Source organism: Zingiber officinale, chromosome 3B (assembly GCF_018446385.1).
Source record: "Zingiber officinale cultivar Zhangliang chromosome 3B, Zo_v1.1, whole genome shotgun sequence".
In the NCBI taxonomy this organism is placed as follows: Eukaryota; Viridiplantae; Streptophyta; class Magnoliopsida; order Zingiberales; family Zingiberaceae; genus Zingiber; species Zingiber officinale.
In genome coordinates, this window is record NC_055991.1 from 14067855 (window position 1) to 14139943 (window position 72089).

The 72089-nt window shown below is 38.8% G+C and overlaps 4 protein-coding genes across 6 annotated transcripts; 1 reads left to right on the forward strand and 3 right to left on the reverse strand.

Moving 5' to 3' along the window:
* Nucleotides 1-6784: 6784 nt before the first annotated feature.
* Nucleotides 6785-8697, reverse strand: LOC122055951 (fructose-bisphosphate aldolase 1, chloroplastic). Its single transcript, XM_042617654.1, has 6 exons — nt 8459-8697; nt 8123-8392; nt 7925-8034; nt 7736-7826; nt 7375-7644; nt 6785-7292 (listed from the first exon to the last, which is right to left on the reverse strand). Exons 1-6 carry the CDS (start codon nt 8609-8611, stop codon nt 7014-7016), a joined length of 1173 nt encoding a protein of 390 aa, XP_042473588.1. The 5' UTR covers nt 8612-8697; the 3' UTR covers nt 6785-7013.
* Nucleotides 8698-12810: 4113 nt separating this feature from the next.
* Nucleotides 12811-17774, reverse strand: LOC122055952 (zinc finger protein VAR3, chloroplastic-like). Of its 2 annotated transcripts, none has more exons than XM_042617656.1 (6): nt 17251-17774; nt 14501-14618; nt 14049-14395; nt 13832-13963; nt 13671-13769; nt 12811-13437 (listed from the first exon to the last, which is right to left on the reverse strand). In XM_042617656.1, the coding sequence occupies exons 1-6, from the start codon at nt 17646-17648 to the stop codon at nt 13020-13022; spliced, it is 1512 nt and encodes a 503-aa protein (XP_042473590.1). In that variant the 5' UTR covers nt 17649-17774; the 3' UTR covers nt 12811-13019. The 2 variants fall into 2 exon arrangements, with proteins under 2 accessions (XP_042473590.1, XP_042473591.1); XM_042617657.1 differs by having other exon boundaries at nt 13259-13437; nt 13671-13744.
* Nucleotides 17775-32753: 14979 nt separating this feature from the next.
* On the forward strand, nt 32754-36185 carry LOC122055953 (pentatricopeptide repeat-containing protein At3g46790, chloroplastic-like). Of its 2 annotated transcripts, none has more exons than XM_042617658.1 (2): nt 32754-34870; nt 35665-36185. In XM_042617658.1, the coding sequence occupies exon 1, from the start codon at nt 32798-32800 to the stop codon at nt 34682-34684; it is 1887 nt and encodes a 628-aa protein (XP_042473592.1). In that variant the 5' UTR covers nt 32754-32797; the 3' UTR covers nt 34685-34870; nt 35665-36185. The 2 variants fall into 2 exon arrangements, with proteins under 2 accessions (XP_042473592.1, XP_042473593.1); XM_042617659.1 differs by having other exon boundaries at nt 35855-36185.
* Nucleotides 36186-45505: 9320 nt separating this feature from the next.
* On the reverse strand, nt 45506-47764 carry LOC122055954 (protein SHORT-ROOT 1-like). The gene has a single exon (XM_042617660.1). It carries the CDS (start codon nt 47307-47309, stop codon nt 45744-45746), a length of 1566 nt encoding a protein of 521 aa, XP_042473594.1. The 5' UTR covers nt 47310-47764; the 3' UTR covers nt 45506-45743.
* Nucleotides 47765-72089: the final 24325 nt, after the last annotated feature.

Consider the following 72089-nt stretch of genomic DNA (forward strand, 5'->3'; position numbering starts at 1 on the left):
CGGATCGATTGACCGACCACCGGTTCGGTCGACCGATCAGATGACCTCCACCTCATCTGATCCACTCGCTCCGCCTCGATCCAGTCAACTTTTATCTGAGGTTCGGTCGACCGATAAATAGGTTCAGTCGACCAATCAGCTGCTCTGACTCAGTCCAGCCGACCTGATCCAGTTGACGCCCAACCTTGGTTTCGTCAACCGATCCCCAGGTTCGGTCGATCGATCCCTTGGTCGAGCCCGATCCAACCTCCGAAAATCTGATCTGCTAGCTTGGGGGTTTGGTCGACCGATCCCGGTCAGTCCTAATCCTGCATAAAAATATTAGTTTCCTGCAAAATAGAGTTAGAACACAAACGATAATATATAGAAATAAGTTTGACAATCTCCAGACTGTCCGGGTCTAACTTCGGATTTCCAACCGGAAACCCTAGGTCGACCCGACACCTACTATTTCCTTTGCGGGGAACGCGTCCTCACCTACTCCACTCAGGAAATTTACCTGTTGCCAGTGCGATCCTCCAGATCGACTAGACTTTTGCTCAGCGTTCGAAGCTTCTGGACTTTCTGCTGGACTCTCGCTTCCCGGCTCGTCCAGTCTTCCACCTGGGTCGCGACACCAGGACTTTCCACCTAGGGTTACCACCTCCTAGGACTTTTTCCTAAAGCTCTTGACCCGCCAAGACTTTCCGCATAGGGTTACCACCCCCTATGACCTAGGTTTACCACCCCCTAGGGTTTTCCACTTGCCTAACCGCAGCTAGGACTTTCCTGAAACACTTAATTAAGTATGTTAGATCACAAAATGACTTAACTTTGAATTCTTTTGCCATTATCAAAATAGCGGTCGATCGTCGGATGCTTCCCGCACCAACACATAGGTCATAGATTCTGGAAGTAGTTCTCATATTTGTATGAACATGCAAGGTCTAAGTGACTGCAAACGGTTGTCCAAGGGCGAAATGGCCCTACGAGTAGCTAATGGAGCGAGAGTTGCTACATTAGCTGTAGAAACCTATTCAATAAATTTACCTAGTGGACTTGTTTTAAATTTAGAAAACTGTTATTTGTTCCTAGTTTCTCAAAGAATATCATTTCAGTGTCAAGTTTAGACACCAAGGGATTTGTATTTCAATTCAAGGACAAGTTATGTTCCTTTTATTTAATAATATATTCTATGGGAATGGTTCACTGAATAATGGTCTTTATGTTCTTAACTTAGATGAACCAATCTATTGTATTGAAAGTAAGAAACAAAAATTACATAACTCAAACTTAACATATCTCTGGCACTATAGACTTGGTCATATAACCCAGAAACGCATCGCTAGGTTACTCAATAATGGGTATTTGGACTCTTTTGAATTAGATCCCATAGATACATGTGAAGCATGTTTACAAGGCAAAATGACCAAGAAGTCATTCGCCAAGATAGGTGAACGGGCAAAGGAACCACTAGAACTCATATATAGTGATGTTTGTGGGTCATTGCAAGTTCAAGCTAGAGGAGAGTATACTGTTGGATCGAAAAGAATTTAGATATCTCCACAATGGTATGATATTGTCCACTTTGGGCTTAGACCCTCATGGTTTTGCTCTTGGGCTCTCCCTAAAAGGTCTCATGCTAATTGAGATATCTTTCTCTTTATAAACTCATGATCTTTCCCATGTGTTTTTAATGTGGGACTATGTTTGCAACCTTGCAACACCAACAATCCCCCCTTAAACAAAGGACCACATGCTTCCCATGTCTGATCTCGACCCACCAGGTCTTTTTGCCCCTCGGTCCACCGGACCTACTAAGACTTCCTTGCCTAGTCGCAACTAGGACTTCTTGCCTGGTGTCTGGTTCTCTTGATCCGAACATAGGAGCCCCCACTTTCTTTGTTCGAGGTCAAACAGATATGGTTGGTTGGTAACCCAAGATAGGGAAGTGTTACTCATCGAAGATGATGAACCGTCGACTTACAAGGAAGCAGTTGCTTCAAATGATTCTGAGAAATGGTTGGAAGTTATGAAATCTGAAATGGACTCCATGTACATCAACTAAGTTTGGGAGTTGGCCGATGTGCTAGTTGGGGTAAAATCCATAGGGTGCAAATGGATCTTCAAGAAAAAGATTGACATGGATGGGAACATAAGTACCTATAAAGCTAGGTTTGTGGCAAAGGGTTTCAATCAACGTCAAGGAATTGACTATGATGAAACATTTTCGCTCATTGCAATGCTTAAGTCCATTAGAATTTTACTAGCTATAGCAGCTTACAAGGACTACGAGATTTGGCAAATGGATGTTAAAACTGCTTTCCTAAATGGAAGGTTACAGGAGGAAGTATATATGGTACAACCTCCCGATTTTATAAAATTTGAGAATGCCAATAAGTTATGTAGGCTCAAGAAGTCCATTTATAGACTAAAGCAAGCATCTCGAAGTTGGAATCTATGATTTGACGAAGCCATTAAAAAATTTTATTTTTTCAAAAATCCAGAAGAGCCTTGAGTTTACAAGAAGGTTAGTGAGAGCAAGATTACGTTCCTAGTGTTATATGTTGATGATATACTTCTTATAGGCAATGACATCCCTAGCCTAGAATCTACCAAGACTTGGTTGGGAGAGTATTTCTCAATGAAAGATCTTAGGGATGCAACCTATATCTTAAGTATTAGAATATACCGATATAGACAAAGTAGGTTACTAGGGTTGAGTCAAGGTGTATACATTGATAAAATGCTGAATAGATTCGGTATGCAGGACTCCAAGAGAGGATATTTACCAGTGTCACATGGTGTGCATCTTTCCAAGGCTATGTGTCCAGGAACACAAGAGGAAAGAAGTAGAATGGATAAGATATCTTATGCTTCGGCTATAGGGTCCATAATGTATGTTATAATCTGTACTCGACCAGATGTTTCGTATGCATTTAGCATGACGAGTAGATATCAGTCAGATCCAGGAGAGGGTCATTGGACTGCGATAAAGACTATCCTCAAGTATCTTAGAAGAACAAAGAACATGTTCTTAGTTTTTGGAGGAGACAAGGAATTAGTCGTCAGAGGATATACTGATGCAAGTTTTCAGATGGATCAGGATGATCTGAAATCGCAGCAAGGATATGTGTTTTGTCTGAATGATGCAGTTGTTTGTTGGAGGAGTTCCAAGCAGGAGACAGTTGCATATTCAACAACTGAGTCCGAATACATAGCAGTTTCAGAGGCAGTAAAGGAAGCTGTGTGGATCAAGAACTTCATAGCAGAGCTTGAAGTTGTTCCTAGCATTGTTGATCCGATTATACTATATTGTGACAATAATGAGGCCATAGCACGGGCAAAGGAGCCAAGGTCTCGCCAACGATCCAAGCATGTACTAACGAAGTATCACCTCCTTAGAGAGATTGTTTAGAGGGGTGATGTGTTGCTTAGTAGAGTAGATACCAACGAGAATATCACAGACCCACTCACAAAGGCCTTACTTCTATAGAAACATGAAACACATGTGAGGAGCCTAGGACTGAGAGTCCGTAGTGTTTGGCAATAGTGCAAGTGGGAGATTGTTAGTGTGTGCACTTATGTGCCAAGACACACCTTATGTATTTTGTGGATAATTATTTAATAAAGGTAAGAATTTATCATTAATTATTTACTTTCTGTACGTATATGATTAATGATAAAGTCCCACATATTAATGGATATATTAATCTGAAAATAATCCTTGATCGGATAGATATCTAGAGGGGACATGGATATCTAGATCAACGCTGAGTATGACTAGGTCGAGATAGACCGAGGGATGGATATGTAAGTTGTACTTAGGGGTGCCTTGAATTTAGAGGTATACTGGACATGACCCGCTCAAGAGGAGACCACATATTAAGCATCATTGGTTATTCCTCTTATGAACGAGTGTAACTGATCTTTTGACTTGAGACCTTCATTTATTCTATGCATGGAGTTATGTGTTTTGACACCGTTAAAAGCAGTCTTTAATCGGATTGTGATTAATACAGTAGTTGGGTGTATGACAAAGCGTAGAGAGAATAGTGTTGAGTCAATAGAGGATTCATCGCTCTCTTGGATTAGGAGTTAACATCCTGGCCATTTGATAAAGATATTAGTGACTCGAAATCCATGGCCATGGGAGGAATGATTTATCATTCAAGAGGAGTCTATTATATCTTAAAAATTAAGTAAAATAATTAATTTGGTAATGATGCATAATGTATCAAATTAATTGGGATGTAGGCTTAGATGAAAAGATTGAATTACACAGTAATCAATTCATAATGATTTACAGTTTATGACTAATATTAATTTTATCACGTTGGGTGGCTAAAAATTGTTGCTAGACGGTTACCTTAGTCTGTGTATGGATTTACACTGCCTTCGTGTATAAAACCTAGAGCGTCGTATGCATAGCACGTAGACATGAACAATGGTATCGAAAGCTAATCGAGATCAAGATTAAATATGAATTTATTTGATACAAAGAAGAGAGAATTCGAATAGTCATAATCATGATGATTAATGGAGAATTCGAAGAGTCATCATAATGATAATTAATGGAAAAGTTGAAGAGTCATCATAATGAAGCTCATAAATAAAGAATTTATAGAGGCTATAACTCTTCATCTTCCTAATTAATGAAAATCAAAAATGATGAATTTATTGATAACTTAACTCTTTGTATTTCTTGGAAGCTATAAGTAGCCATCCTCGGAAAGATTCAAGAGTAGATTTTGTTCTCTCCATCTCTCCTTCGTCAACTTCTTCTTCGTTTTCTTCCACAGGAAGAGATCGGTAGTGCTTCGAAGGCTTTGTCGATCCAAGAGGCTAGCACCTAACGGGTCATCTCAAATTTGTGATCTAGTGCATGTGGATACCGCTAGAGGAGTCACACGTGGGGCTCTTATCTGTCGAGTGATATCATTCAAGCCTATCAAGGACTTGAGGTATGTTTTATGTTACTTTTGTGTAATACTATATGTACCACGAAAAGATCCATGATTCAATATATGTCTTCCGCTGCGCTCTAAACCCAACAGATGCTAGTACGTAATAAAACGTATTAAAGAGTAATGTTGCATACCTCTCCAACAGAGAGAACTCCCCTTTTTATATCGTCTCTCATAACCTCCGCAATAATGAGGTGACAAAGAATATTCGATGCCAGAAGATGTCGGGTAATGGAAGGCATACAGTCTTCCTCTAAGGAATCTTCCATTACATGTCTATGGACAGTCTTTTGTAACCTCCTTAATAATAATAGAAGCTGAGTAGCCACTCTCATAAGAAGGTTTTATTGCATGTATGTGTCAGATATTAGAATATTCATTTGTGAATAGCTACTATTCTCTAACGGGTTGTTATGATTCTCTGACAATATTGTTCCTAGAGGTAATTCGACCGGACCCATATTTGACTGGCTATATGTAATAGGAGACTAATAAAAATGGGAACTAAGTCCCTCCAGCACGATCGACTATTAGGTCGACCGGGCTAATGCTGAGATGTATTGTAGTAGTGAGAAATGAGTTGTCCTCTAAGTTCGAATGGCACTGAGTTTGATCGGCTTCATATTGAGAGTGCTTTTGCTGTGAAGTGGGGAGCTCAACCCTAGATCCGTCTGGCACTTTAGACCAAGTAGTCATATGTAACAAGACTTGCCCCTGAACTGTTATGCTGGGATTTGGAAGTCCGACCAGATCTCATCTTGGCCGACTATATGTTGGGAGATATTACCTTTGCCGTATGTTGAAAGAATACTTCTGGAAGATGGGGAGATAACACTCGTTTGCTAGGCCGACATTAGGGTCATTTGGGTTTATTTTGTATATCTTAGCATCAAGTGGAGTGATAAGTCCTCCCAATCCAGTCGGTTCTTAAAGTCGACTAACCGTATACAGAGAGACTTGTACCCAAATTAAGAATAGGGAACTAAGTCCCTTAAGTCTAACCGGCTATTGGGACAGTCAGCCTTATTCTGAGAGCTATAATGTTGAGTGAGGAGTTAAATCTCGGTGAGAATAATCCGTTCAGATGCATCTATTCTGACTCTGACTGTCATCTCACCTGACTTTAACCACCACCTCACCTTGACTTTGACTGACACATCATCTCTGGGTCCAATTATAATACAATATATTATATGGATTCAGCACTGTTGTAGACGCTAACCAATAATTTCTATACGCTCGATCATATTTAGATTGTGTTCATTTGAAATGTAATGAGTGTCATGAAGTCCTCATCGTTTGGTTTGCTCGTTGAAATATTATTTTATCAAGTTATCATTCAAAAAATTAAAATCAAAATGATAAAAAAATCACTGTTATAGAAGTTATATACTAGCTTTTACAATTGTAGAAGTTAGAAACCTCATTTCTACATCGTCGAATGATCATATAATATATTATAGAAACTAGTTGCTAGCTTCTATACGTTCTAGAAGATAGATGTTAGCTTTTACAATTGTTAAAATTAATTACTAGCTTTTACACGGTCGAAAAGGAGCACATAAGGTCACTCATTTGATTTTAATATAAAATGAGCCACTCAACTGACAAAAAGCAAATGATGAGCACCCATTTGATTTTTGCCCTTTATTTTATACTGATTCTATTAAATCAAACTAATGAATATTTATTCTTTGTCTCTTCATGTGTATTTTGTTCATAGGAACAGCTATTGTTTTACTCGTCTAATTAATTTACTCCATTATAACCAAAGGCATTTTACATTTTAAAAGTAATGAGATATCTAGAGGTGAAGCTCTCTGCAAAGGATTGGAACATGATAATCAAGCAACTTGGTTCCAATCATATTATATTTAATCAACATACAAGTGCCGTCAGTTCAATGCCAAACTTTATCAATTCAAAACATGGCTTCCATTTTCATCTGCTAGTGTTATGATCAAGTAGACAAGTACATTCAGCTAGTAGAGAACGATGCAGCTAGCAACCCAAATCCAGAGAAGATAAGATATGAAAACTATGTATTCAGTGAAGAAGACTGGAGGACTAGTAGCGGTAGTCCTTGACATACATGCCTTCTTTGGCCTCTGCAGACTCACCTTCTCCTGTGTACTTGCCGAGCTGCGCCAAGGAATTGGCCTTGGCCCTGATCAGAAGTGTCTCTTGAGCTGCCTTCACATTCTCTGCCCTTCCTCCCCATGTCTTGAGGCAAGTGTTCTGCAGTGCCCTGGCATAAGAGAACGAGACATGCCAAGGGTTGGACCCTTGGTTCATTGCATTCAAGTTCAAGGTCGCCTCGACTTCAGACTGCCCGCCCGAGAGGAACTGCATCCCCCAATATCACTTCATATGTCAGTTAACTCCCATGGTTAAAATGTATATGGAAGAGTGAGTTTTAGATAGTTACCATGATACCGGGGACAGCAGGAGGGATTCTCCTGTGCAGAAGACTCAGGGTGTATTCAGCAACCTGTTGCGGTGTGGCTTTTTCTTTGCACTCTGCGCCAGGAGTAACCATGCTCGGCTTGAGCAGGATGCCTTCGAACAACACATTGTTCTCGGCTAGGTAGAAGAACACCTCAGCCCACACCTTTTGTGCCACTTCGAAGGTTCTGTCGATTCCATGTTCTCCATCAAGCAGTATCTCTGGCTCAACAATCGGAACCAACCCATTGTCCTGCAATCAACTTTAACTAATGAGCTCCTACGTGATCATACTAGCAACTATTTTAGTTAGTTATTATACAGTGAAGGAGCAAGTGTACTACTTGAGCAATGGCAGCATATCGAGCCAAGCCCCATGCAGCTTCCTTCACTGCAAGAGCAGACGGGCCATTTGGAATGCTAACCACTGTGCGCCTAGAAACATGAAGCAATATCCATATATACGTGATCAACTCTTGTGAGCATAAATAATGGCTTTAAAGTATTAATTAATTGTCTCGAAAATCTTCTACCATTTGGCAAACCGCGCGCCTTGTTGATAGTACGAAGCAGATCGAGAGGCAAGGCCATCCAACCCTTGGCACCATGACTCATCGTTTGAACCGACCAGTGGAACAAGACCCTGATCAAACAGCAAAATGAAGTGAAACAAGGTGGAAGAAGCTAAGCGAGAATTCCAGTTTGTGGCTCGATTATTAATGATTGATTACCTTGTCAACCTTGATACCGGGCACTATGTTTTGTCCGATGAGGACGTCGACTATCTTCTTGCCGTCTACGGTGGACTGGTAAAGGGTTTCCTCGAACAGGATAGCCCCGGAGATGTACTGGCCCAAACCAGGAGCTGACACAAGAAGGGTTCTGTAAGCTTGACGGTTCGCCTCGGTGTTCTCCAGCCCAATGGATGCGAGTCTCTTTCCGCAGGTGGCGTTCGACTCATCCATGGCTAATATCCCTCTTCCCGGTGAGGCGATGGTTTTCTAATCGCAAATTAAGCTCAACGTTAAAATTCAAATCAGTTCAAGCTTATATATAATTATACATACTGCAGTCTTGACGAGCTCGTCGGCGTAGGCACTGGCACGAACGGCGAGGCAGACGGCGGTGGGCGGCTGCTGCAGGGTTGAGGATTTCCGAGCAGTGAGCCATTCAGAAGTCTTGGGGAGGAAAGAAGACTTGAGAAGAGTAGCCGAGGCCATCGCCGCTAGTCCTGGCTCAAACGTCTGCGCTCTCCGTGGCCTCTGCCTTAGCTCTAGCTGCGTAGTTTGAGTTAAAGGTGGAGAGGAAGCCGGAAGGATAGCAGTTGTGAGGCGGAGGTTGGTCTGGGGATTTGGATGGTGAATTTTGTGTGGTACATGCTCGCACTGTTTCACATACAGATTGGCATTTTCTGCTACCCATTTTCTGCATCTTATCGTCCGCGTGTACTTCGTGTTTCGTCCGGCATCGATTTCTTTCTTCTTCCTCTTCTTCCTTTGCCAGAGATGGATGCTGTTTTCTTCTCCACATAAATTTTATGGTCAATTAGTTTCCTCGTTTTTTGAAAACTAGTGATGGTTCAGGGCGCCGTGCGAGTCCCCTGCGGAAGGACGATCGTCCAAAATTTACGACTTGATGTGGTTGATGGAGAAGTGAGTGTGCGAGGGAATCGGTATCAAATTTGTGGTAATAACATAGCAAGCAACCCCGTTTGGGTGCCTCTGATTAATTGCAACTCAACAGTTGCCCCGTTCGTTTCTTCTGCTGAAATCTAAACCGAACAGAACTGAAGCAAGAATGTAAGCAGTTCATATATAAACGTCCAACTTTAGACTACAATCTACATTCTTAGCTGACTAAGGATAGTTCATCGCGACCAAATAATTCTGAGTTCATCTTCGCGCCATCCATTAGTTGTACAAGTTATTCCGTTTCTCCATTAGCTTATGAATGTGAAAATTAAAATCCAAAAAATGACTAAAAATTGTCTAAGAATCCTTCAAATTACTATCAGTTTATTCAATACAATGAAACCAATTGGGTAATCTGTCTCTGGAAGTTGTCGCAGGGTCATGTAAGTGCCACAAATTGAAAGAGGAATCATTGACCACATGAAAAGTAATTCCAAGTTCGAAAAAAGAAATACAGACTTTGGCTTATCATTCCAAAGATAAGCTATGGCTGGAGGTCGGGCGGGCACCTGACTCCAACTTGATGGCAGGTCGACTTCCCTCCTTGGTAGGAGCAACTTGAACAATTCAAACGGCATCAATTTCTCCAGGACAACCTCTGTTGTCTCCTCGTTCACATATCCATTTAATGGTTCATTTGAAACTGCAATGTCAAGAACACTTCTTCGTCATTGTGTGCTCCTTATGTCACTTGAATCACAGACAGTCGATGGTTGCAGTCATTCACTCTCCGAGAAGGCACTATGCAACTACAGATGGCCAGAGTGAACAATGTCCATTTTTCGCACCGTATGTGTCAGTTCAGCCCCTTTCACAATGGTACGTAGGAGCACAAGTTTGCCTTGTGGTTATTCTTTGGGTCCCCAAGCTTTGTACTCTGACGTAGAATTGAGATGCAATTCCTTCGTGAACTCTCAGCCCGTGGGTGATGGGTTATCTGTTAATGGTTGTGGGATTATGCCACTAAGATACATGGACATAGCCTTCACATGCATAAAATCTTGCACATCCATTAGACAAAAATAATTATCAAGTGACCCTGGCCAATTGTTGATTTCCTTGGCTGCTCGTGAGCCTTTATACACCTTAGATTTTGTCACATCCATTCTTATTGCACATGGTGCCTCATGAGTACTCTTCAAAAAATGAGTATTCGACGTGGCCTCTATGTCATCAAGTCACCCCCTCGACTCTCCGATGACTATCGAAAATTCTACTAAGTCAAATTGCCGTGTGGCGAGGAAAAATGTTCTTTATAGCCTACTTTCCCCTCGCACAGGCAGATGACTAAATACCAAGGTTGTTGAATACCCATGTCATCCTATCCGAGAATGTCAATGATCAAATTGTCGGTGATTACATACTTAGGTTGACTATCATGTTGATCACCTGACCATGTGGTCCTAGGAAGGAAACAAGCCAGGAAGATGACATTAGAATGACGATCTGAAATTCCCTAGCATAATCACTCCGATACTCAAGTAAGTCTTCAGAGGAAAAATGGAAGATGTATAAAGGAATTAGGGTTTGATGTGTTATATATGTATATCTTTTCTCATGAGGACCAACGGTCTTTTATAAGATTATGAATATCCACCACGTTCTCCTCGTGTCCCTTGTTTCTTGTGATCATTATCGTATTTCTAGAAATAAATGATTATTACTGTCCATTTATTTGAGAGTAATGATCATTTATTTGAGAGTGAATAGCTACATTTTCCACCTTCCTTGCAATAACGGTTGTGTTATCCACGTCTTCAATAAATAACAATCTATCGCTTTAATTTTTGATAGGACCATTTCAATTTAGCTGGGAGTGTTCAAAACCCAAGTCAGGAGGAGTACTCTTGTTGTTAACTTTTGACTATCATCTTAGCAAGATTATTGACTTCTTCAATCATGTGGCCTCCCCTGATTACCCCTATATCACTAAGGTTGTTGTAGTGAAAGGAAAGTTTTATCGGCAAAATCAAAAGAGCATCCTAAATTTTATAAATTATCAAAGGGCGTCTCTTCGACGATTTTATTTTGAAAATACCCCTTGAACCAGCATTGTTGTAGCAGTTATCAGTAGCTCCTACGATGTGTAGAAAATACCGAATAGCTACTACGTGTTTAGGATGAGTTTAGAGTTTAGAACAAATAAAGCTGCACAGTAACAACTATAATATATTTAGAGTTAATTTAGGATTTAAGATTTACACTGTGTAAAAGTTACCAAGTAACTGCTACAACGTATAGTAACGTAATTGCTATAATATGTTTAAGATGAGTTTAATGTTTAGGATTTTAGGATCTGAACACTATTATATCAAAATACTATTTACAAACTTGGTCAAAATTATTTAAACTTCATCAAAATCACTTTAAAATAGTTATAGAAGATAATATGTAGTTGCTATAATCTTAAATCTTAAACCTTAAAGTCATCCTAAACATATTGGAGCAGCTACTGATAGTTTCTGTACATTATAGCAGCTATTCGATAGTTTCTATATAGTATAAACTTTAAACCTTTAATCCTAAACTCATCCTACATACACATAGTAGTTACTAGATAATTTTTACACGTTGTAACAACTAATGTTGTAACAACTAATGAATAGTCAAAGAATATTTTTGAGATAAAATCATTGATGGAGTTCCTATTTAATTTTTTAAAAAAGAAATGCTCATTTGTTGTTTCTCTTAAGAGATATTTGATGTCCTCATGACTATGGTGTTGTGGTACTAGATTGTCATCCAGATATATGTGATTCGATCTCAATTATAGTATATTTATAGAATTTTTTTATCTAAATAAAAAGTATAATTAAAAAATACTAGACTTCTAGCATGACTTTTAAAGCGAAATTTCTCTGCATACAATTTGCATACTGCCTCTTTTGTAAGGTCAACGGCAGCTGGGTTTAAGCAACTGCTCACAACCACCAGCAATTGCAACTTAGCAATCAGCAACCGACTCACAACCACCAGCAATTGCAACTAGCAATCAGCAACCGCTCGACCACTCAACGGCCTATTGGCGCATGTGCGCGCCTATGCTTTCGTGCAATGTTGTGCGCGCGCACACTGGTCTATCCGTGTGGACACCTGCATACTTATGTTGGCCCATCCATGTGTGCTTCATGTCCACTCGGTCCATCCGTGTGAACGATGCTAGGGTCGAGCCAAATGGCTAACTGCATGTCCGTGGCATGATATTTCAAATTGTTTGCAAACTTAAAAGGAAGAGATGGAAAGCAATCTATTATTCTCATCTCTCCATTACACCAAATAAAAAGAAGACGAGTGTAAACGATCAATGATGTCTACATTTTCCTAAGCTGCTGCAAATAAGCAAAATCAACTCAAGGGCTGTATAGATAGTGCTGAGTACATGCAAATATATCACAACTAGTTAGGTTCGACTAAATAATTATAACTGCAAAAAGAAATCACGAGTCGCTTCTTGCAAACAAGTTTTATTGGAGAAGCACCAATTCCTTGACAGATGTATATCTCTTCAAAAAATATAATTTTATGAATTGTGCTAGAAAACTAGCATATCAATGGAAGAATGATAGTTGATTATTCCAGTCTCTTTGGCATGATTCTCTTAAACACAAGGCCATCTGAAAGAGAATGCATCGTTTTTCCCTCACCAATTTGCTTGTTGTAAACAAGAAACAAAGTAATTTCTCTGAATAAGAAAATGAACCTCGTTCTTAATAAGATAATGAACCGCATAAACAAGTGACATTTATCTTCTTGAAGCGAGAAAAGAAACTTTCGGTAACCTTTTAATATGGTGATACATGGAAATAAATTAGAGTAAAAAAGAGCAGTATGTTAAAAAAAAAAAATGGACATCAATGTTATTGAACATCATCAAGAAACCTTGGTGGATCAGAAGGCAGGCTTCCAACTGCCAAATCACTCTGCCATGTCATTCTCATTAGGAATGTCTCGCAGATGCTACCAAACTGTCAGTTTCATATATAGGTTCACCAATGGGCTCTTGATGCCTTGTTTTAAACATTTTTTCCTTCCACCTCTGCCTTGCAGTAGGATATTGTGAAACTTCACTGCTACCTCCAATTATTGGGAAATTATCAAAGCTTTCCCGTAAATCAAACTTACTGCTATTGCTATCATCAATTCCAGCCTCAACAAAACTTGGAAAACCGAGTTCAGAATCTTGTGTCACAGACTTGTTTCCAGTGATGACACTATCTCTAACAAATGTGAAACCACAACTCTTCCCATCTGTTTGACCATCATGTTGGGATGTAGCAAAATCATTCATTGCTTTTGGTCGCTTCCAGCGGCATTTTAAACAAAAGGCATTCTTTCGGAAATTAATGTAATTACAGCTGTCAATAAAATATGAAAATGAATTACACCAAACATAAACTCAGAATTTAGGTTGCAATAATTGGAACTACTATTAATATCATTTCAGGAGGTTCAAAAGGAAATTGACAGTTAAAGTTGCGACCAGCAATCATCTGATTCTAAAGACAAGAAAGGTTGTCAAAGTCACAACTTATTAATGCAAAAAGGGAACATCAGAATCAAGGTTTATAAAATTGGGGGGAAAACATACGAGACACATTCCCATTCTCCAGGATTGAGCTGCCGATTGCATGGCTTCTCATGGCATTGCAAACACTTTGTATTCTTGGCAAAGTTCAAGAAATTACACCTGCAAACCAGATTAGAAAACAGAAAGAAAAAATTGAATCAAGAAGGATAGGGGGCGCCTACTTTTCACATATCCAATCACCTTTCTTCAGAGGAAGATGATTTTCATCCTCTTGCAACCTCTTAAATCTCTCTTGGGACTCCCCATTGCAATGCAAACATTTCATGTTCTTGGCAAAGTTCAGAAAATTGCATCTACCAAAAGAAAAAAGTGACATTTACTACAATTTGCACCAACTAGACATATCTCCGATGATTTAAATTATGTCAGAAAAGATACATTGGACAGATCCAATCTCCTTGCTTCATAGGAACAGAAATCTGGCCTTTAAAAAGTAGAGGAGTGCTTGATTTTTCCTGCCTGGCTAAATGCCTCTTAGATGCTAACATTAGGCTGTTTGAGTTAGCATCCTTCGAACCAAATTCCACCATCTCATTCAATAGTTTCTTGACAGATTCATGAACAGTTTTGTTTAAGCATGCTGGATTCTCTACTGATCCAGTTATAATATCCAGTCCATAGGTCAACAGAATGCGCATCAGATCAACAGTTCTCCCAACTTCCTCTTCACGTGCCTTAACATATGCCCTGTCACAATTTCCTCGTAGACTGCATGAGCTGCAAACCTATTGTTCATAAAACATATCATATAATTGCGCAAATTCAGAATTGCTTAAAACTCATATACCATGAATTTAGCATGTATTCTGATATATGTTATCAGAACTTACATCTCCTTCCTGGATACCCACATGAGCCCTCATGCGCTTTCCTGAGTTGACTACTTTTCTGTCAAGGCTGGGACATCCACATTGCCCAATTATATAAATGTCTCTCCTAGACAAATATCTGCATTAAAACCAAGTCCCAGTAAATAGAAATATAACTACTTTTTTTCTGCTTGATGGAAGTGAAATTTCAAGATTCAATATTCAGCAAAAGCCATAAGAAATTACATAGTCTTCTAACATGTGAGAAATCAATTTAGACAACTCTTACGAAACAAAATTATCAACTGAATCCATGAGCTATTAGCATGGAGACTCTGCATAAGGTAGAATCCAAGCTCATATGCAAACAAACAAAAAAAAGACTACTTTCTGTTATCTTATCAGCAAAGCTATGAGAAAGACAACTTATTTTGAACTTTTCAAACTTATAAGACATTAATTGTTTTCACCTATATGATTCCCTTTCCATGTAAGCTCTGCTCTTTAGACATATTTAAGGATTTTTTTTATTTTGTTTCAGCTAAAGTACTCACCTCAATACTGCTTTATACTTCAAGCATAGCATCATTTTTCCTCCCTCCAAACTTAGCATCAGTTACTGAGAGACCTTGTTTTTTATCCTTTTACCATGTTCGATCATGTATATGAGAATTGAACTTTCAAAGTTGAAGTATTCAATGATTCTCATTTAGATTATCCACAGCAACAAATTATGCTAGTAGTTCAACTGCAGTTGTCCTATCTCATTTAAATTTAGCATGAACAATACCCTACTGTTGAATATGTATGAGCACACACCTACGAAGATACACTGAGTTACTACTTTAGCTTCTCACCTCATGTCTACTAAGCATTTGTAAATTAAATGCATAAGGATTTCAGTTAAAACTTTATTGTATGTCATTGACCATGTAAGTGTTTTCTTTCCAGTTTTTACCATTTCCTTTTACAAGATTTCAGTTATATCTAGTTGTTTGCATCCATACTCTTTCTTTTGTCCGTTTAACATTTCCTTGGGTAAGGTTTCAGCTGAAACTCTGCTCTATATCGTTGATCACCTAAGCACTCTTATTGTCTGACCACTTCATTCTAGTTCATTTGCACATGACATGGTGGTTTTCCTTTAGCAATTTATTAAGACAAAATTTTTGTAACATTACTGCACAACAAGTTTTGTATAGGTCTTGAAATGCCTTTTTGGCGTGGTTTATGGTTTGAGGAGCATAGGATTAAATATTCTTTTCCTGAGGTGTATAACAGTTGTTCTGATCAATTCACCTGCTTGCATGAAATTGGCATTTCTTATTCAAAACTTGTTGCAATCTCTTCCTTATCCAAGATGCATTATACCGCCAACATCATACCAATTGGAGACTGCTCATTTAGAGCAAGTATTAAATGGGTTTAGTTAGCTAATATTTGATAGTGACCAGGGTGAGGTATTACTCAAAAACGAAGGTGACCAACTCACTGTCATTCCTATTTGTAAGAAAGTTCATATTGTTCTTCTCTACAGTTGTATTCTTGTAGAACAGCAAACAAGATAGATGGTGCGAGGAGCTTCTACGAGCCATCAAATTACAAAATGGTGGTTTAACACCTTTGTACAGGATGGTATCTGGAGAGCATGGGATGCTAAAATCTTCTAAGCACAATGGTTCAATATCAAAACGTCACTGCTTGCTTGGATTTCTTCTTTGAAGATTTTGATTTTCAAGTGTCAATGAAGTGTTGTGGCTTTTACTTTAAGCTGCTGAAAAGACTTTTAGCAGTTGTGACAGAGGATCAAACAGGATATATTGGTATATAACATCACTTATTAGCTTTGTTTGTAGTCTTGTTCCTAATCCTAAGCTTTTAACTGTTTGTTTTTCTTTATTTACTGTCTACTTTAGGAGCACTGTAACTGGTCTCTAGTTTAAACTACTTATGTATTCCTATCCTAATCTATTAGGGTGAACTTTCACTTGACCCAATTAGATATTTTTCAGAAAAAAAAATCCATATACTAATATTTAACAACTCTATTTTTATCCTATTATTTGAATTATGAAATTCATCATCATGTTTGACCTTGTCCCCAGAGCTATGGTGCTGCGGTAGGATATCCAAGTTGTCACTCAGGCACCCGCGGTTCGATCCCCAACTATGGCATATTTGCAGAAATTTTTCCTCCAAATGGAGTGTGCAACCAAAGGATGCTGGGCTGCCTAGCCCGCCGCGCGCTTACCGATTTACCTTGATGGCCGGTGGAAAATTCCGTGAGGCTAATTGAGATTATCATTTTATATTAACTTTCAACCTTTTCGGTTGACGAAAACTCTTTAAAGTAATCTTATCATTTCTAATCACCAGTATCTTTTCTTGTTGGCTTGTATAATCTCAAACACTTTGCCTAGCTTAAAAGATCTTTTATTTTGAAGAATCAAAGTCAAGTGAAAGTCTCATTCTCACTGCAAGCATTCTGGCAATAATTCACTCTCTAGGATGTCCATTGATCAAATAATCCCAGATTATGCAGCAAAATATGCTGAGATAAAGCAAACTCAAATCTTTCAGGTTCTTATTTTTCAGGTTAACATGCAGCTTGCTCGCCACAGCACATAAAGTTGAACAAACCCAGCTCATTTTCTACGTTCTTGCCTGATCTAATAGATTACTCCTTATCTCAAGATACATCAGAAGACACAATCAATATTAAACAAAAAATATATATCTGTATATATTCAGGTGAATGCAACAAAACTTGCCTGACGATATCAAGTCGGTCTCTTGCGAAATTGAGGCATGCAGTCCTGATACTGTTAGAATCTTTAGAGGCGCTGAAAGAGCAAGAAGACCCATGAAGCACCTGCACGTTAGAGCGGTCCAAATAGCCCTTTCTGAAGAGGAGCTCCATGAAGTGCACCCATTCCGGCCACGGGTGAGATACCTCCACCTCTGTGACAACGTCGCTCCTCGGGCGATGTACGGAATGCTCCTGCGGTTCATTAGGCAGTGGCGAAGACCGGTGATCAATGGATTGCAACTCTTGGCGGACAAAACCGAGGCGGGGATCGGAGGGGAGGGGCTCCGAGTGGAGGAAGCGAGCAAGGCAGCGGAACGAGGAGATGGATGGGATGTGGAGTGGCAACCGACGCCGATGCATCTGCGGCGTCGATATCTCGCCAAAGTCTCTCTTCGCCCCCCGGCTCTTACTTCTTCGAGCGCCCCCCAATAGGCAGCGGTGGGTTAGGCGTGAGGTGTAATGGATTTGCTAGGGGAGGAGAAAAGGAAGGGCAAAAGTAAGATGGTGATGTGTGCATTTATTTCTACATTTTCTTAGAAATTTCAACATTTTTTTTTACTGAAATAATATTGTTTTAGATAAAGAAAGATATTTTAAATAGTTAAAAATTAAAATTTATATAGGAAGAACATTTTTTTTTAAAAAAAACACTCTTTATTACTATTATAATGCCCCACTTTATAAATAAAATATCAAAATAATATCGACCTAGTTTTTTCTATTTACAATATCTATATGTACTCCACTTTGAAATTATTTTAATTAAAATTATATCACCTTAATTGGTTTGTTAAAGATGTAATCTATTTTAAAATTATTATGACCAAAACAGGTTTAATCTTAAAATTATTTTGATAAAATAGTTCCGCCTTAAAATTATTTAGATCAAGTTTTAATTAAAATGGCTTTAAGATAATTCCATCTTGAAATTATTTTTATTTAATTTTATTTAAAACAATACTTGGACTATGGCATGATATTAGACCATCCACACCAGTTTTCCTATCCAAAATGTATAATTTAAGGTAAAAAAATTACTTTATTAAATTTAGGTATCCATTTTTCAATACATCATATATCAGCTTCCCTATTTCTTCTCTCTCCTCTATAATGTTTAGGGAATGAAATACATTCCCTAAATTTAGAAAAGTACTGTTCATAAATGCATAATTTAGGGAATCGACAGGGTAGCTGGTGTAAAGATTTTTTAGTTACCCTATCCAAAATTTAAGGTAAAATTTTTGAATAAACACTCATATTAAATAAGAATATAACAAACACGCATATCAAATGAGAAAAAGAAAGATTAAAAAAGACTTGATTAGTAATAATAAAATAAGATAAAATTTATTTAAATATAAATAATTATATATTAGGAGATAGAGCTCATTAGTGTAAAAGAATTTATATAACTGATCTCACTTAATGGGATAAGGTTTAATTGTCATTATTGTATATAAAAATTACTTTTGAGCTAAACTTTGTTTTAAGTTATCAAATAGCTTTATCAAAAACGAATTGGTTTCAATTTTAACTTTTAAGTATTAGTTTACAATAAAAGAAAGAGTTATTGAAAGGAAATACTTGAATTATTTTGGATCATTATTTTGTTTTATTTAAATCTACTTAATAATTTAATTATTACTTTAAATGACAATATTATTAGATGTTCAAAACATTCAAGAGTATTTCATGTATTGAAATTTAAATTTTTGTAATTTTTTTTAAATTCATCACTTATTATAAATTATTAAGCTGGAATGTATTGTTCATTTATGATTTGGATGTTCTAAAAGTTCATTTTTAAATATCCTGTTTTTTAGCACTCAGGCATGGTGCAGGCAGACTATCTAAGTATCCACAATTTGAATTTTAACTATAACAATCATATGATAATATATTTTTCTTCATAAAAAATATGGGATGTAAGCTATAGGCAATGAGTCGTTCGCACTTCCGGATTACCTGGTGAGCAAATTAAAGGGAAGATTATCTAATTGAGCTCAAGGCTCAAATACCTAGATTATATAAAAAAAACTCATTTTTAATCTTGAATTTTAAATTTAAATAGGGCATGATCATCTGGTACTAATATTTTCTAATATAGATCTTAATTTTTTTAAAAAAAAATTATCTAAAAAAATTATATGATAAAAGATTACTCATTAGAAAATTTATCTCATGTTTTACTCTTGCTAATATAATGTTAACAAGTTGACAATAACATGATTTAGAATTCTTAAATCCATTATATTTCTCTTTTGTAAATAACTGTTAGAGATGGATAAATCTCTTATTATAATAAACTTTTAGAGGTGGAGATAAGTTTTAATGGATTATATTGTTGATGCAATTGTTTCTCTAACGTGACTTTCGATTTTGATATTTAAGCAAAAGGTTTAGACTGTCTTGTGTTTTCATGTTGTTTGAGTGTATAAGACTGCAAGAATGCACATAGAACTTGGAGAGTTTGCTAGTTTGGTGTGACCAGGGTGACATGCTCTGTAGCTTGGAAGTGCATGGAGATTGGAGAAGAATGATACAAGACATCAAAAGGATTACAAAACAAGAAGCATTAAAGTAGCATTGGTGCAACTCTAGAGTGTTGACCTAGCGTGGTCAAGTTAGCAACTTGATGGCTCGAGATCCATATGTAGAATCGAAAGCACTAGAATGGGGTGAATCATGCTTGTGATTTTTTCATAATTTCGCAAAATAGTCGGAGTAAATGCAGCAAAATAAAGATAATAGCAAAAAAAAACAAACTCTAACACTTTTCTTTTACTTAGTTTGGAGCCTGTGATAACTCCTATTCAAGGCTCGCGATCGACGATCACTTTCGTTGGACAATCCACTAATAGTTTGAATAAAATTACAAGATTTATGTACAAGAACTACAAAGAAAATTTGACAAGTGAATCGGTAGAACTTGATCGTAGGTTGTCGAAGCAGCGTTTGAGCGTCGTCAAGAGATTTTCAAAGCACCATGCAAGAATGAAAGTCAAAGAAGAAGTTCTCTCTGAGGTGCTGGTCGAACCCTCCTTTTATAGTCCTATTCGGGTGCCTAGGCTGGTCCCGAGCGCCCCCACAAGGATGATGTGGCGTGCTCTGGTCGAAATTCTATTCCGTGAACTTTATTCATCTACGAGCGCCTGGATTGTGACGTGTGTCGGCTAATTAGTGAGCACCACCTCATTTGCTCTCGAGTGCTTGGGTTCAACCCAGTCCAAGCGCTTGGACTATGTCCAGGCACCTGGAGCTCCTTCTTCAGCCAATTTCCAATTTCAATATCCTGCACCACAGAGTTAGAAAAAATAGACATAATATAATTTGGGCAGTCTTGTGACTGTTTGATCCTTACTTTGAGCTTCGCTAAAACTTTAGGTCAGATCGATGTCTACTGTTCCCTCTACGGAGAACTCATCCTCACATACTCCTCTTAGGAGAGTTTACCTTTTGTCAAATCGGTCACTTAAACCGTTTGAATTTTTGCTCAACATCCGAAACTTAAAGACTTTCTGCTGGACGTCCAAACCCTGACCCGTCTAATCTTCCACCTAGTGTCCGTGACCACCAAAACTTTCATCAATTGTCCTCAACCCGTAGGATTTTCTGCCTGATGTATCTTCATCCTGCTAAGACTTCTGGCAGTCCCTCAGACCATGACTTTTTTGCCTAATCATAACTAGGACTTTCCACATGTCTAGTATCCACTAGGATTTCTTTATCTAGCCTCAACTAGGATTTTCACCTTGCTTAAGATCACTTAGAAATTTCCTGCACACTTAGTTAAATTTATTAGAACAACAACAAATCTTAACTTTGAATCCTTTGTCATTATTAAAACTTAAGTTCGATTATCTGGTGGTTCTTGCACCAACATTGTATAAATTAGAGAAGATTGCATAAGACAAACCAAGGACTGCAGAATGAGGAGCATTGAGATAGTGAGGAAAATAGTTATTGGAGGTAGATTGCATAGGGCTTTAGAGCTCAAGTGCATCCAAGGGATGAATAACCGACAATAGATGGTCAAGGGATGAAGTCAAAATGTAATGGTAAGGCTCCAATTAGCTAGGTGTTGAGTGACATATATCTATGGGGATAAAGGTAAAGTTTAATATAAGTGGACTTGATCTTAGAATTGGTCATAGTCGATTGATATGGATTCCAATATGCTAGATGATTGGTCAATTGAGGTAGATAACTAGGTTAAGGGGCTAGCAAATAGAATGGTTAAGTGACTAATGGAATTATTATCAATGTAAAAAGCAAAAAAGGGTTGTTGCTGCACTCTAATAGTACAAATCATGAGGACTAGGGGTGTAAACAAACCGAATCAAGCCGAATATGTAGAAAAATTTAAGGCTCGAATTAGGTATATTCAAGTTCGAGTTCGATTCGAAGCTCGAATAATTCAAAATGTTTGGTTCGAATTCGGTTCGAATTTGGTTCGAATTAAGGCTCACGTTCGAGTTCGGCTTGAAATATTCGAACATGTTCGCGAACTATTCGAATTATTGGTCGAAAATATATTCGAAAGGCTCAAAATTTATTTATTTAATATATATTTAACTTATATTAATAAATATTAAGGCTCGTGAGCAGCTCGCGAGTGGCTCGAACAATATAATTTGGGCTCGAGTTCGGCTCGAAAAAAAGTTCGAACATGTTCGAGTTCGGCTCGAATTCGATAAATTCGAATACGAATCGAATATTTTTCGAGCTGGCTCGAAAAGCTCGCAAGCCGACTCGATTCGTTTGCAGCCCTAATGAGGACTAATCAACTAATGACAACATATTAGTCAAATGTTAAGCGACAAGCAAACTTACAATAAGGATTCAAAGGCTATTAAAGAGGAATAGTGGAGGTTTCTAAGGTAGGTGAAATAGCGTTAATTAACATATTAGAGCATTGTATTCTCTTTTGTGCTCTCCTCTATTGTAATTTTTGTAATATTAAACTTGTAAGAGATTTCTCCACCTTTGATATTTGATCGAGAAGGAGAAAGAAGTACTATATTCCAAGAGTGATCTATCGACAAATAATAGAACAGAGTAGAAGTCTAAGGTCTGTTGAACCATGTTAAACAAACGTGTTAACAATTGATAAGTATGAATGTTTGTTGATATTTATTCTACGCAATCCTTGTTATGACCTTGATATTGAGAGCAAGAGCAGATAAAATATGATTTATAGGTAATGATCACTATTCACCTCCTCTAGCTTGGTCATCTAATATCCAAGATATACAATCTACTTGGTCCTCTTGGTACTCTCGGTTCACTTGAAAGCCTTCAAATGTTCTTGATTCTCCTTTTCTAACCTTTATTCTTCTTCAATTTCACTTACTGTTTTGTTATTCTATTGTCGATCAATCAACTAGATCCAAGCTAGGGCTGAGTTCTTGGTTGATTCAATTCATCAGTTGGTTGTCTAGTCAAACTACAAATAAAAATATTTTATTCATGAGCCACAAATCTTGAATCGACTCATCTCAATAATCGATTAGGAACACTAATCAGTCGACTAGAGCCCCAACTATAGTTATCCTAATGATCAAGTCTTTGCTTAAGTTGAAACCTACCTCTCCAAAGAATATATGTCTCTCAACTCTCACAACTCACACAAAAGCTTATCTTCTATAACCATTACTAAGGTCATCTCCCACTAGGTTACATGTCCCCTAGATGCACCAAGCTTTTGGCTCACTCCGCGTGTCATCTTTCATGTGTCATCTGCATAGTTCACCTTCTTCCTGTTATGACCCATGCGACCGACAAGAGGAGGGGTGAATTACATGTAAATTAAAAATGGATCTTTCTCAATCTTTCAAACAAGATTAGTAGCACCATTAACTTAAAGTAATTTAACAACTACTAAAATAAAGAGACACAGAGAGTTACTTGATTACAACCTAGGTGGTTGTTAATCGAAGATAAAAGAAAGTACTAAAGATCTCCTTCGGTGAAGGTGGAGAAGCCTCTTACACTCATTAAATGCTCAGAAAGTTACTAGGAAATGAATACATGAGTTGTTGAATATTTTCTAGCTACAGGAGTCTTTTTATAGCCCCTAGAAAATTGTATCCGAGGTTGGAAGGCGCCTTTAATAAGCTTCAAGGCGCCTCCAGCGTGGCAAGTTTTATCCGTGCGAAGATAAACTTTATCTTCGCTAACAGTTAGTATTTGCTCAGTCGAAGGCGCCTTCCATAAAAGCGCGAAGGTGCCTTCCATAAAAGCACAAAGGCGCCTTCAAGAGATTGAAGGTGCCTTCCACCAAAAAGGCATGAGGGCGCCTCCAACAGCTCCACAGTACTTCGTTTGCTTATCTTCTGCTCTGATCGCCTGGGTGATTTTGTCCGTCCGAAATTAGGCTCATTCGGACCCATCTTCCGGTATTCTCCTTAAGCAAGCTTCCGCTCCGGCTTCTCGTCCCTCAGAAACATCGCCCGCTTCCTTCTCGTTTGCCAGTGTACTCTTACACAGTACCTCATCCCTCGGACGCACCTAACTCGTCGACTCCCTCCAGTGTCGTCCTTCTCGCTATCTGCGTCTTTCGTTTGAATTCCTGTGCTCATAAGTTCTTACACACTTAGACACAAGACATCAAATACACACAGGATCTAACTTAACTCGATTGACCACATCAAAACTACCTCGGGATACTAACAATCACCCCATTTTTGATGTGCATTAACCTGAGTTAGAGTTAGGAAAAAGTCATAAAAAATAAAGTTGGGGAAAGTAAATATAATCTTCCCCTAGCCTTAAGCTCTCAACTCTCATTCTCTCCCTTTGATCACATCAAAAAATAAAGTTGGAAAAAGCAAAGTTAGATAAAGACTTTGAAACTTTTCTAAGGGTAAGGAAACATATTTCAATTTTTATAAAAAAAAACTAAAATTTCACGATTTAATAACCACATTTGTAAAAAAAATGAGTTTAAATTTTAAAAATTTGTCTTAAAGTTCAACAGAAAAACTTACAAGTATTTTAGTACAAACAAATTAAAATTTTAAAGAAAAAATAAAATTTTAAAAAATAAAGTTTCAAGATTTTTTAGATTTAAAAATAAAGTTTTTTAAATAATCCATTGAAAATTTATTATTTATCAAAAATTTATAAAAATATATTTTCGAACATAAATTCAATGATTCTTTTAGTAGAAAAAATTTGGATAAGAATTTCTTACAAAAAAATTATACGAAAAAAATATTTTGACCAGTTATAATTCTTTTGAGAAATAAATATTTTTTAAATAGTTTTATTAGTCCAAAAATCAGGTTGATTTTTCTATGTATTCAAAACATAACTGTAATTTTAAAACTTAGATTTTTCAAAATACTTATCTGAAGAATTTTAAGTTTTAAATTATGATTTTTAATAAAAAAATATTTTATTTGAAGAAAAATTCTGAAAAATTTAATACTAAGAGATTTTTTATTCTGGTAACAAAAAAAAATCAGAAATAATTATTAACAGTAATCATACAAACTTGGTTTTGCAAATTAATATTTCTAAACATGCATAATCCTTTATTTATTCTAAAAAAGATTTTGGAACCCAATATAAATTTTTACCTACATGGTTAATAAGAAATTTCTTTGGAACATATTTTTGTGATATTTTTCTAATTTATCCCTTATGATATTTAAGATATCAATTTAGACTTCTATAATTTTTTCAGGTATTTTGATTAAGACGTGCAGAATTTCTAGATTTTTTAATTTGGTCCTTCAATTTTTTATTTTCTTCCTTTAACTTATCATATATTTTTAAAGGATAAGTTTTTGCTAAGCTTGTTTTTAATTAAAGAATTTCTCTTTTTAAGTTATTATTTTTCCGATTTTAGCTTACGATATAGTCATAGATTTAATACCTAAGTATAACTGGTCAGGGGGTAGTAAGCATACCTCACTTACCAGATCCGCTCTGAAGTCTGTTTCTTCCTCCTCGTTGCAACTTTCTTATGAAGAGTCTCCCCCTTAATCTATGCTCTCCTCCTCCTATAACTTGCCATCAGTGCAAGTCCCTTCTTGTTGTCCTTCTTTTTCATCTTTAGGCAGTCCTCCTTGATATGTCTCAGGTTCGCTTCAGAATGACTAACCACCATCCGAAGTACCAGAAATGGTCGGATCCAGCATCTTCCCGTCGAAATTTGAGGGAGACTACGCAACGTGGAAGAAGCACATGGAGGTATTCTTCAAAACCTACTTTAAATTCTATTAATTATAAAATATGATTTTGTATCACCTACAAATCAACATAGAGATCTTTAGTGTTTTCTTTTATCTTAGATTAACAACCACCTCGTTTGTAATCAAGTAACTTTCTTTGCCTCTTTATTTCATTAGTTGTTAAATTGCTTTAAGTTAATTGTACTACTAATCTTGTTTGAAAGATCGAGAAAGGTCCATTTTTAATTTATAGGCAACTCCTCTCTTGCCGGCCGCACGGGTCCTAACACTTCCAACTACCATCATTGTTGCACTATAATGTTCCTTGTCTTATATTCCCTTAGATGTCTCATACCATTTGTTCTTGTCTTAGATCACTGTCAGGTTTAGCGAAGAGCAATTATTGTGGGCAAGATTGCAAATGACAAGATGGCAAAGGGGGACTATAAAGCTCTTACAAACACTCAGTAAGAAGTTAGAATGAGCACTAAGGTTGGACTCGATGTGACCACTTCGATGCTCAAGTTAGCACAAGGGCTAGGAAAAGGTGAAAAGCAATGGAGTAGTAGAAAAGTTTGAATGTCTATGTGCACGTACTTATGCCCGTGAAAGCAAGAGGCCTTTGAAGAGCTATAATTGTGCTCTTACGTTCCCCATGTGTTCCGAGATAAATGCTTATATTACCACGTCTTCAAGGCAAAGCGGCTACATTATCCATGTCTTCGAGAAGAACCCACTATGTTGTCCACGTTTTTCAAAGAAACAGTTCAACTAGCCACGTGGGATGTAGGGCCCAACCAAGAGTGACTGGGCTAAAGGACCTTGCCAGCCAACTCAGAGGAGAAGAGTGTCCGATGGAGTCGGGCGACCAAGTAGGAGGAGTCAGATGACCGAGTAAAAGTCTAATGGACTTGAAGGATCCTTTTGACCCAGTCAAAGGAGTCAGGTTATCGAGTTGATGGAGGGATGATCGAGTAGGAGGAGTCGAATGACCAAGCTGTCAGCTGACTGAGTAAAATGATTCGGATAACCAAGTAGAAGGAGTCGGATGAAGGATCTGTAGGAGTCTGATGACCGAGCTGAAAGAGTCGGATGGGCCAATTTAGAGGAGTTTGGTGGACTACTTTGACCTCTACCCCTGCTTGATATTTGACCAGTCGACTTGACTTTTAACGGTGCCCTGCCACATATAGGCTCCTCTATCTGCCACATCGCAATCATTTTCTAATCTCCCTCAAGCCACCGAGTCAACTAACTTGACACGCCAAATCAATCTCCATAAGCTGCTCCAACACCACATAAATATTTCTTGTCATGTGATCCCTAGGATGTCTCATGCTACCTTCTTCAAACTTCATTATACCTCTAAGTCATTTAGTGTGTTGTTGGTTATGCCTAGTCATCATTCACACTCAATCTCCTTGAGTCACCTCTACTAGCGTCATGTGTGTCCTATTAAGTTCATGCACAACTTAACATATATATCAAATACAAATGCAAATCTTTGCTCCAAAAAACAAAATCCAAAGTTGAGTTGACCACTTAGGGTACGATTGCACCAATGATCTCTCATTTTTAATATTTGATTTAAGTTAGAGAAATAAAAAAAAAAAAAATGAGACCTAGACCTAAGCCCCTTCCATACCTAAGCTCTTCCTAGAGCCAAAATTTTTCTAAATTTTCACTAGAAGGGAATAAAGTTCTTACTAAAACTTTTTGTCTTCTCCATACTTAAAAAAAGATGCATCAATAATCTCCCTTATAAAGTTTAATACATTTAATGATCATTAATTTGTATTCAAAATCCCTCATATGGATTCTAATACAAATACTCTAGTTATCATGATTATTCACATATTGAATGTTCCATTTTTATAACATTCAACATAGTTCCAAACAACTGCCTTCTAGGCACCAATCGAATGCACTCAAAGCCAGTCGACTAAGCTCCTAAACAACACCAACATGTCAATTTTTGAAATGGATCAAAAATTTCACAAATCTCTAAAAATTCTAAATTTTTTCAAAGACCAAATGCTTGGTAGATTGGAGTTCCTGCATGTAAAGAATGAACAAATGTTTGGCAAACTAGGAAGACCCAAAAGCAAGATTAATAAAAGTTGTTTTGGCTCAGACCTTGAGCTGTTCTTTTATAAGTCACATTCAGTCGATCGAAAAATTATTCGGTCAACTGATTCATTCGGTCGACCAATCTCCCTATCGGCCGACTGATCCACCATCTTTCTTCTTTACTGAGATCCGATCTTCATGTCATTAAGAGCAGTAATTGATCGACCGATTAATCACCTTGATGGTTGACCAATTCCTCTGATTTCTAAGTTTTGTTGAGATCGAATATGCTAAGTGTATTACCAAATTAGGTTCGGTTGACCAATCATTGGGTTTGGTCGACCCGCCTGACTTCCAAGTCTACTTTGCATGATCTGAACCCTGCCATATCAACTAGGTTCAATCGACTGAACCTCCAGTTTTGTTGATTGAATCTCCCGTTCAATTGACTGATTCCTTCAGTTTATGCAAAATAAAGTTAGTTTGATATAACAATAATATTCCTACAAAATAGAATTAGCACAGTATGAAATAATGCACGAGTAAGAAAAGACAGCAAGACCTATCTTGATCCCAACTTGGGAACCTCCTCATTTCTTTAGTTGGATCAGTGACCTAGGGTTTATCTCTTCTCGAGACACGACCTCTCCATCGCTCCACTCCAGTTGCTTACCTCAACCTACCTGCAAAATATTTGGTCTACTAGACCTATTTGGACTTTCTCTGCTCAGTGTTTGATCGTCTGATTACTAAGACTTTTCTTGTAATACTAAATTAGCCAACAACAATAATAGTAATACAAAATATTATGGTAAAACTAAACTTAGATTTACCAAGATCCGTTGATCCGGTCGCGATCGACTAGAAATCTTTCAATTAATCTTGCTTGAAGTTCACTCCTCCAAAACTTCTCATTACCTAATGTTACCTCCCCCTAAGATTTTCATCACCTGACTTCACTCACCAAGACCTAGAGTTGCTTCCCCTAGGATTTTCACCACCTGACTTCATTAAATAGAACTCAGTATTGGTTCAACCCGCTAGGGATTTAATATCGGGTTCTTCAGACCTACCAAATCCTATCTAGTTTTCACAATCTATCGAGATTTTCCTTGCCTAACTGCGACTAGGACTTCCCTTGGCTAATTGCAGTTATAACTTTCCTTGTATAACCGCAGTTAGGACTAGTCACTTGGTAAACTTCTGTTGGTGCAATTTGTACTAATAATCTAACTCAGGTTTTGATAAATAACAAGAGGTTTAAAGTTAAAGTGTTTTGTTGTTTAATTGCTTTACCAAGTGTGTAGGAGTTGATTGGTTTGAAGGACCAGACACCAGGATAAAATTCAACTAGGTCTGCGGGACTCGATAGCTGGTGGGAAGTCTAGATAGGTCTGTGGGGCCCAATATACGACGGGAAGTCCGATTGGGTCCGCGGGACTTGACAATCGGCCAAAATCCAATTGGGTATGTAGACCTGGCAACTGGTGGGAAGATCTAGTGGGTCAAAGGTAAATCAAGTGACTGGAGTTGGTAAGTAAAAGTAAGCAACTGGAGGAGAGATCCAGTGAGGTCACGTTTCCCATTGAGGGAACTATAGGTGTCGATCCAACTTAGGTCCATTTGGGAAACCCAAGCTGAGACCTTGACTAGATGTTAGTCTCGGAAAGATATGATCTAATTACTACTCTTATTTTATTGTATTATGTTAACTTTATTTTGCATGGTAAATATATTTTCTATTGCCTGGACTAATCCTTTTTGTAGGGAAAACTGCTAAAAAAAAGGAGAGCCCGGGCGCCTAGAAGGGATTCGGGCAGCCAAACCAGCTAGCCCGAGCTGGTGCCGTGGGCACTCAGGCTGTCCGGGCACTCGAAATCGATCCAGACGCCCGAACCCGAAAAGTCATCCAAAAGCTAAGGTCGAGCACGTCGACTGGCTAAGCCACATGGCCTAGGCGCCCGGAATAGGCCTATATAAAGGCCTTCAACTAGGAGCTTAAAAACAATAATTGCTATGACTTACACTCTTACGCGGTGCTCCGAAAAAGCTCCTACAATGCTGTAAAGCTCCTCCGACAACCGGTAATCAAGACTTTCTTATTTTCTTACCATATTACTTTTAGTTCTTGTACTTAACTTATGTAATCGTTCAAGCTATTAGTGGATTGCCCAACGAAAGTACTCGACGAGTGCGGGCCTTGGAGTAGGAGTCGTCGAAAGATCCGAAGTAAGTAATACTACTTGTGTTAGCGCTCGGTTTCTTTTCCTCTTTTATTCTTCCGCTACGTACCTATTTTTAGTCACAATTTTTGATGAATGTTATTCACCTCCCCCTCTAGCGCCTTTCCAATCCTACAACTTCTCACTCTTCCCTTGCTAGCCATCCAATCAAGCTTGACTTAACTAGACTATATTAAATATATTGTCAAATAAATATTAAAATCCTGAAGTCGATTTTACCAACACAATTGACTGAAAATTGTCATTAATCAACTAGGTTCTAAATAGAAACATTCTATTTATAAGCCACAAAGCATGAGTTCACTCCTTAGCTGACTCAACCTATTAACCAAGGCTGGTCCTAGATTTTAAAGGACCCAATGCAAAAATAAATCTCCCTTTAATTCAAGTAAGAAAATTTCATTTAAATCAAAGGGTTTAAATATGTGCACTACTGTGTATGGGCGAGGGTGGTGGCACGATGATGCAGCAACGACGATGCTAGACGATGGCTATCGGTGTGAGTGAAGAGTTTGAGGGTGAACAAAAGTGGATTCCGGAAGATTAGGGTTTAGGAAAATATAAATAGGAAAAGACTAGTCTACTTTTCCTTCATATTTTTCTCTTTTTTAGGGGGTACCTTTATAAAAAATCATAATATTTTTAAATTTATAATTACATCTTCTAATTTTTTTCTAATAAATATATTTTATTAACTTTTACTAAAAATATATATATAATTTTTTTTTACAAAAAAAGGGCCCTCCAGAGGTGGAGCCCCGTGCGCTAGCTCCACCTTGATAGCCCCTAGGCCTACTCTACTATTAACTAACTAGATTCTAATATCATTCAACTAAACTTAATTAGTTGACTTCTTAATTGATTAGACTTAAGATCTATCATCTCCCAAGGATAACATCTCTTAATTCTCATAACGTACACAAGATCTTATCTTGTACCCCTTAACTTGGTCATCAAGGTCATATCTCGTTGGGTTATTCATCCTTAGGATGCATTAAAAATTAGACTTACTCCATGTTTCATCATTCATGTTTCACCTATGAGACAAATAAATCATGGGGCTTATTTAGTTTTAGATGAGCGACTTTCAAAGACATGAGACATGAGATCATCCGAAATAATATTTACACGGAATCAAACCATACTTCTTTGATGGTAAGCCCTACTTGAATACCAACTCGATTATATCTGCATGAGCAATAATAGGGGTAGGGGTATAAACGAGTCAAGTCGCTCATTAGCTATTCGGATCTCGACTCAAAAAAAAAGTTCATTAAAGTTCATTAGATTAAGTTAACAAGGCAAGCCCGAGTCTAATTTTGAGCTCGAAAACATTATTGAGCCGAGCTCGAGCTTAAAAGTATTTGGTTCATAAGCTCGCGAACATGTTCGTTTAGAGGCTCGCGAACATGTTCGTTAAGAGGTTCGTGAACATGTTCATTAAGAGGCTCACGAACATATTCATTAAGAGGCTCACGAACATGTTCGTTAAGAAGCTCATTTATTTTATATATATATAAACAAGCTTTTTTGAGCTGAGCTCGAGCCGAACTCGAGCTATTTAATTTTGTTACTAGTCGAACTCAAGCTTAAGAACTAAAACTCGAATCGAACTCGAGCCAAGCTTGAACTTAAGGATAACGAACTGAATCCGAGCTCGAATTTCTTATGATTCGACTCAATTCAGCACAACTCAGCTCATTTACCGGAGATCATATCTACTCTCCCAAGATTCCCGTGTTCCCTCGTCGATCGAACGGTCATGACATCCTCATGATGTGCTGCATCCTTGAGATATGATATAGCCCGTCCAATCGATAAAGGGACACATGGATATGAGAATCTTGAGATAAAGAATCTGATTTCTGTTTACCGCCCTAGATAGGGTTGTAAACAAGCCGAGCCGAGCCGAGCTTTGGGGTGTTTAAGCTTGTTTGATAAAGTAACTAAGCCGAGCTGAGCCGAACTTAAAATAAATCAAGCTTTTGAAATGGGTGTTCAAGCTAGGCTCAGTTTATTTTTTATGAGCTTAAGTTTGTTTAAAAGTTGTCTCGAGCTTGGTTCTTTTAGATGTTATCAAGCTCTCAATTTAAGTTTGGCTTGAGCTTGGTTCAAGCTTGGTTCGAGATTGGTTCATTTAGATGTTATCAAGCTCTCAATTTAAGCTTGTTTGATTATTTGAAACTTTTAGTTGTTTGATTGGTTATTGAATTTGATAATTTAAATTTATTTATTTATTTTATTTTATTTCAATGTTTATTTAGTATATTGAAAAGAGTTTTATTAATGAATATAGTTCGTGAATATTGTTCATGAACGTTGTTCACAAACATTGTTCACGAACGTTGTTCATGAACGTTATCGAATTGAACACATATGTGTTCAAGGTTGTTTGTTTAGCTTAACGAGATATTCAAACTTGTTTATTTAATTAATCTTATATATCTTGAATATAAATAAATTCTTATTAAGTCGAACATCAAATTTATTCACAAACACGAACATTTGATTCATTTACACCCTGTTTGGAAATAACTTAAGTCATGGAATTGAATTGAATTCCATTATGAATTGAATTCCATAAGGAATTGAATTCAATTCTCATGTTTGGAATGAATTGCAACTTAAGTTATTATAGAATTTTTATGTTTTATCATTTTATCTTTCTCTCTTTTTTCTTTTCTTTTTTTACAAAGAAGAGAGAATGAGGGCACAATGGACATAATATGGAGAATTGAATTCCCTATCTAAATCACACATAAAAAGGTGTGATTTACTTTTACCTTATTTGATGGAATTGGAATTAAATTTCATGCTTTGAAATGATTTTTTAGCTAAGAATTGATATGAAATTCAATTCCAATTCTAAAAGGAATTGAATTCCATATCATTCCAAATAGGATGTTACCGTCTTAGCCCTAAATAGGAGAGATCTTGTGGGAGGTAAAATAAACGTACGATTGGATTGCCATTATATCCTCGACCCCCCATCGCTCGGGCGCACCACGCTCTCGTTATGCGCCGTGCCGCGGCCCGAGCAGCAGCAACGCACTGCTTCACCTCCAATCAATTCGGCGCTCCTCTCTCTCATCCTCCCCTCCCACACTCCGCCAGTGTGATATCCCATCCTCCAGCTCCGCCACCAGCTTCTCCTCCGAACGATTCTGGCTGTTTCGACGAGTACCTGATCCTCCTCCGCTCCTTCGTCAGCCGGAGGGAAGTCGAGTCAGGGAAGCAGCTTCACGCTCGTCTCGTCCTCTCCGGCCTCGGTCACCACGCTGTCTTGGCTACCAAACTCGTCAACCTCTATTCCATTTGCGACCATTTGCACTATGCCCACCGGCTGTTCGATAGAATTCCTAAGAGCAATATCTTCCTCTGGAATATCCTCATTCGAGCTTACGCTTGGAATGGGCCGCATGAAGTCGCCCTATCACTCTACTACCAGATGCTTGACTTTGGCCTGGCGCCCGACAATTTCACGTTCCCCTTCGTGCTCAAGGCTTGCTCCGCCCTCTCCAATCTCGGCGCTGGGCGGGATATCCACGACCTCGTCGTTCGCACGCGGTGGGAATCCGACGTCTTCGTAGCTGCTGCCCTGATCGACATGTACGCCAAGTGTAGCTGCGTCGATGATGCGCGAGGAGTTTTTGACAGAGTGCTTGACCGGGATGTAGTGCTTTGGAACTCCATGATCGCCGCCTACGCCCAGAACGGCCATCCGTCTGAAGCGCTTCAGTTGTGCCATGACATGGTAGCTCGTGACTTCAAGCCCACTCTCGCGACCGTCGTAACTGTCATCTCTGCTGCCGCCAATGCTGCGGCCCTGCCCAGAGGGAGGGAAATTCACGGGTTCGGCTGGCGGCGGGGGTTTGACGATGAAGACAAGGTGAAGACGGCTCTTGTGGACATGTACGCCAAGAGCGGCTGGGTCAAGGTTGCCCGCGTGCTCTTCGAGCAGCTGGCTGAGAAAACGATAGTCTCCTGGAACTCCATGATTTGCGGATATGCTATGCACGGCCACGCCGATTATGCCCTTTCCCTATTCGACAAAATGTGTAAACAGAATCAGGTGCCTCCGGACTACATCACTTTTGTCGGCGCCCTCTCAGCATGCAACCATGGCGGCTTGGTGGATGAAGGTAGAGCCTTATTCGACTTAATGGTGAGAGATTACTGCATCCCCGCGAAGGTGCAACACTACACTTGCATGATTGATCTCCTTGGCCATGCCGGCAGATTACATGAAGCGCACAACCTTATTCAACAGATGGAAACAGAACCAGACTCTGGAGTCTGGGGTGCTCTGCTGAATGCTTGCAAGATCCATAGAAATGTGAAACTAGGAGAGCTAGCTTTGCAAAAGCTCATTGAATTGGAGCCCGATGATGCCGGCAATTATGTACTTTTATCAAACATTTATGCTCAATCTGGGAAGTGGCAGGAAGCTGCTGAGATAAGGAAGCAGATGGCTAATAGAGGACTAAAGAAAAGCATTGGATGTAGCTGGATTGAAGTGAAGAACCAAGTTCATGCATTCCTTGTTGGAGATGTATCACACCCTAGCTCAGAGGAGATATATGCTGAGCTCGTAAGGTTGGAAGGGCTCATGGCACAAGCTGGATATGTGCCAGACACAATGCCAATCTTCCATGACGTCTCTGACGATGAGAAGAGAGACATAGTTCGCAGCCACAGCGAGAGGCTAGCCATTGCCTTTGGGCTAATCAACACACCTGCAAAGACCAGACTCATGGTGACTAAGAATCTCAGGGTGTGCGAGGACTGCCACACTGTCATCAAATTCATCTCAAAGATTGCTGATAGAGAAATAGTTATCAGAGATGTCAACCGATACCATCATTTCAAGGATGGTGAGTGTTCTTGCCGAGATTATTGGTAGCCAAAATTATACACAATAAAAGTTTATGGTGATTGGAGACTACTGCAACATTGCTTGTTAGACATGCCCTGTTTTTGCACCAGTAAGCTTATCGTGATCAAACATGAGATAGATGTTCACTAAACTGGATCAAATTCAAACAAACTTGTTCTGCAGCAAGGTCGTGATGCAGTGCCTCCTATTCAGGTACTAGCCCTTTCATTCAGATCATTAGTGTGTGCCTAAAGTCGGCAACCTAAAGATTTTTTGCATCATTGCATGAGTGTGCGCCTTAAAATAAATTACAAAATTATTCTATGTTTTTCAAAAAAAAAAAAAAAAATCAAAAACCATGACAGAAAAAAGATCACATGGTATAATATAATTGAGGGCTGCTGGGCTGGTAGGCTGATCCAAATTACAGACTTTAATCATCTATGTTAGTCTATAGTAACTCTCTGTCTTAGTTGATTACTAGATTTTATTGATATTTTTCATATTATACTTTGCTTCTATATTATACTATATGAAAGATATGGTTGTTAGGTCAATGATTTCACACATTGAAGCATTTTTTTATCAACTCTAAGGTTGTCTTGAGAAAGTTGTCTGTTCGTCTAAATTCGATTTTTGTTTGAGGACCGTACTCCAACTGATTTGAAATAAAATCTTTTAAACTCGGGCAAAAATTAAAAGGGCATTCTTTTTTTGTTTTAAATCTTCAAGGGTCAATTCTAGACTTAAGCTATTAGATTTTTTTTACATTTACGTAAAGTTCACTCTTCTCGAATTTCTCTTACTAAAGACTTCTTGGGTTTTCCCTTGCCAACCATGTTGGATTTTTCTTTACCATGCTTTGACTCATTTGGAATTTTTCAATGTAGTTCCTATCAAATTCTTATAGTTGCATTCTTACACATGCCAAAATAATTCAAACCTTGACAACCCTATTAAAGATTCAGATATGACAGTACTAACAATCTTTCCCTTAAACTTTTTAGGGTACGATTGCACCAGTCTCCATGGTTGATTGTGTCGCTTTTGATATTGATATTTGCGGTTAGGCATCTGGTTAGTTGCAATATGGGTGGATTATTGGAATAAATAATACCTCACATATTATCAACTTTTATGTCACTAAAATATACCAAAATAGAACTAATACATTATCGATACATGTATCGTGTGTAGTTTATCTCCTCACTTGGCATGGGGAGCTGAAGTATTCTCATCCTCCATCAGTATTCATGATATGATCTTAGATGGAAGCATCCACCTAGTACATGTTGAACTGGTTGAATGATATGTGATATATTTTATTGTTATGTATATGTGTTTGTTTTATGATCCTCACGTACATTTAAAACATTTGTTTACTTCTATTATCTTTTTGTTGTCGTAGTTGTTGTATGTAATGTGATCTTCCATTTTCTAAAATTTAAAAATGTATTCAAGCAAAACAATTTTTTTTATATTTTTAAATTTGCAACAGCATCTGCTGCAAAAGGCCATTTGTGAGTAATTCAGTCTATTTTTTTTTAACTTTGCAACAACTACAATTCTCGCAAGAGATAAATTATGATACTATATATTTTTTTTAAAATGTATCATAGTATAATCTATCACAATAAATCAATGTGAAAAACCTTGTATTTGTAAGATAGTTGAGATCATTTTTCTATTATAAATTTATGATGAAAAAATTATTGTCACATTACTAATTACAACAACAACAACAACAATCAAGCCTTTTCCTACTAAGTGGGGTCGGCTGTATGAATCCTTTTACGCCATTGAGCTCTATCTCCTATTATATCATCATCTATATTTAAATAAATTTTATCTTGTTTTATTGTTGCTAACCAAGTCTTTTTTGGTCTTCCTCTTCCTCGTTTTATATGCATGTTTATCATAGTTTCACATCGCCTAACTGGAGCATTTATTGGTCGTCTAAGTACATGTCCGTACCATCTTAAACGTGTCTCTCTGAGTTTTTCCTCAATAGATGCAACTCCTACTTTCTCTCTAATACTCTCATTTCTTATTTTGTCCATCCTCGTATGTCCACACATCCACCTTAACATCCTCATCTCTGCAACTCTCATCTTCTGCTCATGTGTTCGAGTTATAGCCCAACATTCAGTTTCATATAACATAGCAGGTCTAACTGCTGTTTTATAGAACTTACCTTTAAATTTAAGAGGTACTTTACGGTCACATAAAACACTCGACGCTCCCCTCCATTTCACACATCCTGCTTGTATTCTATGTAAGACATCTCTCTCAATCCCTCCATCATTTTGTAAAAATGATCCTAAATATTTAAATTTCTCGGTTCCAGGCAACTCGTCCTCTCCTATCTTAACAATTGTTTCATTACTTCTAATATTGCTAAACTTAAATTTCATATATTCCGTCTTTAATCTACTAAGCTTAAAACCTTTCCCTTCTAGTGTTTCCCTCCAAGATTCTAGCTTAGCATTTACTCCTTCACGTGTCTCATCTACCAAAATAATATCATCTGCAAACAACATGCACCACGGTACTGTGTCTTGAATGTGTGCAGTGAGTTCGTCCATAATTAATGTAAAAAGATAGGGACTTAGAGCTGATCCTTGATGTAACCCTATCTTTATTGGAAATGCTTCAGTTACTCCGCCTGAAGTCTTTACTCTGGTCGTTACATCCTCATACATATCCTTAATTAGTTCAATATATGTTACGCTAACACCTCTCTTTTCTAAAATTCTCCATATAATTTCTCTTGGGACTCTATCATATGCCTTTTCTAAGTCAATGAATACCATGTGTAGATTTTGTCTTTGCTCTCGATATTTTTCAATTAATTGTCTAAGAAGATGTATAGCTTCTATTGTCGACCTTCCAGGCATGAACCCAAATTGATTTTCTGTCACTATGGTCTCCTTCCTTAATCTTTTTTCTATTACTTTTTCCCAAAGTTTCATAGTATGACTCATTAGTTTAATACCCCTATAGTTTGCACAATTTTGTACGTCTCCCTTATTCTTATATAAGGGAACTAGAGTACTTATCCTCCATTGATCAGACATTTTTTTCGTTTTCAATATCATGTTAAATAATTTTGTAAGCCATTCAATACCTTGTTTCCCTAAGCACTTCCATACCTCTATCGGAATATCATCTGGTCCAACGGCTTTTCCATTGTGCATCTCATTTAAAGCTTGTTTTACTTCTGAAGTTTGAATTCTACGATAAAAATTAAAATTTCGATGCTCATTTGACTTAATTAAATTACCTAAGTTAAGTTGGTCTCCTAAACCTTCATTAAAAAGTTGATGAAAATACCTCTTCCACCGCTCTTTTATTTCTTCATCGCTTACTAATACCCTATTACATTCATCTTTAATACATTTTATTTGGCTAAGATCTCTTGTTTTTCTTTCTCTCGCTTTAGCTATTCTATAAATATCTTTTTCCCCTTCTTTTGTATCCAATTTTTGATATAACCGTTCAAAAGTTTCATTTTTTGCTTCACTCACTACTTTCTTAGCTTCTTTCTTGGCTATTGTATATTTTTTTAAATTTTCCTCGTTCTTACAAATATATAATTCCTTATAAGCTATTCGTTTTTCCCTCACTTTCTCTTGTACTTTCTCATTCCACCACCAAGATTCTTTACTTAGCGGTGCATGCCCCTTTGACTCACCGAGGACACTCTTAGCTACTATTTTCAACTTTGATATCATCTTATCCCATGTTGTATTAGAGTCATCGTATATTTCACCTAATGCTTGTACTTCTACCTTCTCTTTAAATATATATTGCTTCCCATTCTTTAACTTCCACCACTTAATTCTAAGACTTTTCATAGTACTAATTGCAACAAAGACATGTATACCTAATTACTAATTGCAATAAAATAATAGGACTTTTCATAGTATACCTAATTGCAACAAAGGCATGTACAATGGATTTTCCAATATTTATTTTATTATTATAGGTTTTTTTGCGATGACAATGTTGACACCTTTGAGGACTTTAGTTGCCGTAGGTGCTTTTTAATTTTAAAGTATCTTATGATTTAATAATAGAAATTCCTAATTGCAATAAAATAATAGGACTTTTCATAGTATACCTAATTGCAACAAAGGCATATACAATGGATTTTCCAATATTTCTTTTATTATTATAGGATTTTTTGCGATGACAATGTTGACACCTTTGAGGATTTTAGTTGTCGTAGGTGCTTTTTAATTTTAAAGTATCTTATGATATAAATAATAGAAATCTCAACTTCATGAGTGCACCTATTAACAATATCAATATTTTTTTTATATGTACTTATCCAAATATCACAATAGCTATAAACATGAGATCGCCTAATGTTATACAAGATGTACTATGAAACTAATATTTTATTCTTAAAACACTATAACTAAATCTTTTAACAGTAGTGCTAGGATTGTTTCACATTCCATTCTATCACTAATGCCCAATTTGGACGGATTTCAAAATTCAAGAAATTTTTTTATACAGAAAGCTTTTTTTTTTTTTTTTTTTGTTGTTGTTGTTTATTTCATATAAGAGGATATATTATTCATCTTTTCAATTGCTTATTTATTTAAAATAATGGAGGGATGGATTTAGGAAGTCATTAATCAATTTTTTATTATTTTAAAGCATCTAGGCTCTCAATTGCGTGAGCAACTCAGTCAGTAGCAAAGCCAAGAATTGTAATATACCCGGGTTCAAAAAATTGACAAAAAATAAAATAATACATAACAATTAAAATCATAAGTAATATACTTATTCATTGTTCATTGTAATCTCAAAAAACTTCTCATTAATAAGATCTTCAATATTTTTGTTATGGAACTTGTAAGATTAGAAAACTTCCAACAAAAACTTGGATAATATAATCTTTTATATCTACACCATTTATAAGAAATTAATAAAATTTAAATAAAATGAATATCTCTAAAACCAATTATTCAATTGATGATCAAATTAAACATTGATACAAAGATGATCCGTATAGATATACATATACTATAAAAGTTGTGATTTCGGATTCTTGAAAGTATAATATGAGTCAATTATAAAATATGAGTCAATACTTGAAGCAAGCTATCTTTTAATGTAAATAATCATAGAATATGTCAAAAGTCCTTTCTCATTCTACTACCAAAAATTATTTTAAAATATTTCATAGTAAAAAAAAAACATGTTCTATAATTAAAAACAGACAAAATTAAAATTAGACGAATCAAATTGTCAATCAAATTATAATATTGTAACTTTTTTGTTTTAAATAACACTTGGTACAATTCTAAGATAGTGGACATTTTCATGAAAATTTTCATGACTAACTACATCAAGCTTATAATATTATAGTTGACACCTCAAATGATACATTTCCTATTCAGTGAAATCATCAGGATAATACTTCTCAGCGAGAGTACAAATCTTATAAATCATTTAAAATTATCTTTTGGGTCTAAAGTAGAGTTAAGCATAAGAAGTTCTATTGCTCATCATTGAATCTAGAGTTTAATTCTTCCAACGGAAAATCTAGAGTTTATTGCACTAATGAAAGTGATGCTCAATTGTGGTGGTATACTTTTGTCAACATGATTGACTAGAATGTTTATAACAAGCACTCATCTCCAATATATCAACATCCAATTTTATGTAAAGTGATTTGACACACAAAAGAAGAATATTAAAATCATCATTTATCAATGTCAAGAGAAGTGTTTTAGTCATAAGGATCAAATCCATTATATTTATGATATCAAGAGATTTTTTTTTGCAAGACACGACAAAGTAAAGTTGTGATCTCCATAATTTTATACATCAAATCCAAAATAAAAATGAAATCAAAAGACTTTATCACTATTAAGGAACCACAGGCTTTCCCACACATCGAAATAGAAGAACCATCAGTAATAATGGTTTTATGTATATTAATAGTTGCATCATACATATCTAATAAGATATAAATATAATCAAAATGGGAGCTCCAATTAGCAATTCTTGCTCAATGCAAAGTACCAATCTAATTAGCTCCTTGCCCAGTTTCGCGTTCACCAGTAACAACAGAATGTGCAATTTCATTAACTTGAGTCAATTGTAACTCGATATTATATTTGAAGAAAATGTAACAAGATTGCCAACAGTTGTCATATTCGAAAACAAAAAGTCATCTAGAGATCTCCTTTTCAGCACTGCAACTAACGCTAGCTAGAGTAGGTGGGCAAAGCAATGAATATAATATGCATAGGGGAAATTTTTAAGAAATAAAGTTTGCAATCTATTAAAAGCACAACACATGTTGCTAGCATGATCATACCCTTGACCAAGCATATTATAAATTTCTAGATTATATCTAATCAAGACATCACATATTTCTTTCTTAAGTGTTGCAGTTGTAGTATCATAAACATGAACAATTTGGAAAAAATAAAAGATACTCCCGTAAAAAATCATGGACATCAACAAATCTCAAAATTATATTCATCTATCCTTTGTTAGATACATCATTCGCTTCATCTACCAAAATACAAAACTTAGAATTTTAAATTTCATCACAAATTTTTATTTCGGACTCTGTTTCCAATAATATGTAAATTTCTTTTAGAACTTCTGGTGAGGTATACTATTAGTGCAATTAACCTCTAGGTTTTCAATATTTGATAATGTACCTAAGTTTGGTTAGTTTGACTAAGCGTTGATCCAAACAAGTTGGCAAAAGATGACTGTGCTTAACCCCAGTGCCCTCGCCAATCCGTCCCAAGGCTAACATGGAGGAGGGTTGATCCAAACAAGACTTGATGTTTGGATGTAATGGATGTGAGTGAAGTTCTAACTAGAGATTAGACATGTGAGAAGTCTATTGAGTGACTAATCCTAACTAGAGGTTAGGCAAAGGAAAGTCCTAGTTGGAGGTTAGGCAGGTGAGAAGTCTACTAATGACTAGTCTTAACTGGAGGCTAGGCAAGGAAGTCCTGGTTGGAAGGATTGGGCAAGAAGTCATGGCAGATCAAGGGCATCAGGGTGGGAAGTCCTAGGACGAGGACACCAGACGAGAAGTCTAGATAGGTCGAGAACCAGAGGTCTAGTGGAAAGTCCTGAGGGTTAAGATCAAGCTGAGTAAAAGTCTAAGCAGGTCTAGAAAACTTGAAGCTTAGCAGGGTGAAATCCTAAAAAGTAAGCCTAGTAAGTGAGGTAAACTTACAAGATTAGGCTAGGTTGCTTATTTGTATTTATATATATGTCTTGCAAAAACCCGGAGCTAGAAGAAAGACTAAAGAAACAAATAGACGCAAACTAGATGCAAATTAGACTTGACTTGGGTCAAATCGGACCCAAATCGGTTCAACAAACCAAATGGGTTCGGTAGACTAATCAAGTTCGATTGACCGCGTTCAAGTTCGGACTTAGATCGGTGACTTGGCTTCGTTTAGTCGATTGGAAAATCAATCTGGTTGATCGACTAGGTTAGATTGACTAGATTGCTAAGTTGTCAGAGATGTTGACACGGCAAGTTGACATGGAAGATAATGTGGAAAACGATCAGGTTCAACTCTGTAATGTAGATAAGGATAAAGATAAGTTAGATGATATAAATAAAGATAAGGCTTAATCCAGATAAGAGTTGATCCAGATAAGGATACGATCTAACTCTATAAAAAGAGATAAAGACTTTACGTTCAAGACTAACACTTCTTTCATTCTATTCTCCATCTTTGTTCTCAGACGAACATGCTATGAAACTCTGCGATTGGGGAAGATTCAGGAGTGGTGCGCATGCTTAGGGCTTCCGGATCGACCGCAATATTTATTTGTATTTTCTTTACAAGTTGTGCTGTATTTTAATATTCTGTATGCGTATGCTAAAATTGTAAGATGAGTTTCTTCGTCTTTGAAAAGCTTCCGTAAAAGAGACCACTAGTGGACTCATGCTTGAGTATGTATATCTTGGACATACTAACCCTGAGGGGTTGGGAACCAATTAAATCCCACGAGTCTTTTGTTCTTTTATTTGTATATTCCGCTGTTGTTAATCTGATATATTGAATGAACACAATGAAAAGATGAATGGACCCCCTCTCTATTGATGTGCACTGGTCTTACATATACTTTACATTTCCCAGAGCTTTCTCTAAGATAACATCACCAATACTATCATTCAATTTCCCCAAAAAGTTTTAGCATCTCAATGAAATTACCATGATTTTAGGAATCTAAAGATTTATCATGACCTCTCACACATGCTTGCAAACTAAGCTAACAAATGCTCTTGATTGTTGCTACAAGCTTTAATCAATTCTTTTGAATTTGTTCAGAGGATTCTCGATACATAACTTTATCTATATGTTGAGTTATATTCATCAAATCAACAATAAATTTTATAGATTTACCATGCACTGAGTTACCAATTCCCATGTGAGAAAAAGTCACACTTACTCCATCTTCTAAATCCTTCAATTGTAAATGTAGAATATCGTAGGTCAAATAATTCAAAAAGATTGCACGAAAAATAAAATATTGCATCATTTGAAGGAGAATACTCTAACCATAGAAATTTTTTAAATCATGTATATTAAAATTGAAGATGTTGTTTTCCTGATTTTGATTGTGGGTTCTCTGATAATTTAGATTGATATTACCTCATTTTGATATAAGCTCATCTAATTTTATCACAATGATTAAGAGGATGTCGCCACATCAAAATATGACATCCAATATCTCATTCAAGAGAAGTTTCAACAAATTCAACTCTTTGAAATTTAGAAGGAGGTTCGAACTCCTTGTTAAGAATGAATATATTAATCTCAGTTCTATCATATGATGAAGAATTATCAATTCTTGACTTAAAAATAATAGAATATTATTTCTCCTCTTTCTCTCTTAATATGACATTAAAATTACATAAGTAATTAACTAAGTGGACAAACTCAAATAACACAACTTATATTTATCATTTGACGAAAACCACTACATATCAGATAAAGATATGCATTTTTTCCTCAACTTTTCACCAATGCATCATTCCGGGAGAAAGGCTAATTAACCACATGCCTCAATAATTTAGGAGGGGAAGTGGAGAACATCTTATATCTACATTGAAGGTTGCGGAATGTTCAGGAGATGACAATGCTTCTTTTCCAATAGTCAATTGATAACAGCCCTGGTGAGATTAAAAATTGGATTGGGGGATTTAGGGCTAATTGTAAAATTTGACTTAGGGATTTAGGGTATCGATTATAAGAGTTGTTTATAAAAAAACTCTCAGGTTGAACGTAGAATTTGATTTGCAAATTTAAGGCTGATCGAGTGAGTAGTTGCATATAAAAAAAAAAAAAATGGGCCCTCGGTTAAAGTCCAGGTAGGCAAATGAAACATTTTCCACTGCCATTAAGCTAATGAGCGACCCTAATGCAAGCGGTACTACAACACCAACCCACGCAATTGGCCACCTTGCGGGGGATGACATTGCACAACACTAGCGGACAATAAAGATCTCTGGAAGATAATAAACACTTACGTAGGTGACACTATACACGGTCATGAGAGGCAGTCACACCTAATGCAGGGCGGCACCGCGCCACCATACAAATTTAGTATATTTTCTTATATATAAATTTCATTTTTTCTTCGATTACTATATTAGAAAAATGTATTTTAACTCTCTCCATGCAAATTTTTCTTTATTTTAACTCCCTAATGTACATCGATTTACCTAACTATCCTCATTTTTTATAAAAAAAAATCTAAAATAAAATATAACTCTTTTTAAATTCAACACATTTAAAATAAAATTTAGAATATTTTTTATCAATTAGTACGATTATTTTTATGCCTGATCAATCAAAGAAACTAATATTACAAAAATAAAAGTGAGTAACATTATCACTTCTTCTCTCTAAATAGAATTTTATAACTATTTTTTAAATAAATAACGATAATTTTAAATAGTTACAAACAGTAAATTAAACCGTAATCACGGTTCCAAATCATAAAATGTAATCACCTTCGAAAATTAAAATTAAAAATTAATATTCTTAAAACAGTCAAAACTATAATTTCAAACTATCAACTTCGAACCGTCAATTTCGAATTGTGATAGAATATATACTCACATACTCAAAAACCCCCCTACTAGAGGGGCCCCGGGGCAGGGCCGGCAGGCAAAAATTTTCAAACGAGAGAAAGCGAATGGATGGCCACATCCCGCGCCCTCAAAAGGTGCTCCCACTATCTATCTCTTCCCGTCTCCAGCCACTCAAAAAGCTCCACCCACGATGACACCAACCCTCCATCCTTTTATTATTCATCTATTCCTCCTTTTGTTCCTTTTTCCTCCTGTTTCTGCCTGTTGCTTGTCTGCTTGTGTGGATAAACAGGGAGAGACAGGCACTGCCCTCAGAAACCTAATTTCTCCTTCCTTTGCCAATATAAAAGATGGGATCATCGAGTATACAAATGGGGCCTTTCACTACTCCACCACTACCAACACCACCATCTTTTGCTGGATTATTGTTGCACCGTAACCATTGGACAATGACGACTCCCATCCATTTGTGTTCCTCCATAAAACAACCATCACTTTCTCACCTCATAAACAATTCCCTGACATAATCATTTTACCGACCCACCACTGAATGCTGGAATGCCGAATGCCGAATGCCTACCTTGTTTCTTAATTAATCAACTGCTTTTTCAACAAGCCTAAACTAACTAATCACCCACTAATCATTTTTTTTTTCCTTTTATTTTTCGGTCAAGACGCAATAATGCCATTAGTGTCTTGTCATGGCTTAGTCATCCTCACATTATTAATGTAAAAGGCATGGATTTTATTCAATGAGTCGGGTTGAGTTTGATTTGAAGAAAAAGAATAAGATACTACATTTTAAGCTCTCACAATAACAAGACGACTAAAGATCGTTTCCTCTACTTCCTTCGTGTCACAGATTTCCGTTATATCGAGTTTAATTAAACGCGTGCCGGTTTTTTTGGTGGGAGGAGATGCAAAGAAGAATTGAATGCCCCGCACGTGCCGACAGGGCTGGGTCCGTTCGTTTTCCGTCTCTCATGGCTTCCAGGCGCTCGCCCACACCACCGCCTGCTCCCTCCATTCCAGGAACACGCCGGCTTCGTCGGCCGCAGGCGCCCGCATCGACCAACCCTCTCGGTACCTTCGCAGCAGCGCCCTCACGTCGTCGGTCACGTCCTCGCTGAAGGCCGCTGGCGCGAACCCCGCCGTGCGCATCCGTCTCGACCATGCTGCCGCCGTCTCCCTCCTTTCCTCCGACTCGGAAGGTGAGCACGAGACGAGATCCACCACTGCCCTCCCAGCCGCCCGCTCCAGTGCCAGAAGTTCGTTGCTTGCGCGAGGGAAGCTTTCCTCCAGCGACTCCAGGTAAGCCGTGAAGAATCGCAAGCTCTCCTCAAACACCTTCACGAACGCCTCCCCTTCCTCCGGCGCCTCGCTACTCGCGAGGTCGGCCTCTTCCTCCACGACCGTCACGATCCGCGGCCGCAGCCTTCGGATGGCGGCCAGAAAGCCATCCCGCCGCCGGCCGCTCGGTGAGATGGCATGCAAGGCATTGACACAATTAACGGCTAGGCCGGAGACGGAGTTATCGCCGCTGAGGTCGAGGTCGTCCAAGTCGAGAGAGGATAGGTCGCCGGGATGGTGGACGACGTTGAAGCGGAAGGGGACGCCCATGAGGCGCGCGAACTTCTCCATCCGCTGACCGATCTCCTTCATCACGCGTTGCATGGATGAAGAGGCCGCGGCCACAGTGGTGATGGTGAGGTGCGGCGTGTCGTCGGCCGAGCGCGTGGCGAGCGCCTCCAAGAGTGTCGGCCACTGCGTGCAGAAGGTGGTGCTGAGGTCGAGGATGTGCAGTCGCTGCGGCGTCTCCTCGAGGAAGGCCTCGAGTATAGCTCCGTTGGCAGCCACGTGGCCGAAGGAGGACCAGGGGCTGACTTCCTGGAAACGCAGCGCAGTTCGGCGGGCAGACTCGAAGGAACAGTTGCGGTCTGAGGCGCCCGTGAGGGTCCGCAGTGTTCGCGGCCCGGACGACGTCAGCCGAGCGAAGAGGCCCTGCAGGAAGTAGGCGGCCACCTTCTGCTCGGCGTCCCCGTAGGGCGAGGCCAGTTCGTTGAGCATCCACGTCAGATGCTGAGCCCGCTGGGTGTCGCGCGCTGCCACGGCGCGCGCGCACTCGAGCAGCAGCTTCGACGCCCACCTCCCCCCGCCGTCCGATGCGGCGGCGGCAGTGGAGGAGGAGGAAACGGGCGAAGAGAAGATGTCGAGGTTGAGATCAGCCGCCGCTGCAGCGGGGTCGAACACCGGGGTCGACGTGGCGGGCGGACGGTGGCCCAAGTGCTTGGAGGAGGAGGAGGAGGAGAAGTCTTCATCCATGTAAAGGTCGCGAAGATCGGTGCCGCATTCTTGATCTCGATGCGAGTACGGATCCTGATGAGGGAACGAATAATTGGGTTGCTCCAAGTAGTAGTTACTGCTGATCTGATGAAGAGACGGATCCCCCGATGACCTGGAGCTGCTTGAATTTCGACTCAGATCGTAGGAAGATTGCTGATTATGAGAATTGGATCGAGGGCTAAAAAATCTAAATAGGGTGTCCATCAGCCCCACGCTTCCACATATAGAGAGACGGAGGCAGAGAGACAATACAAAAGGAAGAAGGGAATGGTCGTTTGGAATTAAGGAAATCGATGACGATGAGAAAAGGAAGGCGATGTATTGGGGTTTAAAAGAAGATGAGGGAGAGAGAAGATATCTTGGTGTTGGAGTTTTCTTAACGGGAGAAGAGAAGAGAAGAGAAATGAAATGCAGAGACTGAGAGGAACAGGGGTTGTCAAAATCTTAACTTTGGTCAGTGGACAGTGGGTGGTGGGTGCATGCCTTTCTTTTGATGCTTTTGGTGCAGTCGATGAGTGGGAAGTATGGAGGAGTCCATTTCTTTTTCCTCCCTGCTGCCGCTTTGCTTTTTCTTTCCTTTCCTTTCTCTTTTAATTTCACTTCTTTTTCTTTACTTTTTGTCACATAAATATACGTTCATGGATGTTCCAAGATTGACCGAGGTGGTCCTTCTGCTTCAGCTACATATATGTAAAATTTATACTTTACCATCACAGAAAGCAACATGAAACATGAAACATGATGAAACATGAAACAGGTAACCTTCGGACTCTGAATTTAGACCAGGACAGCAAAGAATTGTTTCAGAATAGTCGTTTCCTTCGTCTTAAACAATTTCCTGCTCGAGGAATTCACCTGACAACATGCATCTATGAGAGAGAGAGGAATAAGGTTGGCGTGCCAAGGAGGCAGCGGCAGCAAGAACAGCTCAACGACAGAGTAGGACAGAAAAAACAAACAAATAAAAAAAAAAAAAAGCGCCGAGGCGAGCGTGCATGTGTATAATCATCAAACCCACCACCGAGACATTCTCCTGCCTTGCCTCACCCCAAACAACTCACCTCTCAGAAATATAACATGCATCTTGGCCTCCCCTTTCCACTGCTTATTATTATGTATTGCTTCTTTTTGCTTTCCTACGCTTCAGATGTATTGTCGAGGATACCTTTGGCTCAGCTCAAAATTAAACGGATTATTTCCATGTTTCCATCTTTTTGTATATGGTCTCATGTTTAGGCTACTCCTCACTGCATGTTTGTTCTCAGGGAACTCAATTAGCTTAAGAGCGAGCACGCAAGGAGGAAACATTCGATCGGTTTGGGCCGCAATGGAGTATATCCAGAGACTACTGCCTTGTATGTTCAATTTTTAATAGGAACAATATGACGGCTATGTGGTCGAATGCCCCACGAAGGGCCGACCAATCATCATTTCCACTTGATCTCTCGGATTTCGCGCGTGTCGTCTCGTTCCTTTTGTCTCGAGCTTCTAGTGAAATGATAATTGCTCCTTGCAAAGAAAAACAGCATGCGTTAATATTGCCGGGAGGATCTCGATTACGCATGCCAATTTTATGATCCTAGATTTGGAATAATCGTTGATGCAAATGCTAGAACAATAAATATGGTGCGGCACAGGTCTGCTGCCTCACCTGATCTTGGCAAAACTCCTTTTTCGGATCGGACCACACCAGTAGGTCAGGAGATGACTCGGATGAGTCAGCCGAGGCTGTCCCAATCTCCTCGGCTTTTTGAGAGACCCATACTAGACGTTCATGAATAAGTTTGGTATTCGGCTTGGTAAGAACTTGTTTATATTCGTTCAATATACATAAGATTAATTAAACAAACAAGCTTGAACAATTCGTTAAGCTAAACAAATAAGTTTAAACACATATTTGTTCAGCTCGTTAACGTTCGTGAACAATGTTTGTGAACAACGTTCATGAACAATGTTCACAAACTATATTTATTAATAAAACTCTTTCAATATGCTAAATAAATAATAAAATTAAATAAAATTTAATAAATAAATTTAAATTATCAAGTTAAATAATCAATCAAACAACTAAAAGTTTTAAACAATCAAACAAGCTTGAATTGAGAGCTTTATAACATCTAAACGAACCAAGCTCAAACCAAGCTCAAACCAAGCTCGAACCAAACTCAAACCAAGCTTGAATTGAGAGCTTGATAACATCTAAATGCACCAAGCTCAAGCCAAGTTTCAAACAAGCTCAAGCTCATAAAAAATAAACCAAGTCAAGCTTGAACACTCATTTCAAAAGCTTGGTTCATTTTAAGCTCGGCTCGGCTTGACTTGTTTGCAACCCTAACCCAGACTTCTTGGCAATATCTCTCTATTTTTATTGGGCATTAACCGAATGACCTAGCCAGTCGAAGAGGATCTCGGTTAAAGTCTACCAACACCCTAGGCAAATTTTATTTAAGGGATCCATATTGATGGATGTTATAATACTAATTATCTCATCAAAAAGTATAGGATCCATATGCCACATACACATTATATTAATACTATTATTTTTTTTATATTCATTTTAATATTAACATTCATTATAGAAGAAAATAATAAAGAGAAGATTTTTAAAGGAATTTATGTGTTTGAATGATTGAAATAAGTTGCATAAGATGATAAGTATTTATAGATGAATTTTTAAATTTTTTTATTAAAATAATAATTAACTAACTGTTATGTGTATTTAATAGCTGTTAACTATCCGTTTAGTTTTTTTATTTTAATATCATAAAAAATATACTGCTAATTTAATTTATTTATTAGTTTTTAAATTTAAATTTTTTATTTTTTTAATAAAAGGAATGACCCTCTCATGTTCTCTCACCTGGTGCGTGTGTGTGTACGCGCAAGGCGACAATTTTATACATATATATATAATAAACAACTCTTTGAACGGGTTTAAAGAGTTGAATGCGTTCACTGTCGTTTAATGCCATGTCGGACTTAACACCATTTCACATTGGTTTTAACACAACTTAAATGTTATAACACCAATGTTGAACACTAATGTGGAAACCCTAAGGAAAGGGTGAAAACACAAGGGATAAGTGTAGCAAGCATACTTAGGATGATGAGAGGCAAGGCTCCTTAGGATTTGATCAATCACCCCCACATTTCCCTATAATGATATAATGGTCTACCCGATATGTTTCTCACTCTCTCCTATTGATTTTTACTAGGCACCATTATCTCATGTCATTATAATCAAAGAATGTGTTGATATCAAGTACCTAACTGCGAGTCATCTAGGTCGATTCGTCCTTCTCTCCGGGAGCTCAGTTCGCACCTCGACAGATCTATCGAGTAGGGGCCTAATGACCAACATGTTAATGTAATATTTTATACTCATACTCATCATTTTAATCTTCTTATGTGTTTAAGATCGCATTCATATTATATTTTACAAGTACATGGGTATTGTGAGATTTATTTTAATTCCTTTTAAATTAATAATTTGCTCAATGAGAATGTATTTTGTTTTTCAGGACATCAAAAAGGAGCTTCAACAATCTTTGGGAGCATTTCCAATAGGGAACATAGCCTAGTCATGCCCCCTAACTGCCATGTCCCCTGACACGACCTAGCCATGTCTATGGTTGTTCTCCATAATTAGCAAGTGAAGGCCAACCCTCAGTAGCTACCACGGTCGAACTTCTTGCTGATCCTCACATCATTGAACATAATCTCAGCTTCTAGCAGCAAACACGGTTGGGTCGTGTTTCGTGGCACAGTCATGTCACACAATGTATAAAAGGGGCACCAATTCATTAAGGACGACATCTCCAATTTTTTGAGCAGCCACCATTGGGAGCCCATCTCCACCTTCTTACCCAATCACTCTATAGGAGGATCTCCATCTTCTAGCAGTTCATCATCCATGCTAAGCTGTACGGATTTCTCCAAGTCATCGCCTTCATTCACAAACGCTTCAAGAGAAAGGGGATTCCCTTTTCTATAAGAGGACACTGTCGACTCCACCTTCATCCTCCAGAGCATTGAGATTCGTAGTTCCACGCCATCTTCATCCATCCATAAAGGAGAAGAGACGAGTGACACTACAAGAAAATTATGCATTAGCGATAGATTATTAAAGACCGTCACTAAATAATCCATCGCCAAGTCTGTTGCTATTTATCTGGGGTTTTTAATTTATTGCTTATATATAGTGACAGATAACATATTTCTCCATTGCTACTAGCGACGGAGTAAATATTTCATCGCTAATAGTGATTTACTTTGTCGCTAATATCAATGGAAAATTAATGGTCATCGCCAAATTTGAGAAGATATTAGGGTTAGTGTTACTCGATTTTTCCTTATGTGATCACGTTTGTAGACAATCAGTGACCTCCTCCTTTGGTGTACTCTCCTCCTCCAGCATATTCTGCTCCTCCGATGATTGGTGATCTCCCCTTCGGTGTGCAGATATTTCCCTCTCCACTTTTCTCATTTCATTGCGGTCATCGATGTCGACCTCGAGCACCATCGCACCCGGTAGTGCTTTGCCAACACTGAGTACTATCGCGCCTAGCAATGCTCGGCCGGTGCCAAGAACTGCCGCTCACGCTCGGTAGTTCTTGGCAAGCGCCAAGAATTGCCGCTCACGCTTGGCAGTTCTTGGCAGGCGCCAAGAATTGCCGCTCATGCCCGACAGTGCTCGACCACTACTGAGACTCTGCTACAAAAATTGTTGCACCCAGCAGTGCTTGGCCAACATTGAGAATTACCGTGCGTGCCTAGTAATGTTCATCCTGCACGCCCGATAGTGCTCTGCCAGCAAGCCCCGCAATGCTCAACCAGCAAGCCCGACAATGCTCGGCCATCACCAAAAACTGCTACACCCAAGAGTTATGATGTCATCTTATTATAGTGATATTAAAGCTTTGATGATACTATATTATACATAACTATCTAGCATCCTTAGTTTAACTCGTTGAGCAAGTTACTATATTAGCCAAGTATTATGTACAATTGTTGAATATGCTTAGTTTTACCCATTAAATTAAATAGAATGATTTATATATAAGCATGTTTAGTTTGACATAATTAATCATGTTGAAAATTTTATTCTCATTAGGATACAATGTATATGAACAAGTTTTGGATATACAATATGTTAGACAATGGATTTATCGATCAAGCAATTTTTACCGAGGTTGAAGAGCATATGAACTTCACTAAGTCTCATCCAGAATGCTTTAACGATGTCGAGTTATAGTGTCCATGTAATCAATGTAGATGTAGAAATACAACTTTCCATGATGAGGATACAGTTAAAACACATATATGTAGGTATAGGTTTGTTCCAAATTATTACAACTGGTATTATCATGGAGAACCATATTTATTTGACCAAATTAGACCTTTCATTGCTTCGTCACCCTGCCTGATTGCTCTAGAGGAATCATCAATGCCTGTGAATGCAATGTAAATGGTTTACTAGGAAATGAATGCATATGATCAATCGAATATAGAGGAAACACCTACATCCGAGTTTAGAAAATGTATGACATGTTCAAGGTTAGTGAAAGAGAATTGTGGGAAAGCATTCCTTTTAGTAATTTTCAACTATCAACTACTGCAAGATTACTAAACATGAAGGCAGAACAACATTTCTCTGAATTATATTACGATGACATGTGTCAATTGATGTCAGAGTTACTCCCTGCTAATAACTTCTATAATATAGAAATATTAATTAGATATTTAGGTTTACTAATAGAGAAGATTTATCGTTGTATCAATAATTGCATGATCTTTTGAAATGAAGATAGTAAACTGATAGAATACAAAATATGTAATTGTCCTCGTTATAAGCAGAGTAGTCGTATGCCTGGGAAGAAGAAGAAAAATATTTCTTTAAAAGTCATGTATTACTTTTTGTTAACTGCTAGGCTATAACGCTTATATACATCTGCCACAATAGCAAGCCACATGAGGTGACATCAAAACTATATATACGAAGGAGATATAATATGTCATCCTTGTGACTCCCTTGCATAGAAATATCTTAATACAATATTTTTCTTCGTTGCAATGGAACTACGTAATGTGAGACTTGGACTTTCTACAAATGGATTTTAGCCATTTAAAAGCTATGGACAGTAATATTCATCTTGGTTGGTTATATTACATCATATAACTTGTTGGGACCAGGGGGAGCTAGAAGGAGGGGGGAGGAGGAGGAGGTTGGGGGGAGGGGGGGGGGGGGGGGGGGAAAATAGCTCACTCTCTTCAGTGAAGATGATTCGCAGCGGGATACTTGAAGCGAAAAACCCTCCAATGCTAACACAAAGAATTTACTTGATATCCACCTCCTTGAGGTGACTAATCTAAAAATCCATATAGTACACACACTATACTATGAAAACACTCCTTTTTGAAAATAATATGGAGATGGAGAAGCCTTGTACAAGCTCAAAACACAAAATTCACCAAGAAGAGAAAGAACAAATATAATGAAATCTTTCACGAGATTACAACAATGAAATCTTAGTTTACTCTCTTCTTGTTGCTCAAATGTACCTCTTAAAGATAGTAAATGTAGCAACACTTGTCTCCCCCAAATCTCAAGAACTAACGTTAAGCATTGTTGTTGTGAACGGTCACGAAAACCTTTTCCTAGGTTACCTTGGGCGCCTTAATCGCTTAAGCTTCTTCTTAAGCAATTACCATGTTAGCAACATACTCAGAACCTGCAAAACAACTATATTTCCAACCTTAAGTGATTATTCCAATCACTTAAGAGAGGCGGAATAGATTAGCATGATCGATTTCGCTCCCTTATTATCAATCACAAGAAACATCGTAAGAGATTAAGCTTCCCTGCTTAATCTCTTACCACAATTTCTGTTTCGAACAAAAAGTTTCTTAAGCGATTAAGACATGCTGAATCACTTAAGGCTTGCTGAATCATTTATCCTAAGCGATTCAGCACCCTTCCGTTCTCGTAATTTTTAGTCTTAAGTGATTAAGCTAGAGTTTTATCTCTTAAGATCTGCCAAATTGATTGTCCTAATCGATTTGGAAACCCTAGCTCCTAAATCCAAGTTCTAGGGTTCCTTACCCAACATCCGATCAATCGTGACCTGTTGGAACTCCTCATTGCCTAGCATCCGATTACCCTTGACCTGTTGGGACTTCTCCACTAAGTGGCCGGTCAATCCTTTAACCCACTTGGACTTTTTTCCTCATCATAAGTGTTCCGCCCTCCATGATCCACTTGGACTTCCAAACACCAGGTGTCCGACCAATCTTTGACCCACCTGGATTTTCCAATGTCTGATTTTACTGACTAAGACTTTTCTCTACCTAGTTTTACTCATTAGATTTTTTTCACCTGGCTTCACTCGTCAGGATTTTCTCACCGCTTAGTTTCATTCACTAGGACTTTCCAAATGTCTGGCTTTACTCACCAGAACTTTCCACCACCAGGACTTTCCATCTATTTGGCTAACTTACCAGGACTTTCCATCTGTCTGACTTAACTCACCAAGACTTTCCAACTATCTGTCTCCACTCACCAGGACTTTCCGTCTGCATGGCTTCACTTACCAGGACTTTTCATCACTACCCGACTTCACTTACCAAGACTTCTCACACCAAGTGTCAGGTCAACATTGACCTACTTGATTTTTCTTCTTCTGCCAAACATCTCGTTGGTCTTGCTCTTGCCTAACCTCCCGTTAACACTTTCCCAATCAAATATCTAGTCAACCTTGACCTACTTGACTACTTTCTCGTATCAAATTGGCCAACCTTTAACCAAAGAAGACATGCACCAACAATCTTCCAAATCGACAATTGCACCTACAATCTCTATATATTGTCAAATATCAAAACTCAAGCTTGAGTCAAATTGGTCAACTTTGACTCAGGGATAATTGCACCAACAATCTCTCCCTTTTTAATATTTGACAAAACGTATAAGTTAGGCTAACATATATTAACCCAACTCCAACTTCATCCCATGCTTGAAGCATGAATGTGAGTTTCTAGCTTAAACCTCATATTTTCTCCCCCTTTAACAAGTATAAAAAACTCTTCCCCTTAAGAGTCAATTTTGTCAAAGTAACTCAATGAAAGTCTCATACCCTTCATTATCCCATATGCTCACCCTTGAGCATATATTGTTAGGACCGTTGGCGGCCGACTAGAGGGGTGTTAATAGCCTTGCAAAATTAAATGAACCTTCCTCGGACGTTATAACTTAATTAAACACTTGCATAAAAATTAAGAAAGTAAAATTAACAAGAATAGGCACGAAGGATTTTACTTGCTTACAACCAGGGAGGTTGTTAATCCAAGGAAGTTGAAAAGTGCACTAAATTCTCCTTCAGGCAGAAAAGCCTCTTTACAACAATTAAAGCACTCAACAAGCAAAGCTAGATAGAAGAAGTTGTTTACAAGTGTTCTATTTTAGCTTCTGGAAGCAAAGCTGTATTTATAGCCATGGTCGGGATGTCTGGAGAGAGATAAAACTTTATCTCCATCGCAATGGATCGTGTTTAACGTGATCTGGATAACAATCCGGGTCCGGACGCCCGAAGTCCGGCGAGTTCGGGCGCCCAGACCAAGAAAGCCAACCTCCTGTTGACTTTTGGTCCTGATCTTCCGCTCTGGTTCCGCTCGCCTAGGTTCGGGTCTTCTGTTTCGGCTCCTCTCACTTGGGTGATCTCAGCCATCTGGAATAGGGCTCACTCGAACCCAACTTCCGGCCTTCAAGCAATCTTCCACTTCGGCTTCTCGTCCCTCGAAAACACCACGCATCTCCTTTTCGTCAGCCCGCGTACTTGTAACGACCACCCTTCTCACTACTCTCTAAAGGTGTCCGTTACATAACTACTATAAACTCTTACTTAACTAGTGTAACAACTATACTTAAATTTTTTTTCCAGAAATCTTAAAATTTCGGCAGAGTATATGCTATTCGACAGGACTAAAATATAATACAATACTCCAAAATTCAGAACATGCACATCTAACTCATAATAGCAGAAACATATGAAACTATATCTCAATGCAAACATAAAAGTATCTACTTACTAAATAGAACTCATCTTAACATGCAATCTAAAACAAGAATAATCTCAAATGTCATGGAACATAAAGTAAAATCTCAAATGTTTCTTATCCACTAAAACACGGAAACTTAATAATGCCCCAAATCTCTCCCATAGTCCTGGCATCACACATCATCGAACACCTCCTTGTCGCCTTCCTTCACTATAGCTTTTCCTTTCCTTTATCTGCAGTAAGAGGAAATGCAATCTATAAGTAAAATTACTTAGTAAGCGCTATCTATCTCACAAAAACTCAAATGTGCATGTAAATATACTGAAATCCAATAACTGAATGCTCAGAAAAAAAATACTACACATGCTCATCTAATAGCAAAAGAACAAAATATACTGGAATGCTAAACATGTAAAGCAAATCTATACAATCATGCTAGCATAAAGAACTAAACTTGCTGAATTTTAAACTTACGTGAAACTTATTTCACTTGTTCAAAAACTTATACTTTAGTACTTCAAAATAATAATAAAGCTTCTTTCTTGGGCCCAGGCTTAGTACCAATGCACGCTCCCTAATAGAAACTGGGGTAGTGACCCACCAGCTCTACGAGGGTAAAGACCTTGGTCTTACCAGGGCCAAGACCTTGGAATTGGTCACTTGGATTTGTTTAACGACAACCTTGGAAGTCGAGTACTACCCTTTTAAAAAGTAAAATATCTTAATTACTTCTTCTTTAAATACCTTGGCATTTTAACAAGCACTTTGTGTGTCAAAATCCCTAAAGTCTTGATTTTGGGATCTACTTAAGGCCTTGGCCTTTTTCTTTCTTTTCTTTATCTTTCTTATACTTTTCTTAAACTCAAAATACTGTAATACTTAACAAGATATGCACTGTAAGCTTAATTAAAAATCTGTACTATAAGCTTAATTAAAATCTGCACCATAAGCTTAAATAAAAATCTGCACTATAAGCTTAATTAAAATCCGCACTATAATACTTATCAAAATCTGCAAGCAATACTTATAAAAATCTGCATACAATACTTATAAAATCTGCACTTAATGAAAGAAATCTGCACTTAAAATTCTGCACTACAAGGAAATCTAAACCACACTAAAATCCTTCACCTCTACTAATTATGGTACACGCCTACTGCCAAAACAAAAAAGGAAACTAGAAACTAAATTAGAAATCTAACTATGTACTTGGGAAATAAAGGATAGTTCGGGTTTTGTACAGAAGCAAAGAAAACTAACTAAAAATTGAATCTGTACTTGCTAAAATTGCAAATTGAAAGGGGTGTTCTAAACTCTAAACAGAGCTGTTCGTTTCTGCAGCGAACACAAGGAAACCTGGATTGGAATGAGCTCCAAAGGGAAGCTGTTCTAAGCTCCAAATGGAGTTGTTCACGCCTCTATCGTAGCGTAAGTCAAACTAGAACTCGCTGGAATTTTGGAACCTATATAACTTGTTTCGTTTGTTCCAAAACTTATACTTTTTATAAAGCAACAGGATCTTTAATCTTGATACAACATAACCAAAAGGAAGAAAGCAAAGAACGATTGCTACTCTTAAAACCTCTAGCTATCCCAATACTGTATAGAAAATCCGAGAGCAAGGAAAGCAAAGAACACTTGCTACTCTTAAACTTCTAACATAATTATTCTTCTTGCTACAACAGAATTAAAAGGAACAATCAAATCCTCTTAGTAAAGACAAGTCAATTAGCTTAAGCAAAAGAAATGTCATCTACTAAAATAATGCTGCTGCTATCAAAAGTTGATACGTGGATATGATGATATACTAGAACATACGCTTAATGCACTTACACATTCTAAATTATTTCCAACTAAGCAAAGCATGTCTGTACCTAGAAAGCAAGTTGTACCACTTCAATTGCCAACTAAAAATGAAGTAGGTTTTCTTGATAGACAAGAATCTGGGATCAGAAAATCTTAAACCTCCTAAACTAGGTAGTAGGTTTATTCCCTTGCTTTGAGATTCACGGTAGCACTCCAAACAAACAGCATGTTCCGAAACCAAAAGAAAAAGAGAATCGAAGCTTGAAACTACTCTTACCGCAGGTGAGTAGCACTTACTTGTGTTCTTGAACTCACAGCCAGGAAGAAGGGTTTCTAGGTTCTTGGAGACTTGCAATCTCGGCAACTTCCTCACCTCTATGCGCTCTCCTCGACGAGGTGATCGCGATGGTGTGGATGGCTCTCGGAAAACCCCCTCGACTGGCTGCCGGAGTGAAGCCCTAAGTCTTCTTCATTTCGCCCAACAGATCCACCGCGCGTGCCGTCGGGAGAAGAGGAGAGGAGAAGTTTAGGTTTTGGAAAATAATCCCTAAGTTCTCCCTTTATAACTCAAGTATCCTGTTACCAACTACTTCTTAAATAAAAGTCGCTCCTTCCTTAATCAGCAACGCCCGCTTGGGCACTTGGTCAGCCAAATCCGCTTAAGGTTCGGGTCGAAGGTCGCGGGTTCGAACCTCGGCCGAACCTATTTATTTTTTGAAACTTCCTCCTTTTGGTAAAAATGCCAAACGAACTCCAAAAATTTCATAAAAATACTCTAAAATTTTTTAAAAATTTCTAAAATATTTCTAAGGCATTTCTAAATATTTTTTAATTACTATTAGGACTCGAAATGAGAAAATTTGGGTTGTTACAGTACTCTTCCGCATCCCCTCATCTCTCGACACACCGAGCCTGTTAGCTCTCTCCTGTACCATCCTTCTCGCTAGCTGTATCTTTCGCTCGACTTCCTGTACTCCTAAGTTCCTGCATACTTTGACACAAGGTTAAAAACCAACAGGACCTAACCTGACTTGGCTGATCACATCAAAACTATCTTGGGATACTAACATATATTGTATGCTCACCCTAGAGCATTTATTCATTTCAAAGAAGATTTCAAATTTTCCATTAATAAACATCTAAATCATACTTTTAAGGAGAAACTTCCCCTCAAAATATCCTCTAATCTTTTATCATCGCACCAATAGTGATTTAGAATTCCTAAACATTTAAGAAACCCAAAATTAAACTTTAAGGTTCAAAATTTAACTTTGAAACTAAACCTTCTCCTAAACTCTAAGTTAGTTTTTATTAACCATTTTGTTCTTTTTTTCATCAAGAAAATTTTTCTTAAATACTTATAAATTCATTTCAGAGGGTTAAGGATGGTTAACTCGACTAAACGTGGCTTAATGGACTAAAATCAAAGCATTTCTGCCAAAATCTGCATTCTTAATTGATTGATGTCAACTACCAATCAATTATTCTCTTAATCGATTGAAGTTGAGATACAATCGATCACCATGTGGTAATCGATTAACCTAATTAATTAGACCTATTAATCAATCACTTGATCAATTTTGTGAGCCTCTGTGCTCGTGGAAATTCACACCAATTGATTGCTCTAATCGATTAGGGTGTGGTTATTGATTAACCCAATCGATTACCATAACTGAATTTTTTATTTCGATTTTAGGCCAAATTTTAGAAATGCATAAATAATTCTACAAAATTCTAAAAATCAAGAAACTTTGTATAGACATTATTTTGTAATATATTATCAAGGAAAAATAGTTTTCTAAGAAAATACATTCATTTTTTAAAGATTGGCAAATAATTGAAAATCATTGAAAGATTTAATGTTTCTCTCAAATTTGTGTCTAACTATTTAATGATGATTGCTATTCATAAATAGTCTTCATCAAGGTTTTCAAAAATATTTTGAAATCATTTTTCAAAACTAATTTTCAACAATGATCTTTGGGCTAAATGCACATGACTTGTACACTTACTTTTCCGATGATTGGATGACACATAATATATGTGTTTTGATGAAACTAAAACTCAAATAGATGTACTAAATCAACATCTTGAGTTTTGTTCATCCTTCTAATATCTCACTTGTATCTATATGCATCAAAACATAAACAAGCCACCTTATTATCCTTGTGAGATGTAGATATTGATTTTCCCTAATCTAAGGGATCATACATTTCTAACTGGGCGTTTTAAATTTTGATCATCCACCTAGAATGTCATTTGATAATTAATGTCATTCTCCTAATCACAAGGAATTAAAATAATGCATAAAAATGATCATGACATATATCACATGCATACTTTCGAAAAATGCACTCTAAATATATCATCAATGAAATGATGCATGTATGAGATGCATCAAAAATATCATGGCATTTTTTATAATAAAATATAAATGTCAAATATGGTGTCATGATTGCATGATATGTGATAGGATAAACAAAGCATGTCAATTTAGCATAAATAAAAATACCTAGATTTTATCTAAGTTTTGTCCTTAACCTATTTTTTCTACATTAAACCTAATTTGACCTAAAAGTCACTTTTTTATTAAATGTGCTAAAATCTCAACTTAGCACATTTTGTCTTCTATCCTAGTTATGTCAATTTAATTAAGTTCAATTCCTTAAATATTTCAATTGACACATGTTTACTCTTTAAGAGTAAAAATTAAGTTCCATTTTCAAAGTGTCCCAACACCTTAAAAATTCCCTAAAGTATCAACTTCATCACGGTTAAGTTAACTACCATTGCAATTAAAGTTGACACTCTCTAAATCCATCTAAGGTGTAAAGAACACACTCTTAGGAACCCAAAATCTATTGATGCTCCTTGAGTGTGCTACATACTCACTAGGGATAACTTTCCTAAGCTTCTTTGAAGCTTTAGTCACACTAGTCTCCTCAAAGTCAACTCTAGGGATTGCTTTCCTTGTAATTTTAACTTAACTCCTAGACCTATGGTTAGTTCCATAACTATATGAAACTCTATGGTACGAAGACACATCCTTCTTGGCTTTAGGTTTGTATCTCAAACCCCTCCTACCATTGGATGGTTCTTGCCTATTTTGACTTAGATTTTTGTTCATGGACACTTTTTCTTCATTTGTCATTTTTCTAAGGGTTCTCTCTAATTTTCTAAGTATTGACCTCAAGATTTGATTTTCCTTCAATAAATCCTCAAATTTAGATTTTCATTTATCTTTTGAGAATTTTTCTTTTTAGGCATATATCTATTTTTCTTAGATTTCATGCCTAAATCATTTTATACCTTCCTATCCTTAAGTAAGGCAGTTTTTGTTGGTGCAAGAAGCACCAAGCGATCAAACCTGAGTTTTGATTATGTCAAAAGGTTCAAATGTCAAGATATTTTATGGTCTAATAAGTGTGACTGAGCTTGCAGGAAAGTCCTAAGTGTTATTAGGCAAAAGTCCTAGTGGATTCTAGGCAGGTGGAAAATCCTAGAGGGAGGTAACCCTAGGTTAAGAAGAGTCTTAGCTGCGGTTAGACAACAAAGTCTTGACGAGTTGAAGACGTTGGCGAAATCTTAGAGTCGAGGACTCTAGGTGAAAATCCTGGGGGTTGCGGACACCAGGTGGAAGACTGGATGGATTAGGGATCGGACGTTCAGCATGAAGTCGTGACATCTCAGACACTAAGGAAAAGTCCAGACAGTCTGGAGGACCAGCCTGACAAAAGGTAAACTCTCTTAAGAAGAGTAGGTGAGGACGCGTTCCCCGTTGAGAAAATAGTGGGTGTCGGTTCTACCTAGTGTTGGTACCCCAAGGTTATTTTGATGTGATCAAACAAATTATGTTAGGTCTTGTTGTGTTTAATCTTGTGTCTAAGTGTGCAAGAACTTAAGAGCACAGGATATCGAGCAAAAGACGCAGCTAGCGAGAAGGCTCGCACAAGAGAGAGTTGACGGGCTTGGTGCGTTTGAGGGGCAAGGTGCTGTGGGAGTGTACGCAGGTGGATGAGAAGGAGGCGTGCGACTTTTCCGAGGGACGAGAAGTCAGGAGTGGAAGATTGTTCAAGAAGGCCAGAAGTTGGGGTCGGGTGAGCCCTATTCCGGATGGCCGAGATCACCCAAGCAAGAGGAACTAGAGTGGAAGACCCAGACTGAGGTGAGCGAAACCGGAGTGGAAGGCCCGAACTAGAAAAAGTCAACTTGGTTGACTTTCTTGGTCTAGGCGCTTAGACTGAGTCCTAGCGCCCGGAACAGGATTTTATCTAGATCACGTTTGATCGCGATCCGTTGCGAAGGGAATAAAATTTTATCCCCCTCCAAGCGCCTGGAACCCTTCCAGGCGCCCCGAGCAGGGCTATATAGGCAGTCCTGCTCTCAAAGCTAAAAAAAATAAGAAATTGTGAAACAACACTTGTACACATCCATTATTCTTTTTTATCTTTCTATTTTTGCATTTGCATTGTTGTAAAGAGGCTTCTCCGCCTGAAAGAAAATTTTAGTGCGCCTTAACTTCCTTGGATTAACAACCTTCCCGGTTGTAACTAAGTAAATCTGTGAGCCTTGTCTTGTTAGTTTATCTCTTATTTTGTTTATGCAAGTGTTTAGTTTAATTAAGTTACAAGTCCGAGGAAGGTTTGTTTTGCTTGATTTGTGCAGGGGCTATTCACCCCCCCTCTAGTCGACCTCCGAGGGTTCTAACACCTAGGGTTTTAAGGAAATTTGAAAATCAGAACCGGATAGTACGAAGACCGCTAAATAATTTATTATTCATATTTTATTGTGCTAACTTTATTTTGTAGGGTATGTTTGGTATTTTGGACCAATGTATCTTGCAGGGAGTGAAAAGCACACAAAAGGCTCGGATGAACAGTGTTCAAGGAGTCTCTGAGGCTGTTGGAGGTGCCTCGAGTGGCTTGGCTGAAGGCCAGTGCAGAAGCGGCACAGAGGCGCCTTCTAAGCGCCTGAAGGCGCCTTGGATACCGGATGGAAGGCGCCTTCCATGCACTTGAAGGCGCCTTCAAAGGGATAAAAGTTTACAGAATGCGAGAGTTATCATCTCCACGGATTTGGGGATAAAGATCCAAGATGGAGGCGTCTTCAATGGGGTTGAAGGCGCCTTCAACAACCCATAAAAGAAGGCTTCAGGCAAGATCTTAAAAATAACTCATTCTTATGATTCTTCTCTTGCGTGCTGCTTCAAAGACGATCCTGCGACTTCGCAACGCGACTCTGACAACCAAAAGCAAAACTCTCCGAACTCCAAAAGTCATCGGTATAATTATTGTAAAGCATTCAAATTATATTTTTATTGTACTCATCCTTGTAATTGGAATTTCCAAATTGATAGTGAATTTTCCAATGAAAGCGATCAATGATCGCAAGCCTTGGAGTAGAAGTTGTCACAAGCTCTGAACCAAGTAAAACCAACATTTGTCAGTATTTATTTTATTTTAGTTTCTATTTCCACTGCGTGATTCTAATCGACTGTTTTTCGAAAAGTGTGAAAAAGGCACGAGCGTTATTCACCCCTTCTAGCGCATCTCGATCCTACAATTGGTATTAGAGTAGGACCGCTCTGAATTGGTATAACTACCGTTAGAGCATTTTTTCATCATTTTTTCGTCTATTTTTTTAAAATAAATTCTTACACCTTTTTTCTATTTTCAAATTTTTTTTGTAAGTTAGGATTGGTCTAATAACCTCTCCTGATAAATTTTTTGATTCATTAAAAAATTTTCTTGAAATTGGTGCAACGCCATTCGAGCCGATTTATTACCTTATTTTCCCACCGCATTACTAATACAAGACTAAGTCTTGGAAGAAGTTTCATCATTTTTGTCTTTGCAAGAGTCATTTTCTAAATGGCCTACCAAGAAGGCTACAACACCGCACGCCCACCACTCTTCTCCGACAAGAATTTCGGGTATTGAAAAGACCAGATGGAGTACTAACTGAAGACCAAAGTAGAGATATGGACCATCATCCTGATCGGATTCATACTCCCCACTGAAGAAGGTATGCCCATTGCCTATGACAAGTGGGATGCACAAACGAGGAGAAAAATCAAGGCAGATACAAAAGTGACATGTACTCTCTTATGCGGTCTAACAAATAAAGAGCTTGATCGAGTTGGAAAGTTCAATAACGCCAAGGAGCTTTGGGAAAAATTGATCAAGCTTCATGAGATTCTGTCAAAGCTAGAAGACCAAGTCGAACTTGAGTTCAAATCTGAATACGAATTCCCAAAGTCAACCTCTGAACCAGACTCAGAAGAATCGTATCAAACAAATTTCATAGCACTGAAGGCCAAGGAAGAAATAGTTGAATCTAAGTCTGAATTCGAGATGAAAATAGTCAAGAGGGAGGAGATAAAAGGTAAAATTGTAAATTAAAATAATTTGTTTCAAGTGTAGGGAGAGAGGGCACTGTAAAACCAATGCCCTACTCGTAAGATTTGGATGATACAACCAGAGAAGAAGGAGAAATTAATGATAGGAGTTCGAAAAGGGAAGGAGCACACTGAACACTTCAAGTGCAAATGGATGGGTCACTACAAAAGTCAATGTCTAAAAAGAAGACCCAAGAATCTAGGGGGAGAAATCAAGGTTAGTAAATTTACATTGCATGAAAATCTAATTTTTGCAACATATGTCGATACCCTAACTAATCATTGTTGCTCTAGTTTAGGTTCTTCTCGAAAATTAGATATGCATGCTAATAATGCAATGAATCAAGTTGATTCAAATATAAATAAGAATTGTTGGTGCAGCGGGGCCGGCAAGAGGGGATGAATTGTCTGTCGAAAACAAAAACTCCTTTCTCGATCCTTTGATTAGATTAGACCAACAAAGTAATAATAATAACTTAATTGAACAACTAAATAAAGAAAAGAGAGAGGACAATATTGTTTACTTGATTACAACCTAGGTGGTTGTTAATCCAAGGCGTTGAAGAAAGCTCCACTAGAATTCTCCTTTGTTGCAGGCGGAGAAGCCTCTTACAGAAGTTGATAGCTCAAAAGAAAGATTAGAAAAGTGTACAATACTTGTTGTTCAAGTTGTTGAATATTTTCTAGTTCCAAGAGCCTTTTTATAGCTCATAGAAAATCTTATCCGTGGGTGGAAGGTGTCTTCAAAAGGGTTTAAGGCACCTTCAAGTGGATAAAGTTTTATCTATAACTCAACGACAACAAACAATTACTTTAGGCTGATACTGTTCACTCAAGGCGCCTTCGTACTGATCATGGGAGACGCCTTCCAAGCCTTTGAAGGCGCCTTCGGTACTGTTCATGGAAAGCGCCTTCAAAACCTTTGAAAGCGTCTTGAACACTGCTAGCTACCCTTGTTAACCATTTTTGCTCCGCTCGCTTGGGTGATGCTCCGATCGACCAGAATTGACCTCACCTGAACCCAACTCTGACCTTTTCCTCGAGCAGCCTTCCTCCATGGCTTCTCGTCCCTCGGACCACCGCGTACATCCTTCTCGTCCGTCGGTGTACTCTTTCGCAGCACTCGTCCTTCGGATGCACCGAGTCCGTTGATTCCCTTCCCATGCCATTCTTCTCGCTAGCTGTATCTTCTGCTCGACTTATTGTGTTCCTAAGCTCCTGCACACTTAGACACAAGGATCAAATACAACAGGACCTAACTGAACTTGGTTGACCATATTAAAACTACTCGGGGGTACTTACAATCTACCCCTTTTTAATGTTCATCAACCCAAGTTCAAGTTAGGGTTAAAAATATAATAGCATAACTAAAGTAGATCACAAATTGCTTGCACAATAAGTAAAAATTATAAATTCAAAAAAAAAAAAATCCTAACTTCCCTTTAACTTGTACTTATTTCTTCCCATTTGATCATAAAAAAAAGGGAAAAAAATACAAAAAATAGATAAACAAATTTGAAAAAATTTCTAAGGGTACATTACTAATATTACTAGTATGCTAGTATTTTTCATAATTAAAGAAGATGACATTATTTCACAGAAAAATAAGTTTTTACAAAATTAGCTTTACAAAATATTTTTTAAATCAAACAGTATAAATTTTTTTGTTAAAAAAAATATTCAACAAAAAAAATTGAAATAATTTTCTATTAGTAGATTAAATCATCAAATAGCACGGTAAAAAATTTTAACAAAAAAATATTTTTCTAGTTAAACCAAAAAGATTTGAGAATTTAATCTAAAAAAGATTTTGGAACCTAATATAAGTTCCTACCTACTAGATTTATTAAGAATTTTAGTGGAACAAAATTTTTAGGGATTTTTCTAATTTGACCCCTGATCCTGTTCGAAAGTCGATAAGATGGATGCTGGGGATGTGACGCTCACGTTGACCTCCTGTGGACTCCATGCGGATCTGCAACACAGACTACGTCAGTGTCGAGCCAGGGAAGGGGTCCTCGGCGATGGCCCTCCGACGCTCAAGTCAGTCTCCGACAAAGAAAAAGAAGCAGTAAGTGGAGTAACAAGAAGACTGTAGCGCAATAGTAAAATATCGCATACCTCCGCTGATGCTTGGACTCCCCCTTTATATAGAGCTTCGGTAGCATTCATGTATGCTTCCCAAGTTGAGCACGCATCTCAATACTTTTTTGAAAAGACTTGTCAGTAAAGTGTCTCTAACATAGTACCTTAACAGGCCGAGCATATCTCTGAAGTGATAGTGAAAGCCTCCGCCGTGCGATCCTCTGTCTGACCATATCATTTGTCAGCGGTACTAGCTCCCAAAAGGATGTCGAAAGATATCCTAATATGTCTGTTGCTTGGCCGAGCGGAATAGCCGCTCGGTCGGAATTCCACTGTCCACGTGCTGTCCGTTGTCAGACCGAGTGGGATAGCCGCCCGACCGAAAGTCCACTGTCCGCATGCTCTATTGTTCGGCCGAGTGGGATAGCTGCTCGATCGAAAGTCCACTGTCCGCGTGCTCGGCTGATGTCGTGTCTATTGTCAGGCTGAGCGAGGTAGTCGCTCGGTCGAAGTTGAACTCTATCGATGTCAGGCCTCGCTGGCTAGCCGAGCGGGGTAGCCGCTCAATTCGGCTTCTGCGTGTCGTTCTCCCTTGAGCATTGATTATTTGAATGCTGCTCCCTGTGTTGAAGTCGTCGATGGGTCGGGGCCTTCTCCCCGGTAGGGGCATGTTTAGCCCGATCAGCCGATGCCTTCTACGCGTTAACCGCCTCAAGTTTGACCTCCTTTGACCTCTACCGTGGCAGCGGGGTGAGGCCCTTCATCATCACCGCATCACAAGCCTCCCCGTTAAGTCTAGACAAAGGAGGCTGTAGTCTGACTGACTAGACAATTATCTGAGTAGGTTTCCTCTCGATCGGCCTTCGACACTGTGTGGTTTTGATCGGGATAAGACCGACCCTAGCCGATCGGCCAGTTGAAGCTTGTCATTCGGGCATAGGTATGATCCCTCGATCCGATCAACACGACAAAGGTTTTCACTTATGAAATCTTTCCTTGGGCTATCTTGGGCGAGCGCGAGCCGTGCTGACGTCACCCAGGTTTCTAGGAAATCATACATATCTCTGCCCATCAAGGTTGAGCGCGCTTCCATACCGTCATTAAATGTCGACCTGTGGCAAGGCGCCATGTGTCACGCCCAATGCCGCCGCACACCTGACGTGATAGGCGTGATGTGACATTTAGCAGTTCAAATTCGACGGTGAGATCTTGGCCTGGGTTTCCACGACCTAGATCGGACGGCTCCGGTCGGCCGAGCCCGAGGCTTATAAGCTCGCTGTGTAGTCTCCTCCTCTACACTTCTTCCTCGAGCACTCCCGACGACCATCTCTCTACTTCTGTGCGATCTACATTCTCCGGCGATCCTCCACACTTCTTCTCTGACGACCTCTCCCCAGTAAGTTTTCTTCCAACCGTGCTTGTCTTTGAGCTTTTCGGCCTTTCTTCTTATGTTTCATTGATACTCCCGTAACTTTTTCCTCCTTCGGTGACCTTTCTTCCTCAACATCCCCTTTTAGTCTATTTTTGAGATGGCAAGTTCTTCGCAGCCGTCTGCATCTGTCCCTGGACTCTGGTACACATCCATGGAGTCTAGGTTCGATGGAGGCGACGCTGAGAGCTTGAGAGATGTATTCGAAATTCCTTTTGATCATCAGATCGTTTTACCTTCTCCGTCTGATCGACCCAATTCTCCGCCGACCGGCTGTATCTGTTTCTTCTGGGATCAGTTTATCACCGGTCTGTGGTTTCTCCTCCACCCCTTTATTCCATCCATTTGTAAGTATTTCCACATTTCTCTTCCTCAATTAGTGTCTAACTCCTTTAGGCGATTATGCAGAGTCATTGTCCTATTCCATCTGCACGACATTCCTCTTACCCCCGGATATTTCATTATTTTTATTACCCTAAATTGTCCGATCCGGAGACTTTCCTCTTTCAGCCTCAAGTCGGTTTAGTATTCTTCGACAAGATGCCGACCTCCAACAAACACTGGAAATCATTTTTTTTCTTTATGCGTCTTTCTGAGCGGCCAGACTTCCCGACCCACTGACAGCTCGAAGTGGCGCCTCAGCCTCCCTTGAAAAGCTACAAGAGCTGATCGGGCTAAATGAACGCAACTTCGATGTTGGCCGGTCAAAAGTACGACATCCACAAGTTGCTGATGGAAGGCATCCTTTATATTTTCAGCTTAAGTCTGATCCACACCTGGCTGCCGACCAGCTTAGGTATGAAGCTTTTGAACTCTTCCTTTGATGCTAAGTGATTTTTCTTTTTCTTTTGTAGCCGAAGTCATGTTGTGCGTGTGTCTGTCCAGTAAAGCAAAGCTCAAGGACGTCACGATCAATATGACTGTAGTGGAAGAACTGGCGAGTCACAACCTGCAGCTGATCGACTCACACAAAGAGCCTCAGGATGAGAGCGATGTGACACCCATCTTGGTGAGCGGAGGTGAGGCCAGCCATGCGCCGAGTGGAGGAGCGGCCGTGAGATCACAACCTCCATCTGAGCAACGTCCGATCATCCCGGTTGAGGAGCCATCGGCCTCGGCCTCCTCTGATGTACCACTGAATAGGCGCAAGAGGCGCCGAGTAGAGCCTTCATCGCGCTCTACTATTTCAGGTGCGCGGTTTGCTGAGCGGGTCTAAACTTCAACCCTGACTCTGATTCCATAATAGGCGGCTTCCGTGTCATCTAATCGGATACCCTCCTTGGTTGATCTGCCATAGGGGACTCTTGTTGCACTGCCAGTGGCCTTCATGCCACCTCCTTTGAAGCCCTCGAAGGTTCAAAAGTCACGTATCTGTATCTCGCCCCTCGGGTCGGGAGACCTCAACGCAATCGGCCCCGAGCTGCCAACGCCACATAACGGTGATCCTACATCTGCCCACCAAAGAATATAGTGAGCCGAGCATCGGGTCTTGAGGCCCCGAGCACCAGATCATCATCTAGGGCTCGCTCACTAAGATCTGGGAGGACGCACCAGCTCATGTGGCGATGATGCCTCCGGGCGCGCTCATGAACAGCCACACCCAGATGTCCATTGGGATAAGTGTTCCCTTTATTGTACCTTCTTACATTACCTCCGACCAGTGCTAACCTTTTCTTGCTCGTCTGTAGTACTGGGTGGAGAGTCTGGTCATGTGCTACAGGTTTGCATTTTTGGAAGAAGAGGTGAGGCAGTTAAAGGCTTCGAGCGGCCAATCCCCCGCCGAGCTGCAAGAAGTGGCCAAACTGAAGACCGATCTGGAGAAGAGCACTAAGCTTCTCAAGGTCGAACGGGCCAAGAGCATAGGGAAGGCCACGATGCTGGAGCAGTTCAATAAACAGGTCGTCACTTTTGATAATAAGATTGAGTTGGCAAACACGTGAAAGAATCGGGCCATCGCAAACCTCGATGAGAAGAATAAGGAGGCTCGAGCTCTCGCCCAGAAACTGAAGGAGACCGAAGACTTTTTGATAGCTGGTCGGCCGAAGAAACGGCCCTTCACGGCCAAATCACCTCCAGAGATACAGCGTTGGCCACCGCCAAGGATGAGCTAGAGGGCTCCCGAGCGGCCTTGAAGACCTATTAAGACGCCGAGCAGAGCCATTTTGAAGTTATGAAGAAAAATTACCTCCGCTCGGATACTTTCAATGATAAAGTCGTCGATCGGGCTCTGTACCTCTAAGATCTGAACATTAATGGGACGATCGATCAGCTCTGCCAGGGAGGCCATCTGCTGGCAGCTCTGACAAACAACATCATTAGCCGAGATAAGCTCACTGCCACGCTGCCTAATGATGACCTAGACTATATTGAATGAGGTCGAGTGTTCCTGTATGATGTAAATTTTTTGAAGTTTAAATGCAAGCTCATCCATTCAAACGAGCTTTACCTTCTTGTATGTTTTTCACCTCCTTTTGATTATTTGCAAGAGCTCGTGGCCGTGTTCATGATTATTCTATCAGCTGACCGACCCCTCTAGTTTTCAGAGTCCATGATTCCGCGATCTCCCGCTCAGCCCTGGGAGTATTTTAAAGAATAGTGTTGAACGGTCATCATATCCTGAAGACTTGAAGCTTTTGAGTAGCCCGGGTTCACGGTCGGCTATCCATCGACGCTTGCCCACTAACTGAGCTTTTGAAGACTGCTCGATCCTAAACGGGGGAGACAAGGAATCCCGTATGCTGGTCCTAGACTAGTGAAGCTCACTCAGCTTCCAGAGCTCGTGGCTCCAATATAATCCAAAACCCGGCTGATCGGCTCAGGAGTCTCTGACTCAAGGGTTTATAGTCGTCGCTCGACTGTTGATGAAGACCCAAGATTTAGGTCATTGCTCGATCGTTGTTGAAGAATATGTGAAGACTCGAGTTTAAGGTCGTCGCTCGACCGCTGATAGAGACACGCATTTAAGGTCACCGCTCGACCATCGATGGAGACAAGAGTTCAAAGTCACCGCTCGATCATTGATAAAAACACACGTTTAAGGTCGCTGCTCGACCGTCGATGGAAACAAGGGTTTAAGGTCGCCGCTCGACCATCGATGGAGACAAGGGTTTAAGGTCGCGGCTCGACCGCCGATGGAGACGAGGGTTTAAGGTCGCCGCTCGACCGTTGATGGAGGCAGGGGTTTAAGGTCGCCACTCGACCATCTATAGAGACAAGGGTTTAAGGCCGCCGCTTGATCGTCGATGGAGATAAGGGTTTAAGGTCGTCGCTCGACCGTCGATGGAGATAAGGGTTTAAGGTCACCGCTCGATCGTCGATGGAGACAAGGGTTTAAGGTCACCGCTCGACCGTCGGTGGAGACAAGGGTTTCAGGTCGCCGCTCGACCATCGATGGAGACAAGGGTTTAAGGTCACCGCTCGACTGTCGATGGAGAAAAGGGTTTAAGGTCACCGCTCGATGATTTGATGCAGACCCGCGTTTAACGCCATCGCTCGACGATTCGAAGCAGACTCGCGTTTAAGGTCGCCGCTCGACCGTCGATGGAGACACACGTTTAAGGTTGCTGCTTGACCGTCGATGGAGACACATATTTAAGGTCGCCGCTCGACCGTCGATGGAGACAAGGGTTTAAGGTCACTGCTCGACTATCGATGGAGACAAGGGTTTAACGTCGCCGCTCGACGATTTGATGTAGACTCGCATTTAACGTCGCCGCTCGACGATTCGAAGTAGACTCACGTTTAAGGTTGCCGCTCGACCGTCAATGGAGACATGTGTTTAAGGTCGTCGCTCAATCGTCGATGGAGACAAGGGTTTAAGCTCAGCGCTCGACCGTAGACGGAGACTAGGGTTTAAGGTCGCCGTTCGACCGTCGATGGAGACAAGGGTTTAACGTCGCCGCTGGATGATTTGATGTAGACCCACGTTTAAAGTCGCCACTCGACGATTCGAAGTAGACTCGCGTTTAAGGTTGTCGCTCGACCGTTGATGAAGATGCACTTTAAGAGGCCTTCGCTTTTTATTCATAGTTTGCCCTGCGTTCGGGAAACATACACAAAATACATAGTATTCACTCGCGCACCTCTCATCCAGCCTTGTAGGGCTAAAGATGATTTGCGCTCCGCAGCCGCTTTGCCTTCTTCTTAGATTTTCGATCGTCCACGATTAACATGGTGGCCTCCGTTCGGCTCTGGTGGATTTTGGACTGCTCTTTTC

Excerpts from the sequence above, each read along its gene's own strand:
- LOC122055952 (XM_042617656.1), bottom strand. The coding sequence starts at position 17,648 with ATGCATCGGCGTCGGTTGCCACTCCACATCCCATCCATCTCCTCGTTC. Across the intron at positions 13,964-14,048 it reads GGAGATTGGATCTGTCCAAT|ATGCAATTTTCTGAACTTTG; the intron begins GTATCTTTTCTG and ends TTCTTTTGGTAG. Across the intron at positions 13,438-13,670 it reads GGAGAATGGGAATGTGTCTC|CTGTAATTACATTAATTTCC; the intron begins GTATGTTTTCCC and ends TTTTATTGACAG.
- LOC122055951 (XM_042617654.1), bottom strand. The coding sequence starts at position 8,611 with ATGGCCTCGGCTACTCTTCTCAAGTCTTCTTTCCTCCCCAAGACTTCT. Across the intron at positions 8,393-8,458 it reads ACGAGCTCGTCAAGACTGCA|AAAACCATCGCCTCACCGGG; the intron begins GTATGTATAATT and ends ATTTGCGATTAG. Across the intron at positions 7,293-7,374 it reads CTGCTGTCCCCGGTATCATG|TTCCTCTCGGGCGGGCAGTC; the intron begins GTAACTATCTAA and ends TGGGGGATGCAG.
- LOC122055953 (XM_042617658.1), top strand. The coding sequence starts at position 32,798 with ATGCGCCGTGCCGCGGCCCGAGCAGCAGCAACGCACTGCTTCACCTCC.
- LOC122055954 (XM_042617660.1), bottom strand. The coding sequence starts at position 47,309 with ATGGACACCCTATTTAGATTTTTTAGCCCTCGATCCAATTCTCATAAT.